Below are 54,089 nucleotides of genomic sequence, written 5' to 3' on the forward strand. Positions count from 1 at the left end.
ATATTATAATATATATAGTATTGCAGATATTGAAAAAGATTAAGAAAATGAACTTGGGAAGAAGTGTTCAGCTTCCTTCGTGTTTCCAATCTATCACTGCTGGGAAGTAAACAATTAGCAGCATAAAAAGGAGGCTGAAAAAGAAAATTGAGAGAGATTACATAAAGGAGGTTGAAACAATTAAATATGCTTCTTTTTAATAAAGAGGCTGGAACAGTTCCATTACAGTATGGAAAACCATACTTGCAAACTGTTCTTCAGTCTTTGCTTCTCCTGCTCTTAAAAGCAGAATTTTATGTGGGCTGAGAAAACTGCCTTTGAGGGAAGAGAGGGTCAACTGATAAAGACATGGAAATTAGGATTTCAAGATTTTTCAGATCCACATTTATTGAAAAGCTCGAAGAAAATGGCAGACAATTTCAAAACAATAGAGAAAAAGAAAGTGTATGGGTGGGTGAAACAGTATCTTATTTTGAAATGTCAGATCATCAGTTCTCACATTAATCAGGTGTCAGAATGCAGATGGTAAAACTTTCCAAGAAAATCAAGAGGTTGCACAAATCAAAGTGGTGATTCATTAGCTGGCAGCTTTCCCAGAGGAGGTAGCTAGTGTTGCATTATGAAAACCAAGAGTTAAACAAGAGTTAAAAGAGTAACACAACTCTAAACAAAAGAAACAAAAGGGGGAAGTTAGTTTCTTTGGCATTGGTATATGTTGTTTATAAAGAGCCAGTTTATATTCTATTTGTAAGATCCTTACGAAGGTCTGATAAGCAATACTTCCACACAGTTCTGTTAGTTTTGAGGGGTTTTTTAAAAGTTCATAGTATTATCAATAGACAAGTGTTCAGTTGGTAAATAACAGATTTTTAATCTTTCCTTTGGGAAAAAAAAATAAAAACAAAAGTAATTTAAAAAAACATCTCTGCTGAAGCCTGAATCTACTTTATGATAGTGATAATAAACCAGAACATCACTTTTTACATACTGTTAAACCTCTTGTTTGTTGTTCTGACTCTATTGTTCACATCTAAACACTGCCTACCTTGAGCTGTCAGAGGAGTCACAGTGTATAGATGTGTACAGCAAATCCATATCCCATAAACCTAAAACTAAAAATAAGCTGTGTTTTTTTTTTTTTTTAATATAAACCCCAGGACACATTATAATTCTTTCCATATGACATTTTCACGTTGCAACCTTCAGTGTTTTTCATTGCATAAGAAAAAAAAAAAAACCCTGTCTAAAAACATCTAATGAGTTTCTGTGCAACTTACCTGTTACCCTCTTATGGGTATGTGTTAACTGTTTTAGGCACTGGCTTTATCTCAATATCTGGAATCAAATCAAGAACAATTCAACCTCAAAGACAAAAAAGTTTTGGAAATTGGTGCTGGAACAGGCTTGGTTTCCATTGTGGCCTGTATCTTAGGTTAGTAAACTTGTATTTCCTTTTGGGTTTCTCGGGAAAGATGATCTAGATCTGCCACTGTCACTTTAAGACAACGAAGCAACAGCTGAAGTAAACTTTGTCACTGTTTTTTTTAAAAATGAAAATTACTGTAAAATACTGTTTTGTTAATAAAGTAACTACCCTAGTTATTGGCAAGTGGGAAGATGGGGAAGTTATGTAGATGAAGTTTTATATATATATATATATATGTTCAACTACATACCTATGAATTGAAACAAATTCGTATTTTCTTTAGGAGCCTACGTTACAGCTACTGATTTGCCTGAAGTTCTTGAAAATCTCTCATATAATATTTCAAGAAATACACAAAACACAAACATGCACAAACCTGAAGTGAGAAAACTGGTATGGGGAGAAGGCCTCAATGAAGATTTTCCTCTGTCAACGCACCATTATGATTTCATAATGGCAACTGATGTTGTATACCATCATGTAGTTTTGGAATCCCTGCTAGCAACAATGGTGTATTTTTGTAAGCCAGGAACAGTATTACTATGGGCAAATAAATTCAGATTCAGTACAGACTATGAATTTTTGGAAAAACTTAGCACTATATTTAACACAACCATTCTAGCAGAATTTCCAGAATCAAATGTCAAGCTGCTTAAAGCCACAGTAAGAGAGAATTAAAGAGAAAACTATTACTAACTTTGATTTAGTGGCAGTACCTTTCAGTTTGGAATGTTTTGCAGTATTACGGTGCACCTTCTGTGCATTTATGTTTGTAAAGTTGCAGTTATAGCTGAGTTTTGCATTACAAGTTATGAAAAAACTGGCGAGACAAATGATACAGCAATTTGTCTCTGGTTGATACATACGACCTGTTGAAACAGACCAATTTCACTCCACTAAAGGAACAATGTTAGCAGCAATAGTCAGTAAAAATGCTTTATCAGAAAGCTTTGATCTTCCAGGCTGCACTGAACTTTTGTTTGTAAGGTGTTTTCTCTCAGCAAGTTTCATTTATGTACTCTTTCAGAAACCAATACAATTTTTAGCTTCGTTATTTGTTTTTATTAATTATAAAATAATCTTTTAAAGTATAAGAGTGCACATGGTGTTTTTTTGATCTTCAACTCTGCACATTTATTCTGCTGTGTTTTACATTTTTAACATTATTAAACATATATGTATAGCTTTACAATACCTGATCAAGATTTAACTGTCTGGCACTTTTATACATGTATCAGCCTGTCCTGATACTCAGCTTCACATGGATTTTTGAATTTGCCTGGAATCACTCCAAAATGAAGATTTACAAGAGCACCTATGCATCAGCAATTCCGAGTTACACATTGTAACAGATTGAGAGGTTGGATTTTTCTTAAAAAAATTAAATGTAAACTCTTGCAAACAATACAGGTAATGATGTCCCGTTACTTTAGTCCAATAAATAAGATTTTAGCTACTCTTAAGTAGCTTTAAGGCCTTCATACAATTGAAATTAAGATCAAACATGTTAAAATTCAGTTTACTGTAAAAAATACAGAGCTTTTACATTTTTGCATTTAAAAGGAACAGTTAAGAACTTAACATGCATGCAGTAAGCCTTTCCAGCCTAATTCCAAATTCTTGGTGTTGGCAGTTCTGGCACATCCATTGCCAGCAATGGGATGCACAATAAGGAAACTCCCTGATGACAGGAGTTAGGTTAACAGGTATTAAGCTGTACCCAGGTGCCTTTACTGATAAATACACACAATTTAATAATCAGCATTCAGTAATGAAAACATGCGTTCCAATAAAAAGTCAAATTTATCTTTTAATATCCTGCCCCATATAAAAATCACTTTAAGTTTACAATTGTTGGTTTTCTAGAATACACAATAATCAGGTGGATACATGACAGGAAGCCAGTTTTCAGTGAAAGTTGCACAATGAGTCCATCCAAGCAACTTCATTAGCTGAAGGAAAAAAAAAAGCAAACATTTTTTTTTTTTTTTTTAAATTAGAAGCTCTAGGGTCTTACCCTTTTAAAAAATATAAATCCTTCCAACAAAAACTGCATTGATATCGACATCTTACTAAAGAAATCTATCATCAGAAAGATAACAGATTGGAGAACTGATGATCTTTGAATTACTTAGTCCTGAAAGGGGAAAAAGAAAACCATTCCATGTGATCTACAGTCTTCCAACAAAATGCACAAAAATTTTGTCCTAGGAGTTACAGTAATTCTCATTAATTCTCCACCTATATTCTACTAGCAATAATTGTGATTAATAATAGTAAAAATAACAGTGGTTAAACAGCAACACAACAGTATTTTAAATATGCAGAAGATCTTTGGCTAAGTTGTCTCTACTTTCTTTATGCCTCAAAGTAAGTTCCAGAAAATAAATCTGATAAAAATTAGTGTTACTCACAAACTAGCTATTCTAGAAAAAGAAAGAAGAAATCACTACTGATGTAAAACAACGTAAAAGGTATCAAAAATTAAGAGACACTTATGTTACTTTTGAAAGCTTACTCAGCATTGACATAGCCCATTATTTACCAAATACACCCTACCTGAATGCAGTTTTTCAAGTTGTCCTTCGTTGGCTTCTCTTCTGCCAGTTTTGTGGCAAACTTGAGACCTCTCCCATACATTTTATTTACCAGTGCATGCTTATAGGCAAAAGTTAAAACCTACAATGTGAAAACAAAAACAAATTAGATATTTTAATACTTTAATTTTACAAGGCTTAACAAGTAATAGCAAATTCTGTTCAGGCAGCAGAAGTGATTTAATAAAAGTAAAACATTTACACAAGATAGCTTGCATTTTTCTTTGCAGTAAAACAGATGATTCACAGTAGCAGTTATACACATGAACTTCCTAGAGACTATTTCTGACTTCATGAACATGTTTGACTTCAGAACATCTTATGGAACACAAATATCACTATTCTAATTTTTATTCATCACATTTCTATCTTCTTTGGATTTTCATTCTCTAGAGGCAACTGTATGGTATTAAAAAAAAAAAAAAAAAGAAATAAATTTAAAAGAAAATCAAGAACCAGGTAGGTATTTCTTTGACCCACAATAACAAAGATCCAATTAACAGTTTTGATTCCTAGGAAGTCACAAACAAGTATGAATGTACACAGTGAGTGATATATAGATATATATATATATACACACACACAGACACATACAGAGAAATGCATATAATTATAAACAAGCAATGAAGACAGGTAAGCATGAAGACAAGCCTCAGGTTTTGGGCCAGCTCCTCACTATTGGTAATTTATAAAGAAGAGATTACAAAAAACCCTTCCTTTTCATAATATCAATTCTAAAGAGACAGCTTACAATATTTGTCAATGCCATAACTAACATGTGCAAATCAAGGTGTCTACTTAAGAGCTAATGTAAAATAAATCGGATTCTTAACACCCTAACACTGACGGCGTTCTGGGTGTTGCAAGACAGTTCATACCATTTCACCAGTTACAGAACTAAGTACAATCAAGACATTGTTTCATATATTCCCTTTGGAACACTCATAGTAAATAGCTTTTTTTCATTTTTACTGAGGAGTAACGTAGCAAAGGTGGTGAATATGGTGGTGTTTCTGTTGTTGGCAAAGTTTATGAAATCCTGTGTTACGAGTTTGCTGTTCATTTCCCCTCAGTCATTACAAAATTTTTCCTTTTCTCTGCCTCCTCCAACAAGAGTCACACTTTGCCAATGTCCACTTAAAATACCCCATTAAGAAAAGCTAACAAAACCACTTTAAGGATGTTCAGAAATAAACATTTTGCATTACAGTAAAAAAAATCTAGTTATATCTTAAGAATATAAATATTAAGGAATCTACAATCCAAATCCTACAAGGACTGAAGAACCTGCCTAATTTTAGCTGCCTGAACACTTCAATTGAATGTTAATCACATGCACGTCTTTGCAGGTTCAATACTTAAAAGACTGAGCTAAAAAAAAAAAAAAAAAGAAAAGAAGAAGAAATAAATAAGCTTAATTATCAAGCAAGTAAAGATGTAACTTTGAAGCTCTAAAGTATATGCCAAGCAGAGTTGCTCATTCTTCTGTCTTCAAGTACTTATTTTGTTGTGTTGAAGTATTCACTTAAGCTGTTGTAGCCTAAAACACACACATAGATGCAACAATGAGCATACAGTACCATTCACATATAGATTTTCCAAATATTGCTATTGGAAAAATACTTTGCATGCTGCATTCTCAATCCAATTATTTTGGATATTTTCCTAAAGCAAAACATATTAGCAAACACTTCTGAATAACTGCTCAGTGGGTCCATTAGCAGATTTAGTTGGTTAAACTAAATTAAAAAAAAAAAAATCCCTTTGGTAAAAGATGACAGAACCACAAAACAAAAACAAAACAAAAAAAATCAAATGAAAAATGCACTGGAGCTCTCAGCAAATATAACATATCGGAGGCTAACCAGAAATAATGTCACTGCTCTATTAAGAAAGCTCTTACCTGACCCTGTAAGTTTTGAATGGTTATTGAACATCAGTGATAAAGGCAGGAGGAAAGCCACTTGACAGCATTTCTTTCGTAACAGGGCTTCCTAGAGTTTTTGTGGCAAGAAAACAAAGCATTTTACGAAACACCCTTGCTCTGGCCAAATAAAAGTTTGGGTATTTCTAAATGAGAAAAAAGTTCTCTGCTGGACCAAAAGGTTGAAAACAGTGCTTCATGAGCTCTTGATAAAATACAGTAATTTCTGTCCTAGTTCTTGGAAAAAAACACCAATCAACTGTATACAAGTTAAGTGAAACCACTAAAAGTTCATTAGCACTTCAGAAGTTAAGAATAACGCTTGAGATGCTTTAAAATCAGAATAGGTTTACAAATGAAAAATGTTAGATAAGAAATAATACTTTATAACTTGTACACATATTGGACAAATTAAGCCTTATAATTAAAATATTGCAAGCTTTACAAGGTAACAGAAGTGAATATTATGATTCCTTGATATGTGTAAATAAAATGTAAACTGGAGTAGTATTAAGATGTAACAGTGAAAACAGCTGCTATCTGAATGCATAACAACAGTAAATAAACCAATTTGTAGTATCTAAAAGCAGTTGCCAGATGAAGGAATAGGAATGAATTCTAAGTATTTGATATTATTTCAGACTTTCAATAAATATAATTAAGGCTAGCTTTTACAGAACAAATTATATGGCCCAGAAATTGTCCAAAGAGTGATAAAGAAATAAGAAAAGTCAATGTGTACTTCTGGGATACTGAGGGGGAAATAACTGTTAGATACTTTCCCCCAAGCTAATGGCCTGTAATACTAAGTGTGCCAAGAGCCAGCTGCCTAACTTGCCATTAGCTACATAAAGATGCATATTTAAGACAGTAAAATGCTGAAATGATCTCTCCCAAGACATCTGCAGGCTAAAATATTTAAAAGCCTGAAAATACTCTTTAAAAACGAACATAATCTGACAACGCAAAACTACCAAATGAAACTTTCCTAGTATCCTAATACTGTTACCTATGAAAAGGAAACTAGACTTGTATAATCAGTTACTTCATTTATTTAAACAGTTGAATACTGGGTTGAGCGATATAATCTACAGATAACACACTCCAACTACTTGCAAGAACACTGAAGTCATAATGTTTATAATTACCAGCAAGTGAGTTTTTTCAGGTTAATATACATCTACAGTAACAAACTAAGGTTTCTTAGCTACCTTTGTTGACTCCTCTCTGCTCTGTCAACTGGCCTATTGCAAATAAGAGCAATTTTCATATGAAAAAATTGACTCATCATATTTTCAAGGGAGGGGATGGAGTCAAGGGAATCAAGTATCCAGCAACAAGTTTTTGGCAGTGACCGAATACGAGCAGCTGGAAGAGACAGCTGCATCTGAGTGCAGACAGTAATATGAAAAACAATCCTGGCTAAAGATGTTTAAAAGACACGATGGAAAGATGTGGGACTTTGATTTGTTTTTAAACTTATTTTTAAACGTGACTTTTTGCTTATCTCCAACAGCTTATTTAAAAGTTGAGTGGTATTAAATTCTACAGATGAGTCATTCACAGTAGCAAACAGGCAACATCCTACTACTCTCCTGTAGCAATTCTGTTTAACACTGGGGAGTTTGGCCTACAAGTTTTAAAGCTATGTTCTAGGTAAAATAAAATCTGCACAACTTATATTCCACTACTAAAAACTCTGAAGCACTATCACAAAAGAGTTGGCAGAGAGCTGCCTCAACTGGAGTTTATTTGAAACACTTTGGTGTAAACAGAGGACAAATTATCTGTCATATTTCATTTAAAATAAACCTTCAGAGACAAGTGATCTAACTAGAATAGCTGAAAGTGTGAACAAGAGCACTTAACTATTAAAAGTCAGCACCAGCTTCCCTACATACTTGTTACAGTGTGGGGACAAGCACAATGCTTCAGTGGAAAACAGGTAACTCAAAGGAAGTAAAGAATGCCCTCTGGCAACACAGGTGCTACACCAAGGTGAAACAAGGGATAGTATTTGGGTTACTAGAGGATGAGCAGAAATGTCTAGAAAAGCGATGATGATGCCGATTCATCTTTAAAAATGACAGAAGAAAAAATGGTCTCTGTTTTAAAAAAAATTACTTGTCCTTTTAATTACTGACATCTGGATGAACTTTGTCTTGTAAGAAGCATAGAAGTAAAAACACTTGGAGCGATGTTTTTATCTAAAGCTATATATATGTTTGACTGATCAGTGCAGTAATTCAAGTGCCTTATTTCCATCCTTTCTCCATCTTTTGAGTGCCAATGCCACTAAGCCATGTCCACATACAGGGAGAGCTCCACATTTTGGTTTCCAACATAGTGCGTTAGAGTAAGCTGGCTGCCTCTTGAGGACTCATTTGAAGGACATTCACACAAGGTCTATCCCTGATCTTACATCTCTATTCCAACTCTACCCTTCCTTCTTCCAAGCCCCTTCTACTCCCCAGAAGGCAAATGAGTCATGTAAGGTTAAGGTGATACAGTCAAGCCACAACTTTTTATTGGTCTGGTCTAAGGCAGTCCAGAGTAGCATCACAAAAAGGCTGCTAAAGCCATAATTTCTTGTTTCCTACTGAGACAAATTTTGCCAAGTAAAAGTCAGCTGGACTGAAGAACACAATCAACGCTTCTGCCCTTACCCTAGCAAAAATACTTGTTTCTTAGGCAGAATTTGTTTTGAATCATTAAACACTACTTTACAAAATTAAGTCCTCAACATTGTTCCTAAACTGCCCATCTCAAAGAAAGCAAGCTACATGAACAGGATGGTTCCCCTTAAATGGTCAGAACCCCAAATTTTCCTCTAACAGTCTGTAAAATAAAATTATTTGCACTAAGCTATTCAGTTTGTTTTTAAAATAGCAAAATATTCCAGAAGTACAACAGCATATTGCATGGAACATCGAGGCAGAGATTTATACAACTGTTTCATCCAAACAGACAGAAGAAGCTGCAAAGGAGAAAGACCAAAGGCCAATGCACATATTTAAAACATTGTATTGGCCCACCTGTGGGGCAGAAGAGACTTATTTTTACTTGAACAGGAAGCTGAGAGAGCTTTAAGCACAATCCCTCTTAAAAAACTTGTCAGCCATTATAAATGAAAATGAATGGTTCCTGATCACATAGCTTGAACACAAGATGCAGTTTGGCAGAGGTGGGTGGAATGAAGGAACTGTAAAGTATTAAGTTAATTTTTGAAGAGAAGTTACAGCCTATGACGCACATGTACAGCTATTCTCACAGTTTACAACAAAGAGTAGGAATATAACTAAGTTTTTTCTTACACTTTTTTTGTGTCAGGTCATATCATAATCATGTAGTCTTAGTCATTAATAGTGACCCATAAAAGAGCTAAATAAAACATAATTGGACTCTCATCATATGTTTATGATTTTGAATGACCAAAGAACATTCTGTCATTGGCTGGAAACTGTCATGCTAACAACTGAAAGAGCTGGTCAGAACAGTGTAATTGCTCACTACAGTCATTTCATAAGAAAACTAGTAGATAGACATGACACCTGTTAATAAAGGAAATAAAAGAATATGAATTGAAAATTTAACTCCCTTCACCCTAGCCCTAGTCCTTTTCTTGAAATCTGTTATCAGGGAAAATCATTAGAGTGCTCCACTATCTCCTTTCAAAGCTAAATTCTCAATCCCATCAAGGCCCATGTCACTCTATTCTCACTTCTGATCCCTTTCAAAGAGTTTCCAGAAAAAGAAAACAACAAAGTATAAAAGTGAACAATTAAAAGTCTCAGTTCCAATAATCACATGAAAACTTAAAGAAGTAGCATGTATTTCTTTTATTTCTTTCCCTTCCAACTTTTTTTTTTTACCTTATCTATAGATACTCCTAAGATTAGAACTACTGAACAGTACAAAGGGAGAGGTGAGAGGATATCCATCATGTGATCTTTAGACACAATGAAATTGATAGCTAGCAAAAGTAACACTCCATCATTACTGAACAACATACATGCTCCTAGATCACAGAAAGCATGAAGAAAACCACCACAGAAACTAGTGAGCTACATAAATTACTTACCAAGCAGTCACTGAATCACAAATGGTTGAAGGCAGAAGGGAGCTCTGGAGATTGCCTAGTCCAACCCCCCTGCTCAAAGCAGGGCCACCTGTAACAGGCTGCCCTGGATCATGTCTGATTAAGTTTTGACTGCTTCCAAGGACCGAGACTTCATCATCTCTCTGGGTAACCCTTTGCAGCTTTTGATCACCTTCACAGTAGAATAATCCAAACACCACACTTCTCTGCCCTGCTCCCCCTACCCTAACCCACAGAAAAACAAAAACCCAACTTTTTCTTCAGTAGAAGTTCCTGTGTTTTTGCTTGCACCTACTACTTCTTGTTCAATCACTGGGAACCAATGGGAAGAGCCTGGTTCTATCTTCTTCACTCCTGCTCATCATATATCTATACACACAGACAAAATCTCCTTGAACTTTCTCTTCCCCAGGGTGAATACTATCAGCTTCTCCTCATACGACAGATGCTCCAGCCCCTTAAACATCTTTGTGGCCCTCATAATACTACTTATACCAGTAATTGTAACTGTACTGAAACAGGGCAATTTGTCCAGCAGCAAGAATACAGCAGATAAACTGTAGGCGGTCCAGGCAGGGTTGAGTAAGTGGGGCTACGTATGGGTACAGGACAGAAAGGCTGCAGAAAAGCACAGGACAAAGATGTACCCCAGGAATCATTAGGATGTAGTGTGACAAGTTCATTTTCTCCATTTTCAGAAGCCACTCATTCAAAATACCCAGAGCACTCTAGAATGTTTCTGGGCTAAAAGTATCGTAAATGTACTGGTTTTGAGTTAGTACTGGCATAGAGTCAGTTTTCTTCACATTAGGTCCTACAGGCTACGTTTTTGACCTGTGATGAAAACAGTGTTGGTAACAGAGGGGTGTTTTCATTAGCGCTGAGCAGGGCTTGCACAGGGTCAGGGCCTTTTCTGCCTCCCATATCACTCCACCAGCGAGGAGGCTGGGGGTGCACAAGAAGTTGGGAGGGGACACAGCTGGGATAGCTGACCCCAACTGACCAAAGGGATATCTAATACTGTAAGACATTGTGCTCAGCAATAAAAGATATAAAGAAGGAAGGGGAGACATTCAAAGTTACAATGTTTGTCTCCCCAAGTGACGGTTACATGTGATGGAGCCCTGCTGTCCTGGAGATGGCTGAACACCTGCCTGCCCATGGGAAGTAGTGATTTAATTCCTTGTTTTGCTTTGCTGTGCACATGGCTTTTGCTTTATCTATTAAACTGTGCGTATCTCAACCCATGAGTTGCCTCACTTTTACATTTCCAGTTCTCTTCCCCATCCTGCTGTGAGGGGGTGAGCAAGTAGATGTGCAGGGCTCACAACAGTCAATCCATTTAAGATTTCAGTTTGACTAGCAAAACCAAGAGGGAAAAGCAGACAATGATACTGTGCAAACAGGATGGAAATTATTTCCATACAAAATGTTACAAAGTTTTGTTGGCCTTTCAGTACCAATTTAACCATACAGAAGCATCATTATTCAGAGCAAAATCTGCATATGCACTTAGACAAATGCATGGTTCAGTGAGTCAAAGGGACAGGTTCAAACCCTAATCTGTGCGATTCAGATCAGAGTTACTCATTCTGGGCCCAGAGCTCTCAGCTCAAGAGTGTCAGGAATCAACATCTGTCTTGTAAAAAAGCCTGTAACAGAGTTATAAACTCCCAACAAGATCTCTATATTGGCAGTTTTTCCCCTGAAATTATTCCCTCAGCTTTAAAAATCAGAAGTAAACCAGGGGTCACTATACTGGAACACAGTAATGTATTTACAAATAGATAGCAAGAAAATAATGTGCCAGACAATATGATTAAAGCACAAAATCTACTACCATAGAATATTATAATCAGTTAAAGATTAGAAAAGGAATGCTGAAAAGATGTAAGTGTACAAGAATATATTATTTAAAAGAAATGAGGGTATCCACCACCAACCTTCTTGTTCAGGCCTCCAGCTAAAGCACAAGTTCTTATCAGGAAGATTATTTACTGTCAAGGAAATTAAGCAATTTTTTTAATTTCAAAGCTTTTCTTTTCTAACTATCTGAAGTGCTTTGGCAATTTAACTGAATTGTGAACAAAGACATTGGTCACTTCATCTTCCACTAAAACACAGCCAAATGCAGGAGTTAAGTACAGCAACTAATTAATACTCAATAACTCAACAGTTTAACATACAAAGTCATAAACTCTATAAATTAAAAGCTACAGAACTAATCAACTACAACTGATTTTTTTTTTTCTTCTCTCTTCTGGAATAGCTGTCTTTAACAAAGCAGACAAAAACTTAAACCCCATGATCAGGAACCTTGAAATGACAGGGAAATCTCTGCTAATAAATATGCAATGTCATTACTTCCAAGGGTTTCTTCCTTTATCTCTACAGACATTACTGACAGCAAAACACAAAACTTCTCGTCCACAGTGTAGAAGAGGCTATGGAATGTAGGACTGAACAGAGTAGGGATGCTGCACACTTCTGTGTGTGTACAGCTAGAACAGCCCAGAGGTTAATAGAAAATATTCCCTAAAAAGTACAGAAAGAAGCAATTCAATAAAGCATGCAGCTTTTTCATGGAAATCTGGTACTGTTCTATACCCTTCCCTTAACCTCTACCTTCACATGCACAGGGATGGGCTTACCATGGATTTGACAGGCTTGGCAAAACCTCTGTGGAAAAAGGTCATTAAGGAAGGACAACATAGGGGGACAGCATGAAAAGATAGAAGGGAGGAATGTATGAGGCTGTGCACACAAAGGCAGTGCATAATACCAGGAGAAACCATCAAAAAAATCCAACATGCAAGAGACAAAAAAACCTGCTCTGCTCTCTTACCTTGCTGTCAAAAAGATCAGTCCATTTTGTTGTTTCCCAGAATGTATCTGTCAAAGCTTCTGAGCAGCTCTCGTGATCCTCATCTTTGCCTTCTGCATCACTGGAAGCAGCCCCTTCTTGGGACTGCAGATGAAGAAGTTGGTCAGCCAGCGCACTTCCTTTTCGACAAAGTGCATCCACCAAAGTAGTCTTCTGCTTTTCCATCTCACTATGAAAAAACAGCATGAAAAATATTAAGGACTTTTTTCAGACACCTCATTAAGTACAGAACCAGTGCTGTACTGAGTTTAAGCTAAGAAGTTTAGCAGTTAGTACATACAAAATGAAAATGAGCACAAAGTTAACTTCTAAAGCATGGCTATTTACTATAAATTAAACTAATTTCAAAAAATTATCTAGTAACACTATGCATTAAACAAGCTCAAGAATTCTTCTAAGTCTGAAATGCCTTTGATGACTTATGGCAAGGGCAACTCAGGATTCTAAAACTGAATAAGCCAGTGTCTAGAAATACAGCTTTATAGTTCTTGGCATTATAAACAGAGAGAGTCAAATCCACCAACATAAGCAGATACAATTCTGCTGACTTCAAAGGAACTGCAACCTTCTAAAGTACCATTGAATTTAGTGTTCAATTTCAGATGTTAGATTCAACCACATGACCTAATGGGTCAACTTACCAAGAAATGTTTAGAATGAAGTTTATTATGTCATAGCTTTGCTTTTATATTAGCAATTCTAGAATTATACACAAAGATTCAGGACAGTCAGAACAGACAGACTAGTTTTACAATTGAAATCTGGTATTTTATCTAAAATAATCAACAAACATGCACCTCCCATTTTAAGGGCCTAATCTTCAAGTCTGCTACTCTATTTGCAACTAAAATGGCACCATGCCACACACTGCAAAATCCATCATTATTCTCCAGACTACAGTGTCACCTTCAAAATACTGTCTTCCTAAGGAGCTATACTGGTAATTCAGAGGAACAATCTAAAACTAAAGAAAAAAACAGGTCTCAAAAATAGTCAGAAGCACAGAGTATGGTCATCATGCTTTTCACAAATAAAATCTTATGCAAGCAACAGTTACTTCTTAGACTGCTGTCAATTTTGTCTTCAAATACAGATCCAAAAGGTTGCAAAGTATTATGAAAGGGCAGGTAGCATTCAAAATACACATCTCTATCAATATTCTAGTGGTCTCTCTGATCTGAGACTAAGCTTGATATAAAAACTTAATACTCCATTCTGATACATTTAAATCATGAAAGCACTCGTTTATTTTATTTAATATTTCTAGGTAAAAATTTGCAGGTTTCAGTGTTCCTGCATTTTGGAGAGATAATAAGAAAAAAAAGTAATTTTGCAGTCATGTTTGAAATTACCTGTGCCTCAAGAAATAACACACATTATTCACAAAGTTTATAGTCATTCCATTTCTTCTAAGCAGAGACAAAGTACATAGATTACAGAAATAGGATGCAAGAAAATTATTTACTGGGTAGGTACTTTTTTATAGTAGTCGCATCAGGCCTGGGATCAGTCTTCATGGCAAAATATACTGCTAATGCTGTCTGATCAATATGAGAGATTACAGTATTTGCAGCTTCAACAATTTCATCAAGTCTTTTCATTCGTTCCTAAAAGAAGAATTAAAAAAAATTGTGTTTAGCACTATGAAATGATGCTACTTGATTGCTGACTCCACTACCACTAGGATAACTGCAAAGGCATGCAGAAATAACATTAGATAATTCCACGTGTCCTTTTCTCCACTTTCTACAATTTTTGATTAAAAAAAACCTGTAAAATGCGGTGAGTATACGCAAAATGCAAAATTTCCAGAAAGAAAACCACCCTTCAGCACAAATTAACCCTCTTAAATAATGGTAGCAGTTATTAATTTCAGAAATAAATATAAAATCAGAATCAAATAAACAGAAAAATATCCAAGCTACTGACATATACACAAAGCTGTTTATCTTCAATATAAACAAAAAAGCAGACATATGTAAACTTTTCTGCTCACTGTTCTCATTTTTGAGGACAGGGATAGATGGTGGATTTAGCTGTGTCATTTCAAGGGGTTACTGTCCCCAGTTGTCTGAGCAATTCTGCCAGAAGAAATTACCAATCCAGTAGAGGAGCAGAGTGGGATGTGTGTTTGTTTCAGTAACCATCATTTAGAATAAAATTGTTGCAGCCTAAACTAGTAAGGAAACTTACAGTGTGTTTAATTTAACAAGGAGTAAATGATAAGCAAACACAGTAGAGGTAGGCAGATTTTCTTTCATTCTGCTGTGTGATTAAGTAAATCACAGTCAGTTAGGGATGCAGCTGTCAATCTAATTAGGAATTTCTGCTCTACAGCACTAAGTATAGCTCTGGCAGTCACTTCGAGACCAAACATGTATGAAGAAAGCTCCATTTGTTTAGGCCATATGCACGTATTGAGACAAATCAAGTTTAAAAAGCATTAAATAACCTTTTCAGAATCCAGCTGATGAAGTCTTGCAACATACAATGGAAGATGATTAGGAAACGCTTCTTTCAACTCATTATACACGTCAGTGGTATCCAGCCTAGAAGAGAGGAGGACATAGCATGAAAGTACAGATTCTGGATATTTTTTTTGTACAGATGCTTCAAGCTTATGTGGCCATGACAGCAGACATACTTGGTCATCCACTGTATTTTTAGATCTCTCAAAGCTTCAGCAAATTCTTCTTTTACATCTTTTTCTTTTTCCTGTTCTCTTTCTTTCTCTTTGCTGCCATTTTTACTCTTTGATGGTGACGGTATCAGATGATAGTGAACAGTAAGGACATCCTGGAGATGGGAAAAAACCCACATACTGAGAAGGATATAGTACACATTTTTCTGATGCTACATGAAAGCTAAATCCTAGCAAGCAACTACTCTGAGCTACACATACACTGAGTAAGGATTCTGAGAGCGAAGGCAATAATCATTAAGAATACAGGAACTGCTTTAACTTTTTATTTTAAGCAATGCAAGGATGTAAATATTAAAACAGTATACTGGGTGTAAGACAAGAAAGCCTAAAATTTAGCAAGTTTGACATTTTTGTATTCATATAATTTTACGTAATACTAGTTAGGGAATCAGAGGGGTGGGGTTTTTTTCTTAACTTGGTTAAAAGGCAAATGAAAAAAAAAAAAATCACTTAGAGAACCTATCCTACAAATCTGGCAAAAAACAAATGAATAAACATGACTGAATTCTAAAAAAATAATACCACAGTAGCATAAACATGAATCATGCCATAGGAGACACAATTTTATTCCTCCTGAGACAATACTTCTTCCATGTGTCTACTGAATTAGCTGATGCATCCAGTCAATTGTTTTCCAGTTTGCTGCTACAGACTTTCCAATTTCACCTCTATTTGTGCTCAGATTAAGTAGACACAACAGTAATATTTTTAAACCATATAAACTACCACAGAAATATCACTATAGTTTGAGTTCATGCTATACTAGTCAACAATTACCATGAGAAAATCAGCTACAGCTATTGAAAAGAAAAATCCTAACTGATTTTAGACTATGCTCTGAGGTCTGTTTCCTGAGATGATTTACATTTAAATTTGCAAATAAGCCAGCATGTGATTTCAGTCATTGCTTTTAAAACACTGCAATTGCTGAGGGAGGCTGTTTTGTTGGTTTTGGTTTTAATGTTGCAATTTTTAAAAAAGTCTCTCCCAAAACAGTGAGAGCACATGTCCTGTTATTTCAAATACAGGATATTTTGCAGAGAAGATTGCCTAAGTTTAAATCCTCTAGATACCATTACTCTATTGCAACACTGTGCAAAATACTGTGTCACATGCTCAATTGCTGTGGCAATTTAATTACTCATACTAATTATTCCAAAATGCATTTGTGGGAATATGTTTCCCACAAACTAGGTCAGTGTTGTGTAATGAAATTAACTTTTGTGCACAAGATGGAGTTGTTTCAGTTTACTTGGATAGCGAGTAAAAAGGTGAATGTCAGAAACTGCTGCACATAACCTTGAATAATGGACTTTCAACACTACACTTCTGAAACTATTCAAGAACATTGATGCAGAACATTTTTATTTGAACTAATAATAGTTCAAACAGACCAGTAGCTTGGTATGGGTTACTGAAAACAATACTGGTGAGAGAAAGTTATATCAATATTCCCTTAAAACATTTTTTCCAGATATTTAATATATAATCACGGACGAACCACAAAAATCAACATTTACATTTTTTTTTTTTAAACCTAGCATATACCACTAATCTACATTAAAGTGTAGCTTTTGCAGGAACCATTCTGCACACATGGATTTCAAGTATCAAGTGCATGACCAGGCAGTTCACCTAAATAAGGGTTCAGCAAGACCTAGGCCAGAGCATGACAAAACAGGTCATGGAGGCAAGCGCATGTAGCGGAGGATACAGAAGTCAGGAACAAGGTATGAGGCTGGCTAACATAACTAGAATGGCAGAAAGCACAACATGGTTCATTAAAGCAAACCAATAATTTTAAAATGCCTAAGAAGTCAGTTCAGTACAAAAATCTGAATCAGTATTTTGCAGCGTTTTCTGAAAGACTTCTTCTATTGAAACTAATCCTTTACTAAGAAACCTGCCTTCCTAGAAATATTCTTTTAATATTTCAGGATTTTCTTCTTGAAAGTCCACTCTTCAATCTTACTTGGCAACACATGTTTGGAGTTATGTATCTAATGGCCTCTGCTTTCTCAAGCCCTCCCTATATGAGGAGGCTCCACTACTCTGGTTTAAGTTTTAAACCAAGTGCAATTACATTAACAAAATCCCACTTATGTGGATGTTCACTTTCATTTAAGAGACTAATTCTATGTAGCTAAATCATCAACAGTAAAATGTCATCTACCTGTTCCCTCAGCTAGGTACTTTTGGTCTCTTGAGATTCTGCAAGCATTACAAGCTATGATCATTGAAAAGAAAACAATGAGCTTCAGACATAGTCATCCTCCTTTTTCAAAAGAGCTTACAGAAAAAGAGGCACACTTTTCTATACAGACATCACATTTTTAAATGGGATAAATAAGATTTAGGTGCTTATCATATTTAACTAAACTATCACAAGACCATAATATGGACTGAAGGCTTCTTTCTTTTCCCTACTGGTAACCCCCTAGACACCAGAAGACTCCAGAACGACACTGTCATTGCCATTACAGTAACATTAATCATTAGAGATAAAGTAGAGGAAAGGCAACTCTTCACAATTCAGTGGTTTATTCTATTTCCTTACTCAAATTTTAATTAAACTGTTCCACAGCAACAGAATTGCTAGAGTAGCATACTGGGTTTGATTTTATATATACACCTACAAAAAGATATAGAGCTATAGACAGAGAAAGGCAAGGAGTGAGAATGTTATCCATTAAAAAAAAAAAAAAAATTAAGGAAATGTTCAAATTAATGAGAAAGCTGCCCTTTGTTTATCCTCTAAAAAAACAAACCAAGCAATATTAAAAGCTTTGGAAGCATATAGGATATGCACTTTGGTCAACGTACTCTGTGCACAGTTTGACAAGCCTGAGTGAGTTTACTTTTAACTAGAAACACAAACTGCATACATAAACAAGCACAATGCCCTCAAAACAGTCACCTCTTAAAAGACCTTAATTAGAAGTTAATTTTGTTTCAAGATTAAAACTTAGATTTTTGTCTGATGATTCAATATCTGGTACTTTATGTGGAAAATACATATGAAGTATTCTTATTTGTACTTTAAAGCATTCGCAGCAAAACTAACCACAGAAAAAAGCTCCTTCAAGGAACCCATCCCTGGTCTGATTTTCCATATAATAAATACCATGCACATCCACACACCCACAGAGTTGAATGTGCATATGGAATTTTTACCTACTTTAAGATGCATACAATATGTGCAGTGTTGCTTGTATTTACAGAAATACTCTTACTTAATTGAAAATAAATTGAGTTTCTTGAAGTCACCAGCCAGGCTCACACAAAATTAAATCAGACATGTACTTCATCCTAATTTTGAAGGCTTCTTGATTAAACAGGGATAGCGTCTTAATGCTCAAATAAGTCATACTTCTAAAATTGACTTCACAATGTTATTTATTAATCTTCCGCTATGTCTTGGTTTTACTAGGATAAGAGCCCATTTTTTTCTTAGCTACAATAGCTGTGCTTTAGTTCCAGTGTGGGATTTGTTATGAGAAGAACGCTGATAAAAGTACCAATGTTATTAGTTGCTGCTGGAGCTCAAGGCCACCGTGTTTGGCTGGTTCACAGCTGCATTAGGACTGGGAGGGAGAAGCGCAGTGAATAGCAAACCCCAAACTGGCATTTGGATGTGTCAATGAGATATTCCATATCATGTCCTGTCATGTCAGTATATTAACCAGGGTTGACCAGAAACCGGGGGCATTCTCTCGGGGATCGCTCGGGCTCACTCTTCTGGGGTTTCGGGGCTGTCTCTGCTCCGGGATCGCTGGCTGGCACAGGCCGGGCATTGGTCAGCGGGTGGTGAGCAACTGCACTGTGCATCACTTAATTGTACATTCTGTTATTACTGTTATCATTATAATTATTATTTTATTTTAATTAGTAAATAGTTTTTATCTCAACCCCTGAGTTTCCTTGCCCTTTTCTTTCCAATTCTCTCCCCTACTCCCCGGGGAGGGTGGGAGAGGGAAGTGAGACAGCAGGCTGTGTTTGGCTGCAAGGCAAAGGAGTGAAACCACCTCACACTAGTACTGTCAATATCTGCATAATGCAGTTCTTGCTTCAAATTGGAGGAAAGGATGGCAGAGTAGGGAGAAAGATGTAGACATTTTCTATCACTTAGCTAGCTGCTACATATTGCTGCTCAAAAGCTGCATTATGTAAACAAGAAATGCTTCTTACAGACCAGAAAAAGTCAATTGACAAAAAGTCAAAGTTTATTCTGACTATGTTCACAACAAAACTTGGAGACAAGGGGAAAATAAAAGATCAGACTGTAACTGCATTACAAAAGTTAGGTTGGGAAAGAGGAAAGGTGCATAGAACCAATTTGTTTTTCACACAGTTGTTTAGCATGTGCCTCCCCATTAGACACCAAGAGCACTTCTAAGGTACATCGCCTTCCCAAGCCATGGGAGTAGGACACTCTCTACTTCAGCCGGGATCAGTTCAAAGGAAAAACGTAACTGAATTCTGAACTTCATACAAATCACAGGTTTGGTAGTCAGAAAAAAAAGGATTTTTTTTTTTTGTTAAGTCCAGAAATGCTGGAGATAGGAAGACATCAAGTAAAAACCCATGCCCAAGGGTTGTTTTGGGTTTTGTTTTGGGTTTGTTGTTTTTTTGGGTTTTTTTTTTTTTTTTAGATTAAGTTCCCCAGAATAGCTCTTCAAGCAGAAAATTATAATTAGGCATATGATTCTGCTGTAGTAAAACACAGACATCTGCTTATTCTGTGGAAAGAACCCACTGACATTTTTGTCCAGTTATAATAGAATTAACTATCTTCTTTGGAAGGTTTGGCTGCTGTTTCCTGGCATAACCTCAAATTTATTTCATGCAAAATAGAGAAGCTGTTGAATTATGGGCTGGATGAGCAGTCAGGTGGATTAAAACTTCCTGAATGGCCGGGCCCAGAGGGTGGTGATCAGCAGCCCACAGCTGGAGGCCAGTAACCAGAGGTGTACCCCAGGGGTCAATACCAGATCCAGTTCTGTTCAACATCTTCATTAATGATCTGGATGATGGGGCAAAGTACACCCTCAGCAAGTCTGCAGATGACACCAGCTGGGGAGGAGTGGCTGATGCAGCAGAAGGCTGTGCTGCCATCCAGAGGGACCTTAACAGACTGCAGAAATTGGTGGTCAGGAACCTCATGAAGTTTATCAAGGAGAACTGATGAAATCTTGCACCTGGAGGATAAACCTATGCAGTAGTATATGCTTGGGGCCACCCAGCTGGAAAGCAGCTTGGCAGGAAAGGACCTGGGTGCCCTGGTGGACACCAGGTTGAACATAAGCCAGCAATGTGCCTTGTGGCAAAGGGGGCTAATGGTGTCCTGCACTGCATTAGACATACTACCAGCCGGTCAAGGGAGGTAATCCTTCTCCTCTGCTCTGCACTGGTGAGGCCACACCTGGAGTGCTGCGTCCAGTTCTGGGCTCCTCAGTACCAGAGAGACATGGACATACTGGAGAGAGTCCAATGAAGGTCCATGAAGATGATGGGCTGGAACTTACCTCCTATGAGGAAAGGCTGAGAAAGCTGTGACCGTTCAGCCTAAAGAAGAAGAGGCATTTGCAGGGTGGAGGGGGAATCTCATCAATCTGTGTAAATGTCTGTAGGGGGGGTGTAAAGAGAAATCCAGACTCTTTTTAGTGGTGCACAGTGGCAGAACAAGAGCCAATGGCCACAAAGAGAAACACGGGAGGTTCCCTCTGGACATCATGAAATACTTTTTCACAGTGAGTGTGACTGAACAACAGGCACAGCTTGTCCAGGGAGGTTATGGAGTCTCCACCCTTGGCGATATACAAAAGCTGTTTGGGCATGGTCCTGGGACACTAGCTCTAGGTTGCCCTGCCTGAACTGATGGGGTTAGACCAGATGACCTCCAGAGGTCCCTTCCAGTCTCAGTCATTCTGTGAAAATAAAAGTACTTTCAAACAACCCGAAATGCCTACCCTGGATTGCTGGTAGTGCCATGCACACAGGTGCAAACTAACAAGTTCCCTCCCTCCTCAATGAAAAAAAAAACAAAACCCTAAACAACAAACCAACCCCAACAAACCCAAAACAAACAAAAAAAACCTCTCAAAACAAAACACCTCTCCCCCTTTTTTTAAAAAAAAAAAACAAAACCCACAACCCCTCCCCCAAAAAAAACCCAAACAAAAAACCCCAACTGTCTCCAAACTAGTCACTGGTATCAGAGCAAAAAAACACACACACACAAAAAACGTGACTTGTAAATTAACACTCCTAATCCTACAAGAGGCAGCTTGGACTTGTCTGTGAAATATATGAAAAAAGTCTAAACAGACCTTTTTGACTGATTGGGTCACAAAAGAAATATACAAACATGTTTTCTGTGCTGGAAAACATCTTAACCACACGTAAACTTACAACAGGGCGGGGTAAATATTAAAAACTTGGAAACTAGGAAGCCCTCAGAGCTGCATTCTCAGAAAAATATATTAATTAATGGAGCTCTTGTGAATCAATGCTCTGAAATACACTGTGTTTTATTTATTTGCTACTAGTACACTGATGCCTCTTATGAATAATGGGTGGAAGTATCAAGAACAGTTTTTATTTTGGCTTGGGTGGGTATACTGCTCAGGTCTGAACACAAATCTGTTCTAAAAACAAAAGAAAAAACAGAACATGCAACCTCTTGGATCCATTTAATAGGTTTTGTTATGCAAATTAAATTATGATTAGAGTTTAACTCCCTTGTTAGAGACCCACTTAGTAAAGATTTTATACCTTATTCATCAGGCAGCCGCACATTCACATGAGATTTTAAATCATCTTTCTAATAGTGCTCTGCATAATTTTCAGATGCAGTATGAAAATAAAATGGCAGCAACACATATTAAAACTCGAAGGCTCAGTTACCAGCTCACTGTTAACAAAGTAACAGATTACAGCAATAAACTGTGTTATTCATGATTCTCACATCTTATTTTTAACAAGAATCCTGACTAATTTACATGTCACTCCAGAACACAGTGCCTTGAAAACAGAAGAATGTTAATAGCCTTACAACTTAAGAGAACAAAAGAAGAAAAAAACTCTTATAAAGGTAGCCTATTAAAATAGTTCTTTGGCTTTTTTAAAGACTGTTTCAGTGTCTGGCTGCCAACAGAATATTGTTTTACCAAACGTAAATACATGAGAACGCACAATATTAAACACTGCTATGTTAGAAGCCACTCACTCTCTACCTGAAATATTTTATACATGCTCCAAATTTTTTTTGTAAATTCTACTACCTGCTACATCATAGTATAAACTCTAGCCCATAACAAGTCATATTTAATTTGAGCAGGATCATGAATTGAGAGACTTTTCAATCAAGTCCATCCCTCCTAAAAAAACCCTGCTTGCCACAATATGGTTTTTATGACTGTAATGAGCCAGCTCTCAATTCAGAAGACTTGGTATACAGTTCTACATCAAAATGTTAGGTTTATATCCAGTTCTCAATCTGCAGACAGAATAGAATAGGCAGAAACACTCGCCACAGATGATCTTGACCACAAACACTTAAGATTCCTGAGTATTTAATAAAAAGAAAAATTACAGACCACTCATCACCACATGCATTTTTACAGCACTTATTCCAGAAGCATCCAGATGCTCATGTGCCACTCAGCTTTGTATTAGAGAAGTGTTTTGTCATTCTAACAGTAGACATACTTAAGGTGTTGAAGTAAATAACTCAGGACTAAGGAGGCAGATGAGGGAGACAAATTAAAAACCAGTACTGGTAGACAAATGCTTTAAGTCATATGCAAAAAGACTTAAGTATATCTTTTTCAAAAACTAACATTCAGTACCTTTTTAAATTTTCCTTGTCGCTTTGCTGCAGACTGCCCCTGGGAGTTAGAATAACATACTGTAAGAAAACATGCACACACCACACAGGATGGAGACACCTTCTCTGTACAATTACGGTTATACCTTCAGCCTAAAGATTTTTAAACTTTTAGAGTCACATCTATGGTGAAACATGCTCTTAAAGCATGCTCTTTCAGGTTTTTAAAATTAATAAAACAATGCATTATTACATATACAGTCCATTATTCCCGTAAGACAAGCAAGTGTTGTTAACCACTTAGCTTAAAGTAATAAATTACAGAAATTCAGCCTCAAAAGTAAAGATTTTGGATTTTGACTGTTTAGTAGCATTGTTGTATTTCATAGTAAATATACAGAAATTAGATACATTTTCCCTCACATTGCATCCACAATTTTGCTGCCTAGTCCTCCTTTTTTTGTCTCCTAGTACATATTGAGGTTCACTAAAGGCAGCAGAAAGTATCTGATGCTATTTGATACCATCCTTTTTTCAGTGAAATATGACTAAAACAGTAGTGCCTTGGACTATCATATGAGACACACCTCAGCTAGAATTTCTCTCCATGTAAGAGTACTCTTAAGTATTCTTTATCACATGAAATCAGACAGGCAATATCTACCTAACTCTTACTTCCCATCCCAGAAATCACTGCATATAACCACTCAGTCTGATTTTAAAAATAAGATAGACAAGAATTACAGCCAATAGTTCAAGGAAGTGCAAAATTCCGGTTAGGGAAACTATACTACACTACTGTAATAGATTTACCATGGATTTCATACCAGTATAGTTGCAACCTTGCAGGAATCACAAAGAAATATAGAAGTATCTAGAGTTCTTAGTTACTGGGTTTTTCCTCATTGATACATAAATTCTCCTGAGAGACATTATCTAACCTGCAGTTACATGCAATCTGCCCCAAAAGTACTACCTACAACCAAATCAGGTTGAATGAACTAAACTTTTCTACTCAACAAGATCTAAAGGTATCTGCTCACCTACTCACAGAAACCCATTTTCTACAAAAACATACTTACTTTAGTTTTATAAAAGTTGTTCAGCCACATCTAGTGATATATGGACATAGATCAACTACCTCTAAATACTAACAATCACCAGGACTGATTCAAATTTATTCTCAGCTTTGCCATCTATTTAAAAATAGCTAAGGGAATCTTCTAAATACCTTAGCACCAGACACACACGAGAGTGATCTGGTTACTGTAATCACTGTTGCACTACAGATTCATGGAAGTTACAAAACAGTTTTTACAGGATGCTGCACTATGAGCAAAAAAACCCTACAGCTTTTTTCTACCATCATATACAGAGATCTTACATTATTCTGTTGGAGCATACAGTTACATTAGTGGTTGACAACATCAGTGTGCAGCAGGTAAAAGTATATGCTTATGCCTTTGAGTGAGCAAAATTCCTGCTACTTTGGAATAGTAACATGTAGGTGTTAAGAAAGCATGTACTTTCACTGAAAACTGTATGCATGCAAAGAAGAGTACAGCTGTTCACTGGAGAACCAACATGCACAAAACATAATATATATGCACATATTTTACATTCAAAAATAATACTATGCCAGGCAATTAAACAAAATCACTTTTAAAGTCTGCCACAAACAAAAAAGCAGTAGCTTCTAGAAATAAAAGGATTCAGAGTGAAAGAACTAGAATTCAAAATTTAGAAAATGCAATGGAATCTGAAATTATAAAATGAAAATAAAAATAGAACTACTTAGAAGTTACTCTGACTTCATAATGAAACAATTGCTTCTAAAATACGTTACGTTAATAAACCTCGTGCTCTTTGAAGTACTAAAACCATGAAATACAGCACTTCCTGGAATGCCATTTACTTGCTTCAAAAGGTTCAGAAAAATAAGCCGCCATCCATTTCGAATACTCACAGCTTTCTTTCCAAGTTCTGTTTTAGACAGTGTAAGAGCTCCTGCAAGATAACATCCTGGTCCTGCTCCTTTAGGTATTCTATTCAAAGAAAGAAAGTTCAGTGTTAAAACAAGCTTCATTAATGTTCCCTGGGGACTACAATAAAGAACCAAAACAGTGAAAGAGCAACACAAGAGGAATTACCGAGCCTGAACAGGTAGACACTATCAAAGTAGCACTTTGGTTAGGTGTGGAAGCAGCTGGTTAGATGTAGATGAGAAAAACAGGACTTCGGTAACTTACTTGTCATCAGGCAGAGATGTAACAAAGAATGGCTGACTGTGTTTTGGTGGTAAAGTCAAACTGTTGGATTTCTTCTTCCCTAAGAGAGCAAGGCTATGGTTTTCATAAATATCTAAGCTCAAGGTACTAGACAACCTGTGAGAAACAATAAATGGAAGGTCTTTGATGCGATCCAGCTCACTGTTCTGTTCGTGACGAATTTGTAACCGAATAGTGTAATCTCCTTTTTCCAGTTTCACAGAATACTGAAAGAAAGAAGTTCTCATAAATGTCAAGATTAAATACCTCATCACTAACAAAGAAACCCAAAAATAATACTGTCATGTTCTTCTTGATCCATAAAACCTCTAGCCATTTAAAATATGCTAGATTGCTTGGTTTTGTAATCTCCTGAAAACAGTGTGCTTTCAAGACTTGCTAGCAGCCAAAACACATTTTGGACTGACTAGAAAAAAAAATTAAGTTTTCAGACCACAAAATAGGCTGACATCATTTGTTCCTATTCTAACACCGTATTAACTGCGCAAATAATAATCAGAATCCTTGCTAAACTTTCAGTTCAAAATCTCTAGCAGGCTTGCTTTGATACATTTTCAGTTCACTGTGTAACTTTGGGTGCTCTGTGGTTCAGTTCACAGAACATCTTCTACTGTCTCAAACCCTGTACCAGCTTTGACACTGAGCAACCCAGTATTCCTGTGAGACTTAAGGCTGCAGTTTAAAGAGCTGACAGACTCTAAAGTTTTTAATTCATTCAGTTAGGAATATGCAGATAATATCATCTCCATTTATTACAAAATCAACCCTGTCCCCACAAAAAAAAACCCCAAACACACAGCAAAACCCCCTCGACTCTCAAATTCTTAGTACTGGAAACATTCTTTCATTTCTATCAACCTAAAAGGGCACCATGTGGATTTTCTCAGGCAGCAGCATGCCAAGTTTCCTTTCTGCTGCTGCTGCTGCAGCTATAACACAAAAGGCAGCCCTAAGCAGAAAGGGACAACTATTCAGAACTACCCTGCTTCCAGAATCTCCCTCTCCTGGGTTAGGGAGTTGTGCTTCCTGTTGGTATTTCTTCCTGGATTAAATAATTTGGAATTGCTTTAGAATTGTTCTATGATGCACAACACCAGAGATTAACAGCATGGTGGTCCATCAGGTATAAGTAACAGACTATTTTGGTGATTTTTTAGATTTCATAGCACCTTAAAAATGGAGGTTAAGGAACAGAATTTTAAATAATGCAATTTCTGCAATTCATTTATAAGATTCAAAAGATATAGTTTAAAGTTGATCATTTGTGTACTGACAGAATGATCACTCTATTAAAATAAACATTACATTGAAAAAGTTCAACTGTGATTTTGGATTGGTAAAAATAGTTTCAAAATCAAAAATATGGAAAAATGTTTCTCTTATGCTTTTTTCTTTTTTTACCCTCCTCCTCCACACCCCCATGATCCAGACACACAGTATATTCCAGCAGAAAGAGATTCCCACAGAGGGTGCAGTATCTACAAGTCCTGTGCAAAAAAGCTCCCTTTGAAAGACAGTAACAGGAAGTAAACCATGCTATAGCATTTAAAAGGCTGTTTGAAGACATCAAAAGCACAGAAGACAGCCTTCACGGACACAGAAGACTACAGAAAAAATAATGAATCCTTTCCACCTTAAATAGAAAAGTTCAAGGTATCATCTTTGTAAAAACCCAAACATAAAGAAGAAATTTAATTCACTTCTTGAGAAGCACCAGTCAAAATCATAAGAAATTACAAGTTAACAGCTTTTTGTAGAAATAAAATGCCCTGTAACTCTTTCTCCTTCCTTGGAAGAGAAAAAAAACCCCATAATGTTCTATGTCATAGAAACAAACCTGTCAATCATTACTTTTTAATATAAATATATCACCATTAAACGTGTCCCCTTGTGAAGATATGAGAACATTATACCTACGCATCAGGAAATGTTAGGAGCTAACAAGAAGGTCTGGGAGGTGAAAAAGAATGACAATTTTCACACTGTGCAGAAAACAGAAGGTAAAATAAATACATTACTCCGTACCTGGTGTGGATAGGCATCTCCTGAGCCCATTTGTCTTTTGTTCTGGTCAAAAATAATCCACAGTTGACTATCAAATTCAGATTCGTACAACAATTCACAAAGAAGTGGACAGCTTGGAGTTACTTCTCCGCTCTTAGGCTATTAAAAGAAAGGTCAAAACATTTAATCCACTATTGAATAAAACAAGTACAATCCTTACACACATATTCAAAATGATACCTGCCCATTTCAAGCAACAGCAGCTCCTACAGAGAACCAGACCAGAATTTTGACCATAGAGAGTCTATAGTGTCAGTCTAGGCTTCGCTTCTGACAGAAAGCTAGTTAAAGTCTGCTTTTAGAAAACATGATGTACTTATTAATGAGTTATTAAAAAACCAACCACCCATAACTCTTACCTGATGGAAGTTATAGGTCAAAATCATCTCATACAGTTGACGATTATTTGGTAAAATATCTCTGGAGCCCAAAGGTTTTATTTTTGCACTCACTGGTCTGCAGTTAACAAAAAACAACAGAAGGTACTCTTAAGAAATATGTATCCTCTAGTAAAATTGTCTTGCTTAAGCAGAAGCATATTCTGAAATACAACTGAATTCAGCACAGGCAACAACATCTCTTAAAATATTGTAACTATCCAAGCAGCATAAATTCCTCAGTTAAAATGAATATCAGTTCAAAAACACGGTTTAGTGACATTACAGATAATGCCAAAGACAGAACTCAGCAAGGACATCTAAATGCTCTAAAATTAAAGGCTATAAAAAAAAAAAAAAAAAAAAAAAGGAAATCCAACAAACTTCAGGATTTGAAAAAAAATAAAATCAGATTACTTCTCTAGTATCCATGTTGCAATCAGCACTTTTATTAATAGATGGAAAGATTAACAACACATAATTCAAGGACAGAATAAATAGTTAATAATTCTTTGTTACAGAAGGTTATATCAGAGGATAACTTGTAAGAGCCCTTATAAAAATCAAGAGTAGTAACACAGAAGAATGTTAACATACATTATCTGTGTAGGGTATGTTAACTCAGATACAACAGCTTGTCCTAACTGTTCAGAGCAGCACAAACACTTTAGACATTAATTAATAAAAAATACAGGCTAAATAATAATGATATAGGGAAATCAGAGCTTCAGAAATAAACAGCAGAACAAGGGTGGCCTGGCACCATTTAAGCTTACGTTTCTCCCATACATTCTGGCAACCTTTAATCACATGGTTGAAATTTTTCTGTAAGATCCTGTCAGTTCTTTTATTGCCAAGAGCACAGACTAGTCACCCAGTAAAATATCTGTGCTGAGTCAGACCACAGGTCCATTTAACCCAGGTTTCCTAGTCTGGCAGACAAGAGAGAGACTGCTGACAGGAGACTTAAGAACAGAGTAATACCACACATGCTATGCCTCCCTAATACTCACCCTGCCTCCAAGCATTTGAAACTCAAGAGGCTGAATGAGAAGCCATTCAGTACTTTTTTTTCTTTTTTTTTTTTCCTCTCTGTTATGACTTACTACCTCATTCAAGAGACACTATCCATACCTTAATTTAAACACATAGTTCCCATTGGTTTTCTTAACTGCAGTTCGTTTACTGTCAGATGAGTACCCCAAATATCACAAGGAGATAAGGGCACCTCCATTTGACAAACCAAGAATGAGGCAAAGACGTATGAGGGGATTATTTGCCTTCCTCACTTAAGGCGTATCAGATTGGGTATTTCTGAATCTAACATTCGGTGGTGTGTTCATTAAACATCAAACTCCTAGTGACCTCAACTTCAGGTACAAGTATCCAAAAGGCCCACACTGAGCCCAAGATCTCCACTGAGAAGCCCAAACAATGGAAAACTTTGGATTTCTGACCACTGTGAAATTGTCTGGCCCAAGTCTTAAAAGTACTGCTTAAACAGTACGGCATTTCTTTTTGCTCCTGAAGTAACCAACTTTATTAACTGCTGCACTGGTTAGGAATTTTCCAACAAAGCTTCTCCTTCAAATCAGCATGTGTCAAACTGATAACAATATAAACACAGCTTTCCACACACAGTTCTGCACCACATCCTACAAAACCACTTCCAATTAAGCAAGAGAGAGAAGACAGTCTTCCCAGGTCAAAATTGGGCAGGATCTGAAGCAGCTGCTTAAAAACCCCCCAAAACAACAGTAGCACCAAGTAACTCTACAATTTGTTTCTTTAGATATTAAAGTGTCATTTACCTCTAAGTGTCTCCCTCAGAAACAATGGAATATTTTCTTCTATTTTTTTTTTTTTAAATTAGCTTAAGGTAAGTAATTTGTATGGAAAAAGTCACCATAATTCTCAAATTTTATAAAAGTTAAAAGGAACCAAAAAGGACAATGCTGAGAAATGTTATTAATTTTGATGCTTCCAAACCTACTTAAAATTTGACAAGAATATTGTTGTTATCCTAAACTTCATTGTTAACTTGTTACTGTTTTAACTACATACTGATATTCTTCCCACTAACAGAGTTCCCAAAAAACTCTACCTGAGCGTTTGAACCCAGCTTTTCAGATTTATGCATGGAGCAATATCTTCATACTTCAACATGGACTGAACATCAAATCGTACGATGCCTTCCGAAGCGTGCTAAAGGAAAGAGCACATAACAATTATGCTTCCGTGCACTCAAAACGTCAGATGAGGACCATCTGATACGTCCTTCAAAAGTACAAGGCAAGCTGTATTTATCTATACTGTAAGAAGTAATACTGCATGAGTTTGAAGGTGTCACAAGCTTATCTCTATTTTACAGCAGCAGATATACTGGGACTTGCAAAACTTCAGCAATCAGAACTAAAGTCTTATTTTTTCCCCCCTCAATAATAAAAGTACTTTGTACAGAACTGCACAAGTCACACTTTGGGCAGGGCCGGGCTTTGTTTGTGCATTTGTGATGATTTCCTTTGAATATGTAATTCAATAAATACCAGTATTATTCATCTAGAATCATAAAATAAGTATTTTTATGGTGCTTCTGCTTAGGATTACTATTACAGAATAGCTTAACTTTGTGAAAAAGAAACAATGCTACATATGCAGGCTAGTGATGGGCAAAATCGTTGAAAAATTACTTTTCTAGCAGTATCCCATGACAAGGCCTCCAGCATATCAGCACTATTAAAATTTATTTTATGAAAATTGCAGGTGCTTAAGAAGAAAGGGCAAATCTGTTTGTATTCTCTCATTTCCAACTCTCCCATTATTCAGCTGAGGTAATCCTGGCGGGGTGGGAAGAGCTGCTGTGCACACCAGCACCAGCTCTTCCTTTTCCTGGTTTGAGGAGGAAGGAAAAGAGCACCAGCTCTTCCTTTTCCTTTCTACTGGTTTGAGACCTGGCACCTTAGTGCAATGCATCCACTTCTTTTTCTCCAGTTTATTCACCTCTTAGAGCCTGAATACATCAAAATTAACCTGTGGGACAGCTATAATTTGCTCTGGTCCTTAGCTGGAAAAAAGGGAGGAGCCAGGATAAATTAGCACGGTGCTGTTCTGCGCAAGTATTGCCATCTCAGCTCTCAAAGACATCTCTCTCCTGAGGGAGGCAAAGTCAAGCCAAGCCAGGTTGCACAGGACAGCAAATAACACAGGAGCAGGACAAAGTAGTGTAAATATTATAATACTAAATTTTTTGTAATTTTTTTTCAATCCTTTAGTATCAGAGAGCCTTGGGAATCACGACACTGCCCATTCACTGTGCCTTCAACTGCCCCAAACAATGAACGTCAAGCCAAATGGCAGATCTCAATAAAACACTGAACAGAAAATAACTTTTAATGAAATTTTATTCTGAAAATGGTATTCGAAGTATTGTATTTTAGCAACTATAGTCTAAATTAATTTCAAGTTCAAGAACTGTAGTCCCAGCAAACTTTATTCATATAAACACTTGCTAGTGTAAATATAGTTAAAATTTCAGCCTTATAGTATGTCCTTTCTGTTGGTATTGGGTTTGGGGGTTTTTTGGGGGGGGGTTTGTATTTTTTCCTTTCTATTTTCCCTACTGATTTATAATAAAAAGGCATACAAAAAGATCATAAATAATGGTAATGGGCATTTCTGTGGGACTGAACTCCTATTTACCTATTCTTAAAAAGAAAACATGAACATTTTTACATGAGATGTAAAGATACTTTTAGTCTCTCTAAATACAGGCAAGAATGAAGAAAAACTTTTTTTATTCTGATATACCATAGGACTTCAGAATAATACAAAATAAACACTCTGGAAAACTCACCATGCTTAGCTGAGGAGTAGCACAAAGTACACCATGGAAAGAAATTGTGTAATTAATGCTAACATCGCTAAGGCTTGCCCACCACCGAGCAACACAAAATTCAATGGTTTTTCCAGCCTGGGTAACAAAAGCACAAAGTTAGACTGAAGCTCCCATCTTCCCCGTCTATTCACCCCAGCCTCCCTCATTCCAAGCCAAAAAAACTGAAGTATAGCTCAAAAAAAGACCCTGTTACATCCTGCTTAGTCCAATTGTATAAGTTTGTACAGTACCAAATAAGACAATATACTTGGTCCAGAAAATACAAGACAGCTCCAACAAATATGATGACTGATAACCACATCAAAACAAAGAGTGCCAGGGGTACCCCCTACAGAGAAAGGTATGGCTTTTAAATATTGCATCTTCCTTTCCTATCCTTCAAACCATGCAGTCAGGTTAGTTTGCAGGTGAGTTTAATATGTGCCCTAAAAAATGCATATTAGAAAACGAGATCCCACGCTCTGCCTACATAACATGACAATAAGTTTGAGAGATTTGGAGTTTTTTTGTTGTTGCTTGGTTGCTTTTGTTGTTGTTATTTAGTTTTGGTTTTGTTTTTTTTAACTAACATGATAAAATTCACAATGTGTCAGTGGGACAAACTTAGGTTAGGGTCCCTCATCTCACATTTTCAGAGAGGGTAAGGGACTGAATAGCACAAAAATCTTAGGCTTTAGAGCTATACAAATAAATTAAGGCAGGGGACAAACTTGAGAAGTGGACTCTAGTATCCAGACCCCTGAACTTTTATCCCACTCCCTGGTTCTGTTTTGGACTCTTGAGCTAGCATTATCCATGCTAAGCCTGCTGTATCTAAGCAGCATGAATGCAAGCCAGTCAGTATCACCTGGCTTCAACATCAAGGAGATGTTCCACATTACCATATTAAGCACTAAAACTACATGTATCCAACAAACAAACTGGTTTGTATAAACAAGTACCAACAAACTGAAGAGATTAACAAGTATTATAAGGGTAATACCAAATGATTAAGAACCACTAGCAAGCTCTTAGAGATCTTTTCAAAACTGAGAACCAGATGCATTCACTACTGAAGCAAATGTATGATTTCTTGGGTTTGGAGTTTTTCTTTAGAAAAAAATTCCTGAATGAGTTATGTTATACTGCACTAACATATTGCTTGCTTTCTCTTCCCCCACGCCATCCTGAGTTAACTTACTAAGACAGGAAATGCTTCAGTCACTGATCCTTTTTCTGGTAAGGATGAAAACTTGTAGAACTCATGACTTCTATATGCTTTTTGTTTCACTAGCTGAACAGCATGAAGTACAAACTTGGCAGTCACATCAGCTGAACATGAACTTACTGTCACTTCTAGATTTAAGAAAAAAAATTAAGTTTAGTTTCAAGAGCCAAGGACTTTAGATGGAAAGCAGAGATTCACTAGAAAAAGATTAGCTTCACAGGTAATTTGTAATTTAAGAAGCTACACAATACCCCAACTGGTTCCATATGTGAATAATGCTTACATATGAGTAATTTACAAATGCCTTTTCAGATTAAGGAAAACTAGCTAAATTCAAAGATCAGTTAAGAGAAACGTGACAACTAAATGGTGAAAATTAATCAGATAGTACAAATGTATAATCTGTACAGGTCAGACTGCTGCTGAATCACAAATTAAGGGTCTTATCACTAACTTCAGTCTAAAAGAAACATTCTTGAAGGGATTAATTATTCATCTCCCATAGGAAGACAAGGAAAAAAAAAGATTTTTTTACCTCTTTGCAGAATTATGCCCATTATGAAAATCACATTTTCTTCAGTTAAGACATCTTTCAACACTACACCCATACACCTTAAAAACTAGGCAAACCTCAGACTTCCAAACCCAAAAGTTTATGGGATACTGTTCCATAAATACGGAATATTCTTCCAGTTATGGCAATCACCTCAGATGGTATTTGCTGGTTTTTAGAAGACTGAGAGTCAGGATTCTACTATACCAGAAGCCATGAGATAACTCAAAATCACTCCTCTAAGAGCTTAGAATCAAATAAATATTTTACGTGTTCATGGGTTGAATCCTTCAGTTCTTCTTAAGGCAGAACACAAAATTATTTCAAAACAACTTTGTCAGGTCTGACAAATGCAACTTTTCTATTTAATTCATGTGCTTATTTTCCTTACCAGCCCACGTAGCTCCCTGTGGAACATCAATGAAGTGCCTTCGGATTTGACCGGGTTTAAAATGAACATCTGTATATGTCAGGTCATAGCTTGATGATTCATCTACTCTGTATGTCAAAAAGAAAACACAAACACTAATCAAACAAGCTGTGAAGGCCTTTTTTTTTCCTAAGTATTTTTAAATGCAAAAATACTCTCAAAAGAAAGTATACAATGAGGATACTCAGTCCTTAGCACCAGTTATTTTAATTTACAAGATTTAAAACATCAGCTCTACCATGTTATGCGGACACCCTCCCTACCTCCCTGAAGTTACTGTGCTTAAACATAAGTCTCAAATAATCCCAGTTTTCAGTGGATCTGTTTTTCCAGCTGAGTGACTTTCCCCTAGTGTGAGCTAAGGTATATAAGAAGTACAATTTCTATGACTGAGAGAAAAGTGTCATTTTTTCCTCAAGGCAGATTTTCCATTGAATAGGTTTAATAAGATAGGACTTCAGTGATGTTGGTAAGGAAGGAGAGTATGTTTAAATCAATTATGAGCATAATATTAACTCCCTAAATTCACTGTATTAAGGTCATGATGGAAGCTTATCCCAATGTTCACCTGTCAAATAATGCCCCCCTGCCTTTATGTACTCTAGTCCACCAGTTAGAAAATAAAAAAAAAGCCAGCTTGCAGTTTACCTACACCTATGAGTATATTGACTGATATCTTGGTCAACAAGCCAGAAGTCATCTCTATTCCGATGGATGAGGAAGCTGCTACCACTGTGGCCAAGCCCATCAGAACACACTACCTTTTGTCTCCCAGAACCAAAACTACAAAAAAGCCACTGCTGTGTAAATCTGCTGTGAGAATCTTTCCAGATCTCTGCTCCCTTATCAATGTTAGCAGTAAGTTCAAGGACACCCAGAGAAAGGTGGTGATGAAATAAATGTAAAAGTAAAGTGGGTACGGAAACTAAACTTAAAAAATGCAGCTAAAGGCTGGGTTTACTGACCTTGTTGGTATAACCACAGTTATTGGAACTCTGAAGAGAGGGCCTGCATTAGGCATTGCTATATCATATCCACACACCTAGCAAAATAAAATATAGCCACCTAAAAACTTTGGTCAAAATGAAATGACAGAAGATAATATTAAACTAAAGTTAGTTGCGAAATACTTTGAATCTTTGTAACTATCACTGAGAAAAAGAGATCTTCATTTGACCTCTGTCACCCCAGAAATAGCAAAACAGCAACATTCACCAAGAAAAAGATAATTAGTTTTCACACTTATACTTATTTCAGTCTTTCCCCAGAAGTTTACAAGCTTGCAACCCACATTTGATTGTCCCTGTATCAAAAGCTCAACCTACTTTCAACTCAAAATAATAAGGTTGATTGGGAAAAATTTTATTTCAGCCATTTTTGTTGCTGTATTAAAAATATTGTAACCCTTGTTTTCCAGGATTATGTTTGAGAAAATACAGTTCAATTTACCATGTCTTTCATAGCCAAGCTTTAAATATTATCTCTGAAAATTTGTTCCATCATCACTTCGCTAAAACGTTCTCAGTGGTACCATAGAAGACTTGCAACTCTAAGTATCTTAAGAAGTGACTTCTAAAAAGCAAGCTTATATCAACTTCATTATGATCGAGGACAACACAACGGAAATATTCTAATGTTAATCTAAGGTTTGGGATGACAATGGAGATAGCTGAAAAATATTTTTTGTTGGTGGTTTTCCTTTGCAGGAGTGAAAGAGGATGGTTAGAAAAGAAAATGAGAAACCTAATGGCTTTCATATTAAATTTGTCCAAATTTCAATGTAGCCGCTCAAAGTCAGCAATATCCTTCTGCTATAAATAGTCATTAGCACACATTTTTCTCCTTCACCTTCCAAAATGGGATGGGGTAGAGGTGAGGAAACAACAGAATAGGTTGTATCACTGTACCTAAGCAAATCCTCAAGGTAAAGCAAAATCTTTGGTCCATATAAAACTGCATGGCAAGACCACAAAAGCTAGGCCAGTCCTTAAGCCACCACAGAGAGAAATGTCTCAGACCTCATAAGAACACAAATCTCTATCCTTAATAATAATACAGAACTGAGACAGACAGTCAAAGGTAAAAATATATCCAGAGAAAAAAACCTTAATGAAACATCATTTACTTGGTTTATATTTTTATAAGCTTTTACTTTTTAAACACAGATACTCAAAGTCCCATTGGCATGTGCTATACAACACTTCATAGTATAACTATTGCTGAATCCTGGATTCAGACTGTATAGTGGAGTGGGGCAGTATTTTCTTGTCCATACAGCCTACAGCTTTTACTTCCTTAAGAATTACATCTATGAAAAGTTGACAGAGACCACATGAAAAGGGAAGGGCACACGATCTTGCTGAAAACACCAATACTCCAATACCTCTGTATAATGCAGTCCTTCTCTCAGGCCACGTGGATCCACACGGATATTTATGTGTCGACACTGGTTCATAAGCTCTAAATGAGTGGGACACTGGACCCACGTCGCATTGGAAGTTAAAGCTAAATGAAGCTGGAGAGATATTCTTTCAGTGTTTTCTGTCAAGAAACAAAGTTAAAAAACAGGTCAGTAACACAAATGTGTGCATGTATTCTACTATAAGACAGTATGACTGCCTGAGTAGACGAGGGGAGAGCAGTGGATGTTGTCTGCCTTGACTTCAGCAAGACTTTCGACACTGCCTCCCACTACAATCTCCTAAGTAAGCTCAGGAAGAGTGGGTTAGATGAGGGGACAGTGCGGTGGATCGAGAACTGGCTGAACAGCAGGGCTCAGCCACGCAGAGTCTAGCTGGAAGCCTGTAGCTAGTGATGTTTCCCAGGGGTCAGTCCTAGGTCCACCCTTGTTCAACATATTCATCAATGACCAGGATGAAGGGACAGAGGGCACCCTCAGCCATTTTGCTGAAGATACAGAGTTGGGAAGAGTGCTTGATACAGCAGAAGGCTGTGCAGCCATTCAACAAGATCTGGACAGGCTGGATGGAGAAGAACCTAATGAAGTTCAACAAAGACAAATGTAGAGTCCTGCACCTCGGGAAGAACAAGTCCATGCAACAGTACAGGTTGGGGGTTGACCTGCTGGAAAGCAGCTCTGGGGAGAAGGACCTGGGAGTCCTGGTGGACAACATGAGCCAGCAATGTGCCCTCATGTCCAAGAAGGCCAATGGCATCCTGGGATGCATTAAAAAGTGTGGCCAGCAGGTCAAGGGAAGCTATCTTCCCTCTCTACTGCACCCTAGTGAGGCCACATCTGGAGTACTCTGTCCAGTTGTGGGTTCGTCAGCCCAAGAAATATCAGGAACTACTGGAGAAAGTCCAGTGGAGGGCTACAAAGATGATCAGGAGACTGGATCATCTCTCTTATGAGGAAAGGCTGAGAGAACTGGGTTTGTTTAGCCTGGAGAAAAAGAGACTGAGAGGGGATCTTATCAATGCTTATAAATATCTGAAGGGCAGGTGTTGAGAGGATGGGGCCAGACTCTTTTCAGTGGTGGCCAGCAATAGGGCAAGGGGCAACAGGCACAAACTGGAACACAGGAGCTTCCATCTGAAGATGAGGAAAACTTATTTTGAGGGTGCCAGAGCACTGGGACAGGCTGCCCAGAGAGGTTGTGGAGTCTCCTTCTCTGGGGATACTCAGAACCCACCCGGATGCAGTCCTGTGCAACCTGCTCTAGATGTACCTGCTTTGGCAGGTTGGAGTAAGATGATCTCCAGAGGTCCCTTCCAATCCCTACCATTCTGTGATTCTGTATTTGCCATTAAAATGCACAATAAAATGTAATAGAAACTAATTCCTTAGGAGTCCCTGGATGTCAGATTCTCCACAGAGGACAGTGTTGTATACTATTTCTTTTAACTTGGAAAAAAAAGGAGCAGTGTACAGTAAAATAAAGGTTGTAGTCAACCTGGAAGATTTCCTCACTGAAACACTCAAACCTGACAAAGTCAAAGGTAAGCTAGTAAGCAACGCTTCAATTGTCCACAACGTAGTCTGGAAGCAGGTATAAACTTTCTTGTATAAATACAAAATCTTGCCTAATGCAGAGAAATCCAATAAAAAGCTATTGCACTGATTCTGAAGCTTATCTATTCACCCCAGCCTCCTTCGTTCCAAGCCAAAAAATTGAATTATAGCTCAAAAAAGACCCTGTTACATCCTGTTTAGTCCAATTGTATAGGTTAGTACAGTACCAAATAAGACAACATACTTGGTTCAGAAAATACAAGACAGCTCCAACAAATATGATGACTGATAACCACATCAAAACAAAGAGTGCCAGGGGTACCCCCTACAGAGAAAGGTATGGCTTTTAAATATTGCTAGGGATATTTGATTATTTTTCCACGTTCTTCTCTGGCCCTTCAACTTTGCTTTAAATTTCTTTGGAAAAAAGAGAGATCCCTTTTTGCAGTGAGAGGAAGCATGAAGCAACAGACTCCCCCAAAACATGGAAGTGCTGTAGTTATAAGTCTCAGGTTAGAGTGGAAAAGTTGTTTAGCTGCATACCTTCACTTATCATGGAATTTAGAGTTGCACTTACTCCTTTTACAGTACAGATGCCTACCACTCCTCATTATCACAGCTTTTTTGTTTAAAGATTACACTTTATTTCCCTCTCCTCTCCCCCTCCACACCCCTGCATGCAAAAGCCTTTTTCTACCTGTATTCTCAGGAAAGACAGGTTCTATGCCAACCCCATGATCAGAAGGTGCCGCTATCTGGACAGGATCTCTGAGGTAGATGCCACGGTTGCTGCCGACAGTAACTGTAAAGCCTATGTTATTTGTGAACGATGAATTCTGAATGAGGTAGTCATAGGCTTTATCAATCTGTTAAAAAGAAAATGTTCTCAATTAACAATTTTTAACTTACTAGTAATTTATTCCTATTACCTTCAATATGAAGTGTTCAGTAAGCACAGCAACAAACAGTGAAGTAACTCAGGTGCTACCTGAGGCAACTGACTGTGCCTTACACGATACTCAGTATACTGAGAATGAGGCAATATTTTCAGTCTGCAACAGCCACACGAAGTCAAGAACATAAAAAAAAAAAAAAAGACAAATCTCCTTGCTATAAATCTGTCAAAAGATACATAACAAAAGTTTTCAGAGATTACTTCAAAGACAAAGAGGACTTCAAAGGCCCAAACCTACTACACTAATTTAGGTGCCTTTCTCATATGTGGAACAACACTACTTAAGCATTTAAACCTTTTATACGGTACAAGAAGTTGAGCAGTTCAAAAGAGACAAGCAATATGGGATGCCCATGTAGGTTTTATATAAAATCTCTTCTACTTCACAGTGAGCTACCTTCACCAGTGGAAATTATGGCACTCTCCTTTGAGAGAAGTGGACATACAAGAACCTTGGTCTCCCAGATCAGGGTTTTAACCATCTGTTTTAACACATGCTTTAATCACAGACTACTAAATTGTAAGATATGACTGGTGCATGTCATTTTTCTGTGGCAATGTTTTCCATTTGATAAGGCTACCATCATTGTTGCCTTCTCTATCAAACTTAGCGTTACAGAATTGCTTAGGGGGCATTATCTACTAGGTCCTCACATCTCCAGAACATGAGCTTAGGGCTAAGCATTTAATCTACCATCTTTAAGCATGAGAGCAAAACCTCATTATGTCTATTTGGCCAGGATGGAAGTGACTGTATGCAAAAAACAGCAGCAGCTTTCTAAAATCCTAAGCTTATGCATAAGGAGACTGTAATTCACTATGCCTTCATCATACAAAGGATCACATCACAGATTTCTAAGCTACTTAGAAGTCCAAAGGATACAACGAACACTCAAGACTTTTCAGTGCAGTTCAGTCATTGCACAACTGCAGCTGTACTGCTTTGTGAACCAGCACAGGTATCTGAGTGTTTTCACTGCCCAGAACTTAAAGAGTTCCCACTTTTGTCTGCACAGAACAAGTTCAGCTTTCTCTGACAATAGCATAAAAACACGTTTGGACACTGGGACAGAATTTAACCATCCAAATCCATATGTGGGTGGTAAAAACCCACATCCCACTTCTATGTCCACATATTTTTTTGGTCAGTCTAAGAATGAGTCCAGTTAAAACACTTTTTCTACACTAACTGCATGCTGAAACTGAAAGAACCATCTCATTCCTCCTTCCCTCCCACTACATTCCCTTCTTCTCCCTCAGTCTGATCTAAGAATCAAGAATCACCTAGAAAGCTGCTCTTCTTTTGTGGGTTAGTTTTCCACTGACAGTTGTTTATATTACATTAGGGTTTTTTTTGCTAGCAAGTACCTGAATAATACCATGTCCTTGCGCAAACACTTCTACGTTTTCAGCTTTCACTGCAGTATTTTCTAAAGCTCTTCTGACAGAATGAACAGTGTACTGAACATCATTAGCCTTGAGTCCTGAAATTAAAATAAGGGTATTATTGGATACAACAGAAAATTTGAAAGTTATTGCATTTTTTTTTTTTAAGAGGAAAAAGTATCTAATCTCTTTTAGACTATGCATCTATATTTAACATTGTAGCACATTACCTGACAACACTAACGCAATGCCTCCACATGCATTGGGAGAAGACATGGATGTGCCATTCATGAGTTGTGTTCCTCGCAGAGTCCAGTTTGGAACAGAAGCAATAGCACCTCCTGGGGCACTGATACTTACTCCAAGGGCTCCATCAGTGCTAGGGTAAAAACACAGTGGTTGAAACACAAACATTTTTTTTCTGCACACTTTATCTTGAAGTTATTAATGAACTTAAAAAGATAATTTTAGATTCAGGGAACATGCACAAGTATATTACTTCACTAAATCCATTAACCCATTAAACTCAAGAAAAAGTATGCCACTAAGTAGCCATTTAAATTGTCATATTAGTCACCAGCTACGCCTGTTTTACAGTAAAAGTTTTCTAAACTTTCACTACTTCAATATTCTTCACTATGCTTCAGTTTAGTCAGCAGAATATCTTCTGGGATTTGAATCAGAAAATGCCCACAAACAAACCTATTAAACACTTCAATATATAAATTAGTAGTCTACATAGCTGATTCAACAGTTATTATTTTTAAAGAAAAACAGTAAAAGGGAGAGGAAAATTAGAAAAGATCAAAAATCCAGATCTCTAATTTTGCATGTTGCCACTTCACTACCAGGTCAGATGATGCATTACAATACAGAAGCTGAGACAAGAAGACCAAGTGCAGGAGACAAAAAAAAGGACTGTCAGGAGGTGGACGAGGATCAGCTGGACCTAAGCCACCTTTCTTTCTTGCCCAAGCATATCTGAGAATGGACCTGCATCACAGTTAAAGCATCATGTAGTTTTCAGCTGTATGAGCCAACCATACTCCATCTTCCTTGCTCCGGATAGACAAAACTGCAGCAGTTTAAGGGCAGCACTGCGCCTGAGCTATTAAGTTCTGTGGAGAGGCAGGGTATTTTAGGGTATTTATATCCCACACTAACAGCTTCACATGTCTAAAATCTGCCCCAAATCAGAGCACTCTCTGTATGATACTGTAATGTAATGTTTGGACATATTTTATGACAGCTCTATATAAACAACAGGTCCAGTACTGTGATATTTCTGGCCAAGCAGTGCACAGTGTATCTGCCTGAAAGCCTCTAGTGCTCAATCACACAGACTGATCCCCAAGTCTGCTCTAGCAAAGCTTCAGGAACTCTCCAGTCACCTGCATGTTGCACCCTACAAAAAAGGAATCCTCCTTTGGCCAGACTTGGGCCTTTCACCTTATGTATGCTCATTCTGACTATTTTACAATGCAAAGTGACAAAGTACACAAAATTTTGGTTTTTATATATATGTGTGTACTTATGTACACCAATATTAATTACAAATCTCCCTTTCTCAGCTGAAGGCAGAGAAGACATTTTTCTTTTCCCTACATGAAACATGACAACTTTGCATAATAAGATTCTTGGAAAAATATAATTGCCTGTAAATATACAAATACCATGACAGCTAACTCTAAAGACCAATGCTAACAGGGAAGGATTCACTACATAACCAGCAAATAAACCAAGGTTCATCGTCAAGCTACGTTTTTTTACTTTTTTCTTCACCCAAAACTATTGTAGGCTAAACTACAAAAGACAGTATAGAGTAACTCCACGACTCACAAGAACAATTCCAAAGGCTAAACACAGGCAAGAACTCAGGAAGAGATGCTATTCATTTCTTCTTCTTTTGGTTACCACACTACTATCAAATGCTTCTGAGATGCTGAATAAAAATTGAAGTTTTCATTGCCCCTAGATTTTCTTTTATAGATCTTTGAGATAATCTTCTATAACGTGAGGTAGAAAAGTATTTTTTTCTTGAATAAGTTGAACCACCACAGAAGTGTCACTGAAGCCAGAAGCAACACCACTGCAATAACAGTATTTCTTTTAATCTCCAACACTAACAGAACAGTTAACTTCACCACACTAACTTAATGAAATAAATGCTATGGAAAAAGTCTTCTGAAAAAATAAATTTCAGAAAAAGAACAAATTTCCAAACAACTTTTCAACAACTTTTATAATCTTTGAATAGGTTTGTGCTCATCAAATACATTTTCCCAAAACATACAAGTTGTTCCAAGGCAGTACAGTGGTCTTCCCCATTCCCGAGGAGTTCTAGAGCCTGACATACAAATGCCTTCCAAGAACAGCAGGCTGCCTACACTCTTCCCATGGGAAAGAAATACTTCTATTCCAGTATTAATGACCGATTTTTAGATTTTGAATTACAAAACCTGAATCCCCAAAGTAATGAATTTGTTCTTTTAGCATAACCTACCTAGGCCCTCTGGATGACCAAGTATATTGATTTGCTGGCAGTTTTTCTCTTAAAGAGTATTCAGCAACCATCATGTCAGGTGATACATAGGCACCAACACCTGTAAAAATCATTCAAGTATTTCAGATGTCAACAAATTTTTATTAAAAGTAATAATAAAATATTTCAGTGTTTTAAATTCATTACAGGAATTTTTGCTTGACATTTAAAATGCACATTTTCCATCTCATTAAATCCAAACATTTTTACAAAGCAAGTGTAAAGATGGCCATACCCCCACATCTCAAACACAGGGATGAGTCATTACTTTCCTGTACGAGGAAAGGCTGATAAAGTTGTATTTTTAGAACGTGATGTCAAGGACACACAGTGCATCCATGCCATGTACCTATTCTAAAGTGTACACATCATTTTTTTAATTGCATAAGCACTATTAGGATGGTAGAATAGCACCACACCACACTTACAAACAAATTTGTCAAGGTCCACGTCCATACTGTCTTGGGTGAACTAAGCCAACTCGCTGACTGTATTTTGCCTTGCCCTCAAAAAAACCCAACCCCCCCCCCTCCCCCATCTGGTTCACTCCCGATGGAGGACAAGGAGGAAGGTACTTTTCACACAGGGTGAATAGTCACCCAGACTCTAGAGCGATACAAGCAGCAAGGTGAACTGACAGAGTAGATGCACTGTAAGAGCAAAGTCAATGCATACCTGGAAAGAGCTTGTTAGTTCTGGTTCCAACCCCCAGTCTCAGTAGGGGAGTAGTTGCACATTAACTTTCAGACAGTAATCAGCATTACTTTTATTGGCTGTCCTGAAATAGTGTCTCTCCAACTTCCAAGACTACATGCTAGTCTCCTTGCATGAGAATTCTGAGATTTAACAAGCATCTTGTGTAATGCAGTAACGTGGCATCAGAGGATTTATATAAAAATTAAGACCAGGGAAGCTATCCCTGAACACTAGACATTTTGCTAAGTCTTGTACTTCAATCTTTCATTGAAATATCAGAAACATACACTACCACCTCAGAAAAGCCAATTCTATGCCACTAAGACTTTCACAGATGTGGCACTGCAGCTTAAAGAATTCTTCCCTAGAAGAACTTGTCTAGGTCATGTCATGGGATTATTTTATATCTAAATTAAAAAGCTCTGTATCACTAAAAAAAGAAATGAGAGTATCTGAAGAAGACAGATACTCTAAAACTGTGGTTCTGCCAATTTAGAATGCATTGCAAGACTTTCCAGAAGATTTAGAATCCAACTTGCTTATATTTTTCATGAGTTGCATTTACCAGCAGCTTATGGTCTAAGTGAAGTGGGTGCTCAGAGAGTTACAGTAAAAAAAAAAATAATCTTGGAGTCTTCAAATAGGTCAGATTACAAAGAGTTGTTTTAAAAGTTTTATACAAAGCTACATCAAATCAAGACCATCTGCCTTTTTCATAAATAAGGTCTTGAACTGTCAGAAGATAACAACCTAAAATTTTATACCTAAGCATACAGAAAGTGCCTCCCTGAGAATTAATCTTGTAGCCCAGCAGTAATTTATTTTTTTTAGATTTAGTTCAGCAATCAACTGATGATCTCAAACATGTAACACAAGTACAAAGCTTGAAAAGACAGAAGCTGAATACTGTCAATCTTTTTTTTTTTCCAAAATGAATTATTTACCTATTACACTAGATGTAGTTCCCCCAGGACATCCTACTGTAGAAAGGCAAGGGCCATTATTTCCTGCACTTGAAACATAGATTACATTGTGTTTCCACACTGCTTCATTAATTACTTCACAAATTCTCCTGATGTAAGAGAAAATAAAGTAAGTCATTTCATCAACAATATTGTTTTCTTTGCAGAGGACAAAACTCCCATTTCTAGCAGAATCTCTGTGGCCAGTCACAGAACAAACAATACTATGCAGCCTGCTTCCCACACCTAGCAGAGGCAGTTCCAGTACAGAATTCGACCACAAAAGATATTTTCTAGTTTTAAAAAGGAGTAACAGTTATGTAGCAATATTAGGTCTTCAAAAAAACCCCACAGATTATGTGGTGTTCCAACTACAAAAATTCTTTATTGTCTAAAATATTCTTTGTATTAGACATTAATAGCACTTTTGACAGGTTTACTTAACTTTCAAAGATAGCTAAAAATGTAAACTGCAACAGTTTAATGTATATGAATAATTTGGCCCTGGACAATTCACTCTTACTGACAGTTCACTTACACAAAGCTCAACAAATCTAACTCCATTTCTGTGATATTAGAATACTTTATATTAACCATAGTGGTACTCACCCAGCATTTGGCCAATGTGTTGCCTCTCCATAGCTATAGTTGACAAGATCACATTTGTATTTTATTGCTTCTATCATCTGATAAAGTAAAAATAAAAGCCAAAATGCATACTAGTCATAGAACAAACATCTGCTCAAACTGATCTGCTACAGATCTAAGAAAAAGGGATACATTTCTTTTGACTACATAAAAGAAAAGTTAATTTACTTCAATCAGTTACTTAACTGGTATTTGCAAAATGAACAAACAGAATGAAAAAACCAAACAGTCCCTGAATACTCTTTTTCTTGACATGTTCCAAGCTATAAATTAAGGCATTACCCTAAGAGAAGCAAACATCATTAGTATTGTCTCAAATGTCTGTCCCTCAATAACATAAAATTCTCCTTTCCTGTGCAGTTTGGTTAAATTCTAAAAAGTCACAAAAACATTATTGAACATCTTCATGTTGCTATTGCAAGATATTCTACGGGCCACAAATATGATTTTCTATTTTCAGTTCCTTCTCTCATGTAAAATTTTTCCTCATCAACTCACTATATGGAAAAGGCCTTGGGCCTCTCATCATTAAAAAGGATTGATATTTTTCCTCACTCTTAAGAAAGAGTTAAAATGAATTCAGCCACATGGGTAGATACTAGTCTCTACTCTAGATTTATTTAAGTATTTAAGTATTCTATAGTTATCTAAGTAAATTTTTAAGAAATACACTCATAAGACAGAATAAGGAACTTAAAAAAGCATTCAAGTAACTTAGCCTATGTGTCAAGCTAGCCAGACATACTGCAACTCAGTCTGAAAAACCCTATAAGTGCTCTATGCAACAGAGGTCTTGTTTCATATTAAAACATTAGCCTTAAGATTATGTTTTAAAATATATTCTGGTTGGTTTTGTGGGGGCTTTTTTTCGGTTGGGTTATTTTTGTTTGGTTAGATTTTTTTAGTGGAGGGGGGGAAGGTGGGTGTTTGGTTATTGGGTTTTTTGATAGAAATAGTCTAAAACCATAAAAACACAGCCTATAAGCAATTAGAGCAGAAAGTGTTCTACAATATTCTACAATTAAGTCACACTGCTGTGATTAATCATTTATTCAGTGAATACTCACAGCTCTTATTAGACCAGTGCCAGTTTCCATTGTACTTAGTCTTGTATCACCAATCTTGATTGCAAGAATCTGAGCTCCAGGAGCCACACCATTTCGTTCTGGTTCTTCTGGAAAGTATCCAGCTGCGATACTAGCCACGTGTGTTCCATGTGCTCCTGAGCAAATGAAAAGTCGTATCACTATGTTTAGTGAAATTCATTTATACCAATTTAAGATACTACAGCTCAAGCAATTTTCACTTATTAAGCTCTAAGTATATAAATCCAGTTTGTGGCCGGTCACAAGTGGGGTTCCCCAGGGCTCAGTGTTGGGGACAGTTCTGTTTAATATCTTTATCAATGATCTGGATGAGGGGATCAAGTGCACCCTCAGTACATCTGCAAACAACACCAAGCTGGGCGGGAATGATGATCTGGTGGAGGGTAGGAAGGCTCTACAGAGGGATCTGCACAGGCTGGATCGATGGGCCAAGGCCAATTGTATGAGGTTCAACAAGGCTCAGTGCCGGGTCCTGCACCTGGGTCACAACAATCCCCTGCAATGCTACAGGCCTGGGGCAGAGTGGCTGGAAAGCTGCCAGGCAGAAAAGGACCTGGGGGTGTTGGCCAACAGCTGGCTGAGCATGAGCCAGCAGTGTGCCCAGGAGGCCAGGAAGGTCAATAGCATCCTTGCTTCTATCAGAAAGTAGATAAAGTAGACAAACAGAAGCATAAAAAGGAAACTCTCAAAATATTACCACCAACTTAGAAAACAGAATTGCTTCTGTAGTTCTACTGAGACAGTATAATTTAAGGAGAAATTAAGAACATTTTTCAAATCAAATACAGCCATATCACCTAAACCATTCAGGATGTTTACAAAAGCATGATCATATAACGAACATATAAATATGGGTTCAAAGTGGTTGGAGCTACAGCTACAGTGACACCTGCCATCACAAAAAATTTGGGATAAACTAAGATAAATATCCCTTTTGCTCATGGATGTCTTACTTAAGATTCTTAAATTACACAAGCACAAAGAACAGCAACTAAAAAAAAAAAAAAAAAAAAAATCAATCACCACCCTATATGTAAGAAACAAAACAAAAAAGGTACTTTGAAAGAAGGTTCCCTCGGTATTAGGCTTTAAGATGCAGGAACACCTTAAAGAGTACCTAAACATACACAGCTATGTATACATGCATATGAATCCAAAGCTGACAATATTTCAGATAAGGTGCGAGCAATTTTGGTAATAAGGTGTGAATATCGATCCTGATTGCCACAGTAATGAATGCTGTATTAAGACAGCTGCCTTGAGCCATCCCAAGTATCAGAATCAGGACCCAATAAAAAGTGCCACTTCTCCTGATGCCTACTTAGCTGCAAAATTTTCTTAAGATTATTTTCATTTACCTCCACTTGTCACAATGGAAAGAAGGTTTCCATCATCATATATATTAACAGAATAATTCAACATCTCAGATGTTCCGAAAGATCCATATTCCTGAGCCTCTTTGTAGGTTCTCAGCACTGTACAGCTACTTAAGTCACCACTCTCACTTGTATCTATGCAGGCTCTGTAGACAAAAACAACAAAAAAAGGCAATTTTTGAGCTGCTGCAATCTTTTGGTTAGCTCCCCAGCCCCCAGCAAAGAGTACCACATAGACTTCAAGAAGCCTGGTTCTGCATTTATGGTATCTTGCTTTTTTAAGTCAGTATTTTTAAACCTGTCTGTTTACACTTAGATTCAGAAACTAGAAAGATCTCTAAACTGATTTTCCAAGTGCTATTAAATTCAAATAAATCTGTCTTTGAAAAGCAAGCATATGGAAATTCAGGCAATTTCTTCAGGGAAGAAATTTTACTAAAGCTAGCTGTTTAGTGCTGGTACACAAACATTTGAAGTCTTGCCCACTGTTTTGTATGATGCACATTATGAGTCAAGAAAAGTGCCATATTACATCCCAAAGTTTGTGCAAAGACTTCTCTTTGTTTTGTTGGGTCTTTTTCCCTATCACCAATGGATACTCAAAGCAATTTTACTCTGTCTCAGAGGAAAATCCCACAAGCTTACACGTTATATCATGCTGTCTTTAAGACTTCATTGTACCCCATCTTCATTTGGGATCAGATCAGTCAAGAAACCCAAGTGATACAGCATGATTATTTTAAAGCAAATAATAAATAACATTTAAGACCTCTATAAAGAGGGTAGATTTTTTAAATCTGTTAACAAAGTCTTCAATGCAAGCTGCTGTTTTATGTGTAGAACAAGACACTTTAGACACGTTTAGGCGTTTACCTCCAGGTCTCACCATCATTCCATACTACACAATCATATACTGGGCCAGGATCACTATATTTTTTCTCAAAGGAATTCAACAGTTCTACTTGATTTTGAAGTTCTTCCTTTATTAGCTTATTTACCTAATAAGGCAACAGAAATACAGTTAGAGTATTTCTAAAATTATTACAAGACAGGTAGTCCTATATTCCTTTCTGATGCTATACATTTGTTTCATTACTTCATCAAGAATGTAAGACTCTTAAACATCTAGAAGTTCAGTGGTCTTCAACAGTACACTATTTATTTTTGGCCTATTATGTATAACTATTTCTAATTACTGTAATTTTAACATTTAAAGCCCTCAGGTTTTTTCCAGGTTGTTAAATGATACAGAAGTGACCCAAGGCATTTCTGGTACTTCACTGAAATAGCATCTAGTTTAGAAAAGAAAGGATATGTTTAGAAGATTCCAACTTCAAGCACAGCAAGGATGACAGCCTCAAAAAAAGAGTATATTAAATTAAAAATAAAACTTACTAAAAGTACGCTACAAAGTGTTTTAAGTAATACCCCTTTCATATTTGACATTAAGTTTAGAAAGTTAACAACATTAAGCAAATCAAACAAACATCCATATACAAATGGATTTTAAATTGATTGGAAGTTATCTGCAAAAATAATCACAAGTATCTTTCCTTCACTCATCCAATAACATTTTTAATCCTCTCAACCAACAACAAATTCTTGCACACAACAAGTTTACAAGCTTATTTAGACTTATACAAACCTGGGAGGGAGAGCTGTGAGCAGCATCAAATTCTTCTTGTTTCCTACAGGCCTCTGCTAGAGCCAGCCTGTGAACAGGATCCCAGAGCTTTTCCTTGCGTTCTTTCTGTAAAATAAAACAAAAGTTCTTTGATATATTGACAAATACAGATGTCAAAACAAGAAAACTACAAAAATAATTTGAAAATTATGATTTGATACACAAGGGCTGAAAAAGTTCAATGCAATACTATAAATAAACATCAATTGCTACACAGAAAAAAATAAATGGGTATCAGTAATTTCTAGATTTTTTTCCTCAATGGATCACTGTGAGGAGGACCACTAGGCCAGCCCCCATTGTTCTGAAAAATCACAGAAGAAATAGATCATGTAAAAACTAAACGAAAAGCAGTGAGACAACAGCTCTCAAGCTCTGGCTAGCAGTCTGTAAGTGTTAGCAAATCACATCCTGCAGTTTCCCAGAAAAACTAAGAATCAAAACAGTGAAATACAACTACACACCAGAAGTAAAATGTAATTCCTTACCTGAATCCTCTCCTTAAGAGCTTTAGGGTAGATGTCATAGCCATTTTTTATGCCAACGTGATATTTGCCTGAAGGATTTACCCAGTTTGCTGGAATCTATAGAAAAGTGTATTCAGAAATATGTTAACAAACAGCATCAAAAAATATTTTAAAAAAATCAACACTGTGTAAGAGAGCTTAGCAGAACAGATTTGCAAACACTGACAATTTAATTCCCTGTATCCACGACAGTCACTACTGCAATAAGTTTCAACAATGTGATGTGGCAATTTCAGTCCAGTTCCGAAGGGATCAGTACCAATTTGTGCGACACTGCCACTGAACATCTTTAAGTATCAGTTGCCCTGATACTCTTCTTTTATAACATACAGCCCGTGACGTAATGTTTTTGGGTAGAGGTCTGAGGAAATAGTAGTACTACAAATTAGCAAGCTAGTGTGAAAGGGTATTATGGCTAGAGGTCATGAGAAACATCTGAATGTCTAATTTCATATCTTGCTGTAGTTTAGACTCTCAGTATATCAGATTCACTATTCCTAGTAACAGCAAAAGAAAACAACAGATTCACCCTTATAATCGTATTTTGTGCAAAATTCAGAAGAAAGCTGATAGCATGGCAAAGATTTGATGCCCCCTCATTTGATCACCTCAGCAATCTAACCAGCCCATCACAAACACGTCAGTAACATCAGCAGTTGCATGCAGCTGAGACCTCTACTAGATCTCACCATATTCCTTCTGAAAACTCTACACCATTTCTGCTCTATTCATAGTGAAAATGCAGTGAGCCTCCAACTAAGTCCTCACAGACTTTTCAGTCTCTAGGACTACTTACCACAAGCTCAACACAATTCCTCTTGTAATTTATACAAATGTGGGAAATACCAGCACTTTTAAAGATAGAATCATGTCCGATATGTGTGTTAGCATGTTTTCTTCAGCCAGCTTACAAAACTATATCAGATACTGACGTGAACAAAGAGTTATGAAATTACTGTTAAGCCCGCAACAAAACTCTACACACTCGCATTCAGCCATAGAGAACATTCAATATAAGGACACAAGAAAAGTAAAATCAATTTATACGAACAAACAGTCTGCATGAAGATGAGCAAACGCAGTATTCATTTTGGGTAAGATCTAGTGAAAGGGAAGTGAGTTCTGCAGAAACCAAAAGAGGTCCTAAATTTGTTGTTAAAGAAGAAAGAGAGAAAAAGATGCCCAGTGGTGTCCCTGTACCACCAAATACTCACCTTTAAAGTTCTTCCAGAAAGACCAGTGATTTCCCCATCTTTAGGTTCTACAATGGTACATGTAGTTACATCTCCACTGCCTGTTGTATCAATTATATCAATTATCTTGGGTTTCCCATCAGTTGTAATCTGAAAATATGAACACAGAAAAATGTAAAATGTAGTTGACTACTCTTTAGAATACAAACCAGGAATTTTTTTCATTTTTCTTAATAAAACATCAACTAACTTTCTCAAGCACTCAACCTTTAACTGAATGACATAAAACCAACCTGAAATTAGATACATTTTCAATGAACTAAGAGCAGCATGTACATTTTTATGGTTTATACAAATTCACTAACCCATTTCTTAAAAGCATTTACAAGAAAAACAAGTAAAAATACTGTATCAATAAAACATAGTGGCCTCAAAACCGAGTCTAAATTTGCAAAATCATTTGCAAAAACTACTATTTGTGTTTAAACTCTTTGCTGCATTACTTCCATCCATCATTCTGGCCAAATTTTATAGTACCGAGTGCACAACTCTAACAAAACATAAGGTGCTGAAGCGCATGCACTGACAACTGAGCTTAAACCTAAAAGGAACACAAGTTACCATCACCTTATTTTTCTGTTTCAAGGATTCTGCCTCATATTTTTATCAATCTGAAGTGTTAGGAGCTATTACTATATACACCCAATATTGTATAACTAATATTTTTACCAGGGTGAAGAGAGACAGCTGACTAACTAAGAATAGTTTACGAGCATAAATGTAAAGACTCCTCAAATTTAATGAAAACTAGCCCTGACAGACTTTATTGTAGTTGCAGGCAACTAAACAACATCAAAAAAGAAACCACTAACCTACTTAAATTTCCTTTCACCTAGAGGAACCTTCTACACAATTACCAAGAGTAGGATTCAGATTTTTTTTTTTTTTTAACATTTAGCAAAAATATTCTGTGTATCTTCTTGTAATAACATGCTTCATCTAGTAGGTACTGTATCAGTTTATTCATCAGATAAACTCTACTCCATATACAGTAGTATTTGCTTGAAGGGCAATATGAATTCAGAGGGATGGAACACCACTCCTGTGAGGAAAGCTGCAGTTCTAAAAAGTTCAGCCTGGAGAAGAGAAGACTCAGGGGAGACATTATTGCAGCCTTTCTGTTCTTAAAGGAGGCTTAGAAGAAAGATGGGGACAAACTTTTTAGCAGGGCCTGTTGCACAGTACAAGGGGTGATGGCTTTAAACTAAAAGAGGGTAGACTCAAGGAAGAAATTTTTCACACTGAAGGTAGTGAAACACTGGAACAGGTTGCCCAGCGTTGCCATCCCCAGAAATATTCAAGGTCAGGCTGGATGGGGCTCTGAGCAACCTGATCTAGTTGAAGATGTCCCTGCTCACTGCAGGGGGGTTGGACTAGATGACCTTTAAAGGTCCCTTCCAACCCAAATCATTCTATGAATTGGCCATATGCAACTATTTTTACAGCTCTACATTAAAGACTGATTTTCAGAAAAGAAAAAAGATATCAATAATCTTCCCAAATCTCCTATACGCTAAAGAGAAAAAAGCTTTTTTTGTTTTTTTTTTCAGAAAAGCAGCAACATTTGCTGTTTTCTACCATTTAAATATTTTGTATTCTTGCTTTTATTCTGTATCAATAATTTTGATGCTAGACAACACATACAGCAGGTAGTTTTGCTCAAATCATGCTGTGGAATGGTGAATTCACCTGTTGGAAATTGACAGCATGGTCAAGGTGTTTCACAAAAGTCACTCTGTTGCCACCAAAAAGACAACAAGGTCAAGCTTTTATCACACCTCAACAAATAAGGATAAATACTTCCAGGTCCTCAAATTCTCATGGTTATAAAAAAAAACCCCAAAATAAAAACCAAAAACACACAAGCCAAGCTCCCCCCTCAAAAAACCTCAAAAACCCCCACTCCAAACACACACACAAAACCCAAGCAACCTCACCTCTCCAAATAAGAACAAGTTTAAACAGCTAAAAAAAGAACCAAACCCCCTAATCCCAAACCTATAGCAGTCATAAAAAAGACAGTAATTTCCATTTCCCAGAAGGTAACAAATACTGCTTTTGAAGAGGCTTGCTAAGGAAGAACTTCCATTACAGAAACCAACACTGTTACTCTGTTCATAGAAATTCACACTCAGTTAAGAGAATTGTTAAAGCAAGCTAGCTTGGTAAAACATCTACTAAACAACAGCTACACAGTAGTGGAAAAATTACTTGGGAAACACAGTGCATAGGCACTCAAGCCATATAATTTTCTAGCGTTTACAATTAATGCCTTCAAATGGCAGTCTCCACTCACAGAAAAGTCAAGAGCTGCACCAATAATAAAGCAACTGCAAGCCAAATCTGAGATTATCAGAATTGGACATTTTTCAATATGCCCCTAATCACAGTGAATTATTTAGTGATCAAAGCACAAGAAAACACGAATGAAAATGTAATCCAAGGTGACTTGTTTGAAGTAGACAAGTTATACTGCAACAGGTGGCCACAACACAGATTTATGCCATAGCGAGCTTGAGTAGCTTTAAAAGTTGTTTCCTTGCCAGGAAGATGATGTGTAGCTCCTGCCCTTTGGGGCTCTTTGCCTCCTGGCTGCACAGCAGGTCCACACACACACTGAGTTTGTACAATCAGAACCAACAAATCTGAGCCTCTCAGTCAGATACAAGAAACCCAGAGTTTCAGGTGCAAAGGTCGAAGGTTCA

The 54,089-nt window shown here is 36.9% G+C and overlaps 2 protein-coding genes across 2 annotated transcripts; one reads left to right on the forward strand and one right to left on the reverse strand.

Moving 5' to 3' along the window:
• Positions 1–1,314: 1,314 nt before the first annotated feature.
• On the forward strand, positions 1,315–2,104 carry LOC104531115 (methyltransferase 21C, AARS1 lysine; the record flags this gene model as incomplete). Its single annotated transcript, XM_010175908.1, has 2 exons — positions 1,315–1,432; positions 1,710–2,104. Coding segments are annotated over 2 exons (513 nt in total), but the record flags the coding sequence as incomplete, so codon positions are not given.
• A 644-nt stretch (positions 2,105–2,748) lies between these two features.
• On the reverse strand, positions 2,749–51,474 carry TPP2 (tripeptidyl peptidase 2; the record flags this gene model as incomplete). Its single annotated transcript, XM_010175909.1, has 28 exons — positions 2,749–3,378; positions 3,986–4,105; positions 12,892–13,099; positions 14,407–14,537; positions 15,383–15,479; positions 15,575–15,726; positions 25,429–25,507; positions 25,712–25,956; positions 27,776–27,913; positions 28,174–28,270; positions 30,296–30,396; positions 32,045–32,161; positions 33,267–33,421; positions 34,238–34,344; positions 35,242–35,318; positions 36,660–36,817; positions 38,947–39,115; positions 40,573–40,688; positions 40,821–40,969; positions 43,094–43,193; positions 44,773–44,900; positions 45,400–45,476; positions 46,506–46,660; positions 47,903–48,066; positions 48,794–48,918; positions 49,566–49,670; positions 50,093–50,188; positions 51,346–51,474. Coding segments are annotated over 28 exons (3,585 nt in total), but the record flags the coding sequence as incomplete, so codon positions are not given.
• Between the last annotated feature and the right edge of the window lie 2,615 nt (positions 51,475–54,089).

This window comes from Antrostomus carolinensis, unplaced genomic scaffold, assembly GCF_000700745.2.
Source record: "Antrostomus carolinensis isolate BGI_N321 unplaced genomic scaffold, ASM70074v2 scaffold24969, whole genome shotgun sequence".
Lineage (NCBI taxonomy): Eukaryota > Metazoa > Chordata > Aves > Caprimulgiformes > Caprimulgidae > Antrostomus > Antrostomus carolinensis.